General features: G+C 35.8%; 2 protein-coding genes, 1 non-coding gene and 1 pseudogene across 5 annotated transcripts; 3 read left to right on the top strand and 1 right to left on the bottom strand.

The window, feature by feature from the left end:
• The first annotated feature begins 16,725 nt into the window (after window positions 1–16,725).
• On the top strand, window positions 16,726–29,495 carry LOC121252422 (G-type lectin S-receptor-like serine/threonine-protein kinase At4g03230). The gene is given in 10 exon segments (XM_041152028.1): window positions 16,726–16,735; window positions 25,159–26,600; window positions 26,878–27,408; window positions 27,620–27,790; window positions 27,903–28,111; window positions 28,190–28,400; window positions 28,518–28,755; window positions 28,893–28,975; window positions 28,978–29,042; window positions 29,130–29,495. Coding segments are annotated over 9 exon segments (3,153 nt in total). The 5' UTR covers window positions 16,726–16,735; window positions 25,159–25,261; the 3' UTR covers window positions 29,436–29,495.
• TRNAS-UGA lies at window positions 22,914–22,995 on the top strand. The gene has a single exon. It is a non-coding gene; the product is annotated as a tRNA-Ser (tRNA).
• Window positions 29,496–31,849: 2,354 nt separating the features above from the next.
• LOC121252423 lies at window positions 31,850–36,714 on the top strand (annotated as a pseudogene).
• Window positions 36,715–66,615: 29,901 nt separating this feature from the next.
• On the bottom strand, window positions 66,616–68,535 carry LOC121252909 (putative dehydration-responsive element-binding protein 2H). Of its 3 annotated transcripts, none has more exons than XM_041152749.1 (3): window positions 68,373–68,535; window positions 68,238–68,278; window positions 66,616–67,378 (listed from the first exon to the last, which is right to left on the bottom strand). In XM_041152749.1, exon 3 carries the CDS (start codon window positions 67,323–67,325, stop codon window positions 66,717–66,719), a length of 609 nt encoding a protein of 202 aa, XP_041008683.1. In that variant the 5' UTR covers window positions 67,326–67,378; window positions 68,238–68,278; window positions 68,373–68,535; the 3' UTR covers window positions 66,616–66,716. The 3 variants fall into 3 exon arrangements, with proteins under 3 accessions (XP_041008683.1, XP_041008684.1, XP_041008685.1); XM_041152750.1 differs by having other exon boundaries at window positions 68,238–68,268; window positions 68,373–68,520; XM_041152751.1 differs by lacking the exon at window positions 68,238–68,278 and having other exon boundaries at window positions 68,373–68,532.
• Window positions 68,536–72,089: the final 3,554 nt, after the last annotated feature.

Below are 72,089 nucleotides of genomic sequence, written 5' to 3'. Positions count from 1 at the left end.
TTAATCATATCTAACGCGTTAAAAATAAAATTAAACACTTACTATTGAAATTTATTTATAAAAATTCTGATACTAAATAATATGATAATAAGAAATATAAATTAAAACTCTAACTATCTTCTGTAATAATATTTATACTTAAAACAAAGCTTTGACAAAGTAAATTAAAAACCAAGCCCAACGTATAACCAGCCTACTTACAACGGCATTTTGGGAAATGACCATAATTATGTATGGTTTCCTGGAACCTAAAAGGCATGACTCATAAAACACCCTACCCAAACAGTGTAACAGAGAAGCGGCCATACTCACTGAGAGGGAAGGAGAGACGCGACGGGACAGTGCTGGGCAGAGATCAAAGGCGGTCAACGCGGCGGCACGACTCAAAGAGAGAGAGAGAGAGTGAACACGGCGTGAGGGAGAGAGGTAACATGGTGAGCGAAAGAGGGAGAGACGGAGAGGAGAGAGACGTGGTGAGAGAAAAAAAAAAACTTACGTATGGTGGTCTAAGGAGTAGCACAACCGAGCTGTGGCCATGTCGTGTGGCCGTTTCTAGTGAGAAATGGTGGCTGAACGTGCGCTTGGGAAAGAAAATTTCCTTGTTCTATTTTAAGTATAAAAAACAGAGGTTTTTGGGTTTGCTTTACGATGGAGAGAGAGCGGTTGTGTCTGGGCAACTGTGGCTGACGGTAGCAGCCCAAGGTTGAGGGTGACAGTTGGCTTCATCATGGCTGAACGTACTAGGCGGCAGTGGTGCAGTCTCGTACTACAATGTCTGGCTTTCCCCTGGTTACGACGTTGGTCTGCGTTGTAGGTAGTTGGTTGGGTGCTTTGTGCGTTTACTATGGACAGTGGCCATGGGGAGGTGGTGTTCGTGGCTTTGGTTTCTTTCTCTCGACCTGTGCAAGTGCTGCGACAGAGGTTTTTGGGTCACGGCAGTATGGGACTGGTGGCTTGTGGAGGTGCAACAAGATAGGGATTGTGTAGTGGCTAGCAACAGCAACAAGCCTTGGGCAGTTTCTATATGAAGAGAAATACATGTGCATATATGTGTGTGTGTGTGTGTGTGTGTAGGTCAAGTGATTGAAAAATCCTAGAGAAAAATGAGAGGATAAAACGGCATGGGAGACGTGCATTGGCTGGAACTGATCTCACGAGCTTGGGCATTTTGGGCCCATTTCAAAATATTTGGCCCACATATTGGATATTGTTTGAGTTAATAAATTGGGCTAGTTAGGCCAATCCAAAAATCTCTTTGGTTGTCCGAAAGTTTCTGAGTCAAGTTCTTAATAATATTAAAGGGTCTCCCTTAAATTCTAAAATAACCAACCTCGTCCCATAACTAAAAAAATAATAATAAATTCCACCTGATCAAATGATTTTAACCTAATTATTAACCTAAAAAAGAATCCATACTCTGCCACAATAAAGTTTTGGGCCTGCAGTCGGCCCCAAAATTATTTGTTACATACCAAGGGAACTTTTCATATCTATTACTCCAAAAGAAAAAAAAAAAAAAATCTACAGACCCTGCAATTAGCATAGGCTTGGTGATAGGCCTAGGTGTTACAGATTCGCCATAGTCATAATAAAAACATGATAGATTTATTTAAATGGTTACTTGAAGAGTTTTCTAACTAGTATCTTCACAATGGATGTTTGGAAAATGTTTCTATCTTATCTCATCCTATCTCATTTCCTTCCCATATATCATTTAAATACAAACACTCAAACTAATTATTACAATTTTTTCAAACTAATCATTGTAAGTTTTTCAAACTTTCATATAAGAAATTAAGAATAATTCAACATTTTCAAATCCCAAAATAAAAATTATACTAAAAAATTATATTTTAACAATATTTTAACTTTATAACATTTTTTATTCAAATTTCTTTTGTATCTTTTTCTAAAATCTAATAAATACTTAATTTAAACTATCTCACTATTATTCACAAACAATCTTATTTCTATTTATAAAATTCTCATCTCATCTCATTCTCCAAGCATCCCTGGCCTGTTTGGATATTAAAGTTTTCTCAGCAATTTTCAGACATTCTCAACTATTTTCAGACATTTGTTTTCCAAACATCACTTGAATGCAAAATATTTTCAATTTCTATTTTCTATTTTTTATCTAATCATTATCTAATTATTACAAATTTTTCAAACTCACAAACAAAACAAAAAAAATAATAGAACTTTTTGAGATTTAAAAGTAAAAATTATATTCAAATAATTTTTAATTTTATTATATTTTTATTTAAATCTTTCTCGCTCCTTTCCTAAAGCTTAATAAAACATCTTAACTTAAACTATTTTATTACTATTCACAAGTATTTTGAAATATTATAAATGTCCAAAAGGGCCTTTAAGGTTACAGTGCTATAATAAATAGTCATGAATTATTTTATTCTCAAGTCAGTAGATAGAGCGCACCATCTACATCACTTAAATGGTAAAATTTGATTTCTAAAATTTAACTTTACAATTTATCTTTCAAATCAAATTATGTCATTAAGTACTTTACTGGGTATGATCTACACATCGGTTTGAGAATAAAATTTCTCAAAGAAAAAATGAAAGGAAAAAGAAAGAGAAAATGGAGGAAAAAAGGAAAATGAAAGGGTTGTAAGGAGATTGGAGGAAAAGAGTACCAAGCTGCTTTAACCTAATTTTGGAGATCAAATTCCTAACATTGGGACTCTCGGTCGGGAGGGGTCGGAGAGTTACTAATGGGCACCAAGATGGACCTAATCTTAAAGATCCTTTGCAAGTTCTAGATGAGTCTAGTATAAAGTCAAGAGCCAAGAAAATCAAGGAGGCAATGCAATGATTAGTACAATCCACTTGGAACGAGTCTAGCAAGAGCCTAACATTCGAGATGGACTTGAAGGATGAAGATCCAGTTTTGATTGATTTGATTCAAGTTATAGAAGAGGGCAACAACATGACTTAAAGGCTTTCGGCACTTGAAGGCTTTCAACTTGTTTAATTCATTTAAATGACTTATTTTATTACTTTAGAATAATTGAGTTTATTATGAGCAGGACTTAAGGGGGGCACCTATTCAAGGGCATGTTGGGAAAATTATTATTTTGTTGAACTAGGCTTTCAAGAAGTTACTGTAGCCGAGTACTGTAGACACGACACTATTCACTCAGAGGCATTTTTGGAAGATGGAGATTTATTTTGGCTAGGATTTTAATTAGGTTTTGGTTTAAATACTCTTTGTAGCCTCATTTTAATTAGTTTATAAAATTTGATGAATTTATTCATTGTGAGTTGAGTTTATCTCCTCTTGTTCTTGATTGAACTTTTGAACTTATCAAAGGCAAATCACAACCTTTATAGCGTTCTTCCTTATAATTTTGGTTCTTTGAGATAAGTTCTTCAACGGGTCTAGATTTTCATATAATCTAGGTTCTTAAAACGAGTTCCTCAATGAGTCTAAATTTTCCATTGACGTGATTTTGACTTTCTTGGGTGAGTTTTCAAATTGTTTGTGGGTTCAAGGGATTCCATTCTTACGAGTTCATATCATTTGGTATCAGAGCTCGGTTTCCAATCAGGTTTGATTCTATCTTTTAATTCTTGCATTTTTAAATTTAATTCTAGGGTTTCATTGTTCTAGATTGTAAAAAAGAAACAAAAAGTAGGCTGCCAAAATTCTTAGGGTTTTTGGTTTGGCTGAAATTTGCATCACCTAAGGTTTCAAAATTCTAGGATTTCTTGCATCTCTAAGTTTTCAATTGCTTGGAGTGTTGTTCCATTTATTCTCTTCTACTTCATTGTCAATTCTTGTATGTTTGAATTCAATTGCTTGATTTTCACAATTGAATATTGTTGTTTGTGATTGAATTAGAGAATAGAAGAGATAAGAAAAAAAAAAGAAAAAAAAAAGAAAAACAAAAGAAAATTAAAAAACAAAAAAGGGGTAGCATACTCAAAGGTTGCTACATAGTTACCACAAAGAGAAAGAAATAAATTTGTTGATTGAGCCTTATCTTCAAATGGGTTGAATATATAGTTGGTATCTTATTTTATAATTACTTTTTTCCTCGTACAAATTCCTTGAGTCTCGTGTCATTTTATTCATTCCTTGTTTCTTGTTCTTGTTTCTTGAACCTATTGCTGGTTGGAATAATACAAGGTTGTATTGTCTTGATTTAGGTCAACTAGTTCTTAAATAACTTGAGAGGGAAAACTATTGAGGTAAAAGGCAAGAGAGTGTGGGACTATTATCGGGAAAAAAAATCAATTACGAGTGGACTGCCATTATTCAAGTGTAAACACGTAAGGGAGTGTGTGAGGTTTTCCACTAACATTCTTTTTGTGCAGCGCATTACGATGTCTCACAAGAGTGACTCATCACCAAAGGTGATGGCAGATAACTCATTATTTCTGTTGCATGCCATGCAACAACAATTTAAATGATTGAATTTGGTGTTGGGGGAAGTGAGGGATAGGATGAATCAACGAGATGTAGTGTGTAGAAAACTACAAGGTGGGAGAGATATGAGAAGGCATGAGCCTAGTATTGAATATCAGTGTAAGAATAAAGAGTTTGGTGAGTCTCTTCTTGCTAGGCATGCTCTCAATACACAAATTAAGATGGATGATACAGAGCAGTAGAGCAAAAATATTTTTCATACTAGATGTCACATTAAACAACAAGGTATTAGTATGATCATTGATGGGAGGAGTTGTATTAATTTGGCTAGCACTACTTTAATTGAGAAATTGAATTTACCTACCTTGAAACACCCTAGACTATACAAGTTGCAGTGGTTGAGTGATTGTGGGGAGGTTAGGATAAATAAGTAAGTGCTAGTTTCTTTTTCAATTGGAAAATACCAGGATGTGGTGCTTTGTAATGTAATGTCTATGCATGCTGGCCATATCTTGTTGTGGAAGCCGTGGCAGTATGATAGGAAGGTAATTCATGATGAGTTAAAGAACATGTACAGTTTTGAAAAGGATGGAAAAATAATCAAACTTGCTCTTTTAACTCCAACACAGGTCTATGGGGACCCACTGAAACTGAAAAGAGAGGTTGCTAAAAAAAGAAAGAGTAAAAATGAGAGTGATCAAAAAAGAAAGAGTGAGAGTGATCATAAAATAAAAAGTGAAAAAGAGATTGAGCTAAAAATTAAGAGTGAAAGTGAGATTGAGCTAAAAAGCAGGAGGGAATGTAAGATTGAGAAAAAAAAGAAATAGTGAGGCTAAAATGGAGAGAGAGAGAAAAAAAATGAGAGAGAAAAAAGATGAGGGTGAGGCTAAAATCTCAAGAAAAAGAGAGAATGAGTTGAAAAACAATTGTGAAGTCGAGAATTCAAAAAAAGAGGAGAGTGAAAAAAAAAGAGAGTGAAAATGAAAAAAGAGTGAGAGAAAAAAAGAGAATGAGGCCGAAACATCAGAAGAAAGAGAGAGTGAAAAAGAAAATAGAGAGGTGGTCGAGAGCAAAAAAAAAAAAGAGTGGAGCCACGAGAGGAAAAGAAAAGAGAGATGGTAGGGAGAAACAGAAAAATAAAAGTGAGTTTTTATGCTAAGGCAAGTTTTTATACTAACGAATTTAACGACTCTTTGCCTAGTGGTGTTGTTTCTCTGTTGCAGGGATATGAGGTCATGATTCCTAGCGGAGTGTTTAGTGGATTACCACCTATTAGAAAAATAGATCATTACATTGATTTTGTGCCAGGTGCGACAATCCCTATCCGACCTTTTTTTGAAGAACATGAGTCCTTGACGCACTTGAAGGGACAAGGTAGGTTGAATAGAATGCATGCCAAGTAGGTGCAATTCATTGAGACATTTCCTCATATAATCAAGTACACACAAGGTAAGGATAATTTTGTGGTTGATGCTTTAACAAGAAGGTATGTCTTTGTCATCATTTTGGATGCAAAGTTATTGAGACTTGAATATGATAAGAAATTGTATGTTAATGATGATAGCTTATAGACTAGATTGGTATTTGTTTTTAAAGAAAATAGACTTTGTGAGTCTACTAGTCTTATGCGTGAGTTGCTTATGCATGGATTTAGTTTGATGGATAATTTTGGTGTAAAAAAGATTTTAGACGTGTTACATGAACGTTTGTGGAAATATCATTTGCTATTCATTGACCTGTTACATGAACGTTTGCTCGAGTATCATTTACCTTTCATTGAGTTTGCATATAATTGGAGTGGTCATTTTGGTGTAAAGAAGATTTTAGACGTGTTGCATGAATATTTGTGGGAGTATCATTTGCCATTCATTGACATGTTGCATGAACGTTTGTGGGAGTATCATTTGTCTTTCATTGAGTTTGCATATAATTGGAGTGATCATTTTGGTATAAGGAAGACTTTAGATGTGTTTCATGAACATTTGTGGGAGTATTGTTTGTCATTTATTGAGTTTACATATAATTGGAGTGTTCATGCTACTACTAAATTTTAACATTTTGAAATTGTTTATAGACTTAATCAATTTACTCATTTAGATTTAATGCCTTTACCTGTTGATGACAGAAGTAGCTTGGATGTTCCAAATTCTTGAAAAAAATTAATGATAATGCTAAAGTGGATCTTCCAGGTAAGTATCATGTTTCTGCTATTTTCAATATTATTAACCTTTTTCCCTTTGATGCAGGTGGAGATTCGAGGTCGAATCCCTTTGAGGGGAGAGGGAATGATGGGCACCAAGATGAACCTAGTCTTAAAGATCCTTTGTAAGTTCAGATGAGCTAATTACAAGGTCAAGAGCCAAGAAAATCAAGAGGCAATGCAAGGATTGGTCAATCCACTTCGGATGAGTCTAGCAAGAGCCCAACATTCAAGATGGGCTTGAAGGATGAAGATCCAATTTTGATTCATTTGATACAAGCTATGGAAGATGGCAACAACATGACTTAAAGACTTTGGGCACTTGAAGGTTTTCAACTTGTTTAATTCATTGGAAAGACTTATTTTATTAGTTTAGAATAATTGAGTTTATTATGAGCAGGACTTAAGGGGGCACCTATTCAAGGGCATGTTGGAAAAATTATTATTTTGTTGAGCTAGGCTTTCAAGAAGTTACTGTAGCCGAGTACTGTAGACGCGGCACTATTCACTCAGGGGCATTTTTGGAAGATGGAGATTTATTTTGGCTAGGGTTTTAATTAGGTTTTGGTTTAAATGCTCTTTATAGCCTCATTTTAATCAGTTTATGAAATTTGATAAATTTATTCATTGTGAGTTGAGTTTATCTCCTCTTGTTCTATATTGAACTTTTGAACTTATCAAAGGCAAATCACAACCTTTGTGGCGTTCTTCCGTATAATTTAGGTTCTTTGAGACAGGTTCTTCAACGGGTCTAGATTTTCATATAATCTAAGTTCTTGAAACGAGTTCCTCAACGGGTCTAAATTTTCCATTGGCTTAATTTTGGCTTTCTTAGATGAGTTTTTAAATTGATTATGGGTTTAAGAGGTTCCATTCCCACGGATTCATATTAGTTACTGTAATGGCCTGATCCCGGAAGGCCTGGAAGTTAGCTCATATCACTTAAAATCATATCTCACAGTATAGATAAAATCTCCAACATCTCAATTACACATATATCTCACTGTCTTAACTCAACTACTCCAAATAATTAACTAGGAACACAACAAATTCTTAATATAAATATCAAACTCTCAACGTATACCACGTCATCAGAACACAACAAATTTACAGAATAAAATTCTCCAATAACCATGGCATCATTTAGTGTTTGATCCACTATGCTTACATAGCTTTACCCATACTTTATATTCTTGATACTTAGCTGAAACATACAAAATATCTAAAAATATTGTGAAGATATGGGGTAAGTTATCAATAACTCAGTCAGTAGAGAACATATACTAGTATGTAAACATGAGTCTTTTCAGAGGGTTCAGAATACAAAAAAAAAAACATTTCAGTTTCAATATGCAGATCTCAAAACGTGTTATCAGAAAATCAGAGCGACATTTCAAACTGTTCATATTCAAAAATCAACGATTCATATTCAAAGACCCTTTGTTCATAGTCAAAGACCTTCTGGCATAACATGATTGAACATTTCATCTTATCATATCATTTCATATCATATTATATTGTACCATATCATATCATATCACTATATGATATCATATATCATGTTTAACTCCTGTGGTAGGAAGTGCAGAAAGCGTGAGGTTCTAGTGCCTTTGATCTGTCAAAGGTTAAAGTCTCACTTTTTGTTAGCTTGTGTATCTTTCCTCGTTTTTGTTTCTTGTTCTCTGGGTGGTGAGATGCAATGGAGGCGGAGGATTTGGCAACACGATAGGAGAGGCTACACCTTTCCAAAGAAGAGAATGCCTGCTTCCATGTAAAACTGGAGAACACAAACGGAGAGGAAAACCAGGTTAACTACTATATAATGGGGAAGGCCCTAACCGAGAAGGGAGTTAATAGCGAAGGCTTTAGGATCACAATGTCTCAAATATGGAAGTTGGAAGGCTATGTGACTTTTAGGAGAACAATGTTTCTTGATCGAGTTCCAGAAGATAGGTGATAAAGAAAGGGTCTTGAGCGGACGTCCATGATTTTTTGACAGACACCTTCTCACCATGATGGAGGTGCATGAAAAGGTGTCCATAGATGCATTGCAGTTTCACTACGAACCGTTTTGGATACAACTTTACAACCCCCCACTATCAACCATGATAGAAGGCTTTGGAGAGCAGTTTGCAAAGTCCATAGGCCCTGTCATTAGGGTTGATGCAGAGGCAGATGGTCGTGCATGGGGAGGTGTCTTAGAGTAAGGGTGGCAGTGCACCCCAACAAACCCTTGTTGCGAGGGAAATGGCTAAAGCGGCGCCAAAAACTTGACTCACTAAAAAATGAGTAGCACAAAGACTATCCCAAGTGTAAGAGGATGTTGCGTAACAATTAGGAATAAATTTCTAAATTGTCTCCTCAGGGAAAGTTACTTAAAATCAAACTCGTTTAAAATGGTAAAAATATTCACAAAGAGAAAATAAAAATGATGGTATGTGCAATGGATGGAATAGTGCAACAAGAATGAAAAGGGTACTAGTCATGAACTAGATTCATATTTTTGGATTTTTGAGTGTCGAAATGAAATGTAAAAGACAAACAAATTGAAATTAACAATCAAAGAATCAACTAAATTGAACAATCTTAATTAATCTAAAAATTAACAATAAAACTGAAATTATTTAAGTCCTAATTAAACTTTAATCAGTCTAATATGCAATGGAACTAAGAGATTAATAAAACTAAGCTAAGAAAGAAACTAGATTAGAAAGTAATTGACAAAATACGAACTGAAAATTAAAAAGTCCCAAAATCAAGATTCTAGGGTTCATCCTTGATTTCAAATCACAAATTCTCAAAATTAATCCATAGCAATTGTAATCATTGTTCAATGAAATCTTAAAAGAGCAAGAAAAATAGCAACATTAAATAAAATAAATAGCAAATAAATTGCCCAAATTTCAAAGCCAAAAATCTCAAAATTACTCCATAAACTTTAAACTAAAATTAAATAAATATTAGAGAGTGAAAAGAGCAAGCCAAATGAATGGAGATGGAGGTGGTAGGCAATGAAGGAGGCGGCTGGAGTGACAATTGGACCCTGGAAGAGTTCTTTAAATGTGTGGTACTGCTTTGCAAAAAGTCTCCAATTTCGTGCTAATGATATGCTTAAAATAGGGTATGAAAGAAACCCTAATGTCTTCATATTCCCGCACACAAAATCGCTAAAATTTTTAGACTCAACTTGTCAGCCACGTATATGCTTCAAAAGTTTGAATTCGGAAATCCTTATTAGAGACAACTTTGTAGCCCTTTAAAATAGCTTTCTAACACATCAAGATTTGTATCAATCCAATATTTGAGCGGAAAGTTATGATTAAAATACTAAAATATGTCCATTCTGTCTCCTAATGTATTTTGGACTTTGATCCGAATTGCTCTCCAAACCCATCATTATTCTTATTTGAAGAGTCCTACAATCGTTGAAAGTTTTTAGGTTGTTCCAACGTCTTGCCCACTTGAAAGTCCTTTGAATTTGAATGGGTTTGGACTTGCTCTTTTATAGACTCTGAAATTAAATATAAAAATCTGTTCAGGAGTATTCTAAAGTAAATAAAAACTCAATTCAAGAATACACATTAATTTCAATGATTTCTATTAACATTTTAGCATTTTAGTCCAATAATAGTGTATTTAGACTGTACTTTCAAACATTCATCACACCCCTCAACTTACTTATTGCTAGTTGACTAGCAATTTCTATGCTAAAGAGATGAAAGAGATGAGAATCACTAAACTAGGCCCCCAATTCATGCCTTTTCATTTCTTGATCTATAAAAATAATAGAAATTAGAAATAAAATAAAATAAGAATAATAGAATATCAAAAATATGTTGTGCATGTGACTGAACATTGTCCAATTAAATCATAAGTAATAAAATTAGGCATAAATCATGCTATTAACCAATTTAAATCACAACTCTGATTTATTTATCTTAACCATTTTTCCATCTAAAACCAATAATAATGTAATGAAATAAATAAAATATATTGGTTCTAAATGTATAAATATGCAATAATTCAGCTCAATCACTAGACGACAAGCAGCATTGGGTCTCTTTTAAATATGAGAGACAACAAAGCTTTTGTTTTCAATGTGGTGTTCGTAATCACAAAGGGAAAGGGTGCATGAGATCACATACTGCTCAACAAGGAGATACACAGTCCTCAGCTCAGTTTGGTCCATGGCTTTGAGGACAACCCAGGAATACAAACATTTTTTACAATCGTAGATATGGTGGTTCTAAGGGCGGAAACAACCACCAGAGGGAACAACAAGGTGGAGGGAGTATTTGGGTCCAGGAAAATTCACTGCACAACATATCAGAGGCCCATCTGGAAATTGTGGCAGAGAAAGAGGAGAAGTTAGCAGCGGAAAACAAAGGAGTAGGATTTTGTGCAGGCCCATATCAGCCATCAACAGAGGGCAGAGCAGGAGTAGGAATTCCTAATGATCCATGCCTCGGGAATCTGTTTAAACTCCAGGAGGTAAGTCAACCCTTTGACCATGCACAGGCAACCTACGTACATGAGGGCGATAGACTTTTAGAACCTTCTAGTCTCCAAGACAACCAAGGTCCTCACGTGTGAATGGATGTTTAGGCCAATCTAACACCAGGGACATATAGCCCTCATGTACCTACGACGGAAAAACTTTTTGAAATGGGAACGCGGGAAATCACAAAAAGCAGTAAGGTGGCACCTACTGTTGATGATCGTGGTCTTAAACAAAAAAAATCAAAACAAGAGGGTGGGTTTAGGTAGTTTACATGGCAAAGATACTACCATGCAATCAGTTAATGATAAAGGTCTGAACACATTGAGAAAATGGAAAAGGAGAGCCCGTGATATTGTAACAAACACAAAAGACAATGGTACCTCGATATTGGTTGATATCTCAAACTGTCTTGCAAGGAACAAATATGAGAGGGGTTGTAAAAGGAGTATAACATTGCAGGAATCTATTCCAAAGAAGACAAAGAAAAGTTATGACACCAAAGGACATCCCATGGTTAAGGCAGAGGCTGGGAACCCATGGTTAAGGCAGAGGCTGGTTCCCAGCCCTGCCATCATCAATGAGCATCTTGGTGTGGAACTACTGAGGGCTTGGGAACCTTCGAACAGTTAGTGTCCTTATGAATTTAGCTAAGGAAAAGTATCCCAACTTAGTTTTCCTAGTGGAAACTAAGTGCGGAAGGAACATAATGGAGGTAGTAAGGAGATGTTTGCAGATGGATGGGTGCTTCTCAGTGGATTGTGTGGGTCTTAGTGGAGGTATTGCTCTCCTATGGAAAGAGGAATGGAGTGTTACAGTCATCAATTATACAAGGTGGATCCAGCAGGAAGGCAGTGGATCAACATGGCAATTCACAGGTTTCTATGGACATCCTGATACAGGGACGAGAAGTAGTAGTTGGCAATTGTTGAAGATGCTCAAACCTACTAGCTCTATAGCTTGGTTGTGTGCTGGGGACTTTAATGAGATTCTCCATCAAAGTGACAAAATAGGTGGAGCTAGCAAACTATACAAAAAGATTGAAGAGTTTAGACAAGCTGTTGAATGTTGTGGTCTCAATGACATACAATCACATGGGCAGAAGTTTACTTGGTCGAATAATAGAAGTGGTAGGGACTTTAGAAAGGAAAAAATTGATAGAGCGCTTGGAAATAAGGAATGGAATGATCTCTATAACCAGGGCTTATGCACTGTTCTTCCTGCCATTAAGTCTGATCATTCTCCCTTGTCCATTGTTTTGCATAACACAAATGATGGGAAGAAGATACGGAGATGGTGTTTTAGATATGAGATGGCATGGGAATTGAAGAAAGAATGCCAGAGGGTTGTAGGTGAGGCATGGCAGAAAGCGTGTACAACAGATTGTGAGGCCAGATTACTGAGGACCAAGCTTGGGTTATGCCAAAAAGATCTATTGGTCTGGAGGCAGACACTTAAGCAACAAGAATATATGGATATCACAAAGGGGAAACAAAGTATTGGCCATCTACAGAACATAGGTACAGGCGAGCATTTAACATCTATGAAACAAATTCAGAAGGAGGTGGTATCCTCTATAACAAAAAATGACATCAAGTGGAAGCAAAGAGCAAAGCAGCATTGGCTCAAGCATGGGGACAGGAACACTCAATATTTTCACATGCAGGCAAGCTAGAGAAGGAAGATAAATGCAATCAAAAGCATAGAGGATTCACAGGGAAGATGTGTCACTAAACAGGCAGAAATTGGAGAGGTCTTCACAGGTTTTTTCTCCTCATTATTTACAACTTCCCACCCTTCGAATGTTGAGAACTGCTTGCATGCAATGGGCACTAAGTTAAATATGGACATGAAGGCTTGGCTTATAAACCCTTTCACTAGGGAATACATTACATCAGCTGTATTTCAAATGAACCCTTTAGGGTCGCCAGGTCCTGATGGGTTCCCTGCTCAATTCTATCAAAAACACTGGGAGGTGGTAGGTGAACAAGTGTGCAGTTATGCCCTTAAGTTTCTAAATCATGGTGGCTCACTCAATGATGTTAATAATATCTTCATTTCACTCATCCCAAAGTTCAAAGCCCTAAAAAAGTAGCTGATTATAGGCCTATTAGTCTATGCAATGTATTATACAAGATTGTTTCTAAAACCATTGCAAATGGGCTGAAAAATCTACTGCCCAAGATCATTGCCCCCAACCAAAGTGCATTTGTACCTAGAAGGCTCATTTCTAATAACACCCTTGTAGTCTATGAGATACCACACTCTATGAATTCAAGAATGAAAGGCAAAATAGGTTTCATGGCCCTTAAATTGGACATGAGCAAGGCCTATGATAGGGTAGAGTGGAAATTCATTGAAGCCATCATGACCAAGATGGATTTTCCTGTACACTGGATCAACATCATCTAGGCATGCCTCAACTCTGTATCTTACTCAATCCTTGTAAATGGAGAACCTCAACAGTGTTTCTTGCCTTCTAGGGGCCTAAGACAAGGAGATCCATTGTCCTCTTATTTATTTATTTTATGTGCAGAAGCCCTTACTTCTCTTCTAAATCAAGCTGAGGCACATGGCAATTTAACTCCTATTTCAATTGGAAGAGGTCCAATCACAGTGAACCACCTGCTCTTTGTTGATGACAGCCTCTTGTTCTGCCAAGCAAAGCCTGAGGAACTCCAATGTGTGCTTAATATCCTAGATTTATATGAGAAAGGCTCAGGACAAGTCTTAAACAAAGACAAATATGCCATCTTCTTTAGTAAGAACACTGCCCAGGTAACTCAACAACAGATTTTGCAGCTAGCAGGGGTCCAATCCACTTCCAATTTTGAAAGATACCTGGGCTTACCTTATCTGGTGGTAGGAAAAAGATAGCCTCATTCCATTCCCTAATTGACAGAACCTGGACTCGAGTAACCAATTGGAGAACTAAGTTTCTTTCTGCTGTAAGCAAGGAGATTCTACTCAAGGCAGTCCTCCAAGCCATCCCCACCTATGCAATGGGAATGTTTTGCTACCAGCATCTATTACCAGTAAGTTGAATCAGATGCTCAGGAAATTTTGGTGGGGTTTCAATGAAGACTCCTCCAAAATCCAGTGTGTCAATTGGAAGCAACTTAGTGACAATAAGGAAATAGGAGGCCTTGGGTTCAGAGACCTGAGATGTTTTAATATTGCTTGACTCTCGAAGTAAGGTTGGAGGATCCTACAAAATCCAACCTCCCTAGTGGCACAAATACTAAAGCAAAAATTCTTTTACACAGTTGGTTTACTTGAAGCAAAGTTGGGGACAGGGCCTTCTTTTGCATGGAGAGGCATATACGCTGGCTTAAAACTATTGAAGAAATGTCTCATATGGAGGGTTGGAAATGGACAAAAAGTAAACATTTGGCAAGACATATGGATATCTTCATTACCTTCTCAAAAGATTCTGACAATTCGAGAAGCGGATTGCTAGTGTGACAAAGTTAGTGATCTCATTGACCCTCAATTGAAGCAATGGAGGGAATCTCTCCTTTTTGAACTTTTTACTCAACAAGAAATAGAGGGCATCAAAGCCATTCCAATCAGCTTAGGGGGGAGAGAAGACAAATTAATATGGCAGTTTACTCCTAATGGCATCTACACAATCAACAGTGGCTATCATCTCAACAAAGAAATGAAAAGAGAGCTAGAAGGGGAATCATCAGTCAGAATAAGGGACTGCCAAGTGTGGAGGACAATTTGGAAACTTAAAGTACCTCCTGCCACTAAGATGTTTCTATGGAGAGCCTGTAATGAGTCTCTCCCCACTCTAGCTAATTTGAAAAGGAGGAAGGTAGTAGAGGACAGCCTATGTCTGATATGCAAACAGGAACCTGAGACTTCTGGCCATGCCTTATGGGAATGTATTGCTGCTAAAGATGTGTGGTGTCAAGGTCCAAAGAAAGTGCAGAAGTTGTCTCTCCAGAGTGATTTGGTTTTCAATGTTTGGGCAGGCCTGGTTGATGCTCTTGATCCAGGGGAACTAGATGAGGTAGAAGTCACAATGAGGGTGATATGGTCTAAAAGAAATGACTGTTTACATGAAAAAGATTTTAAACACCCACGGGATGTCACAGATCAGGCCAGGACAGAACTTTTCTCTCATAAGGAGGCCCTCAAACAAGATGCTGGTTGTACTCCAAAGTCTCTGGCAAGGGCTCATAAATGGACAAAACCTGCAGTAGGGTGTTTCAAAGTCAATTGGGATGCAGTTGTACAACCGAAGGAGGGGAGGATTGGTATAGGAGTACTCATCAGAGATCATCAAGGTCTTGTGATAGGTGCCCTTCGTGCTAACAAAACTTTAAGAGGCAATGCTTTTGATGCTGAAGCCTATGGGCTTCTTTTGGCAACTATTTTCTGCAAGGAACTTGGCTTAAGGCAGTTCTACCTGGAGGGGGACTCAAAACGGGTAGTGGACCTACTAAACCAAGATACTTCCAATTGGAGCATGGGTGGATGTCTCATAAAAAATTCAAGAACTATATTAGATTCGGCTGCTATTTGGTCAGTTTCACATGTATATCGTGAGGCTAATATGGCAGCTCACAGCTTAGCAAAGGCTGCACTCGAATGCATAGAAGATGTTTATGACATTGAGATATGTCCAAACTGTATTTTACCTTTGGTTGCCAAGGATATGATTTAGTTTGGTTCCATTACTTTGTACTATCAAGTTCATGTAAGTGTCTGATGATGATTAATGAGATTAGTTTTATTATATATAAAAAAAAAAAACTCCCGTGGTAGGGTTTTGCTATCTCCGGTGGCCAAATTAGGAAATATCAGAATGTGAATCTTTCCCTTATTCATTCTCGGAGCCCCGAGTATGCACACAAGAAAGAACACGCAGTAAAAACTATTTTATTTCCAAAGTGGGTGTACTCATATCAGAAATGTTGGTACCAACCATATAACAGAATCAAAGCCATCGTATCATAACCAGAAACATAATCAGATATAAAATCAGAAAATCATACCATAGGTTTTTCAGATGCATATCATATCAAACAGACTACTAAATATATTCATATCATTTTTGCATAATCAAAAATGGATTCAGAACATCTTCATATAACATGTATAAAATTCATAGATTTCATATTCGCTCTTTTTGCACAGTTAAGAAAATATGTCAAAATATTGCTCATGTCTACCTAGTCATGCTAAAAAGTATTTTATCTTTGTACAACTTTCACGAGTAATGCAGATCACATAACTAAAGTTGTTTTCACATTTCATTTCAAAACATAATATGCATATTTTTTTATAAAGTCAACTTCAATTTGTTTTCTTTTTATACAAAATCTAGCATAGAAAACCCGCTTATTTGGACTTTTTAACTTTTCTGAATATTTCCACAATAGTGATGAACAAATATCAATTATCACCTATAAAATAGACACAATTTACTTAAATCTCTAATTAAAAAAGTATTTTGATATTTAAGCCTGAAATACTAAAATAACCTATTTTTCCTAAAAATATAAAATTCTTGTAATCCTACAATATCATCACTTCTCAAATTAATTGATATCCAATTAATTTTCCCGACTAATTCTAAATTATTTATGTAACCTAAAGTGTATGGCTAACATATTTATTCAATTAAAATTTAGTCCATGTAAAATACATATCCAACTTAATATTTTCCTAACATAATCCCAACTCAATACAAGCCTGTTTTAAAAATTAAGCCGACCCTAACACACAATATTATAATGGTGTTTTGTAACAATTAATAACAGACCCAACGTCCGACCAAGACCCACATGAATGAAATAACCCAATCTGTCATGACTTAAATAAAAAGGGTAGAGATGAAATTAATATTAAAAATAGAATCTTTCATTGGAAGCTACACGTGGTCTTAAGGGCATTTATGTAAAAGAATATAATATGTGGGTAGAAATAAAGGCTAGGAACAACAAGCTTCAGATGAACTAGAGGGAGGGACCGTGAGATTAGGGGTGGACCCCAGCTGCCCTGCCCCCGTGCTCCCCTCCTTGCAAGGTAAAACACCAGCGGGGGCGAGGGGCAGTATGGCCCCAGTGGGGCCGAGCCCCGTACCCCGTCTTGCTTATTTAATTTTTTATATAAATATATATTTATAAATATTTATTATTTTTACTATATATATAAATATGGTAATAGTAGTATGTATTAAGTAGAATTTTTACTTAATACTTTGTGTAAGTGGATATGCCAAAGCAATACAAGAGTCCCACATTACTCAAGTGTGAGACTTGTATTGTCAATGCACTCTATAAAAAAGTCACCATACTACACTACAACTTACATAAAGTATGTACTAGAAAATTTAAAAACTACATAATTTTTAAATTATAGTGATATTTACAAATTTAAATTAATAATTTTGGTCTAAAAATGTGTTTTTTTATCACTTTTTGACCTAGGAATAATTTTTGGGCCTATCAGTTATTGAATTGGGCCGAGGCCACAGCAGGGTAAGGGATTTGCCCCCCTCCCCTAGCAATAGGGTGGGGTACCTCACCCAGAAGATGCGGCTGTAGGTAAGGGGCTACCCCGCCCCGTAGGGTGCGGGTAGCACCCTTATTCAAAACCTCTGGCAGATTTCTTCTTCAATCGATCAATTCTCTGAAACTAAACAGAAACCCATAATCTGTTTTTGACAATCGTAAGTTCTGATCCGTAGGACAAGTAGCAGGCTTACAAGCTAAAAGACCAGAATCAGACACAATTTCAAGGGCATATTTCTTTTATAGACCTTGCCACTTCAAGACCCAAAAAATACCTCAAAGTTCCAAGATCTTTTAGCTTAAAGTGCAAATGAAGAAAAACATTAAGATCAACAACAGTTTGTGAGTTGTTAGAGGTAATAATAATATCATCAACATACACCAACAGTGCCACAAAAGAATCACCAGAATGCTTTTTAAACAAAGAATAATTAGATTTAGACTAATTAAAGACATAAGCAATCAGAGTCGAAGAGAACTTAGAGAACCATTAGCAAGAGGCTTGCTTTCAACCATACAAAGACTTGAGCAGCTTGCATACTCAAGAATCTCCAGGTTTAGAAAAACCAAGTGGCAATTTCATGTAAACTTCTTCATATAAATTCACATGAAGAAATGCATTGTCTACAATTAATTGATGTAATTTCCAGTTATAAATGATAGCCAAAGCAAGAAAATAACGAATAGTAGTAAGTTTTGCAACAAGAGAAAAAGTATCAAATAGTCAATTCCCTCATGTTGACTATAACCCTTTGCAACTAATCGAGTCTTATATCTCTTTAAAGTGCCATCAGATTTCTACTTGCACTTGTAAACCCATTTAAAGCCAATAGGCTGCTTGCCAGGAGGTAAATCAGTTAAAACCAAAGTTGTATTAGCTTCAAGAGCACTGATTTCAACTATCATTGCATCACTCCAATGAGGATGTTTGATGGCTTGATGAAAACAATTTAGGTTCATAAAGAGAGTCAACTGATGAACATAAATGTTTGTATGAGGGAGAAAATTTGGAATATGACAAATATGAAAATATAGGATAAAGGGTACCTGAACTGGGAGAACCATCAACCAAAGGAGAAGTAGGAGTAACTTTATTATTGGAAAGCAAGGAATAATGATAATGCTGAAAGTAATTAGGTGGCCTCCTATTTCTTGTAGACTTTTGAGTGAGAATTGGATCTGGGACATTTTCTAGTGTATCATGATTATGAGGTAAAGAAATATGTGATGTAGAATTAAGTGCAACATCTGAGAGAAGAGTTGGCAAGACAAGATTAGGTTGAGATGATGAACGAGTTTGAAGCTCAGATGAAGAATGTATAGAATTAGAATCTGTTTTGAAGGGAAAAATTGTCTTATGAAAGATGACATCTCTAGAAATGATGATTTTGTGAGTATGGATATTATACAGCTTATACCCTTTTATACCAGCTGGATAGCCTAGAAATATGCAAGCTTGAGCTCAAGTAAAAAATTTTGTAGATGAATTACCAAGAATGGATGCATAACAAAGACGACAAAAAATTTTAAGATGATTATATTGGGGTTTAATAGAAAATAGTATCCCATATGGTGATTTGTTTGAAAGAACAGGTGCTGGTATTCTATTTATGAGATAAACAATAGTTAAAATGCAATCACACCAAAAATTTAAAGGAATATGAGATTGGAAACGAAGAGCTCGAGCAACATTTAATATGTGTTGATGTTTTCTTTAAACAATGGCATTCTGTTGAGGAGTATAAACACAATTGTGTTGATGTATAACTCCTATGTTGGCAAAGAAAGATTTCATGTCATTTTGAACTGAGTCTTAACAAAAGTGAAGAAATATTGTATATAAGAATGTGTTTCAAATTTAGATTTAAGTACATATACCCAAGTACATATACTAAAATCATATACTATGGTTAAAAAATATTTGAAGCCATTATAAGAGGGTATAGAGAAAGGACCTCATACATCACAATGAATGAGCTCAAACATAGATGTTGAAATGGATGTGCTTAAAGGAAAGGGAAGTCATTTTTGTTTCGCAAGAGGAAAAACATCACAATGACTATTATTCTGATATGTGAAGTTGGACAAGTCTGAAGCTAAATCAAGCAATCGAGAAGCATAAATATGTCCAAGGTAACAATGCCATATGTGAGAATTATTTCTAATAGAATTACAGTAAGGAAATGAACCAAATGAAACAAATTTACAAGAACCAGAAGTGCCTAGTACTTGTAGTAAATGATAGGATTGCGTAGCTACTCCAATCATCCTCCAATTGTAGAGGTTTTGAATATATCAGAAATCATGTAAGAATAGCAAAAAACATGATAACTATGAAATTAATTGGCTAACTGAAATGAGATTGAATGTAAAATTTGGGACATACAAAACATCAATTAGAACAAAGGAATCAGAGAGTCTAACTGTGCCAATATGTGTGAACCATCTCTTCCTAGCAATGAACCATCTCTTCCCAGCAACTTTTCAATCATCTAAAATAAGAACTTACAAATGAGTTTTCTTGAGTCAAAGAAGCAATATTCTTTCGAATCTGAAAATACAAGGTCAGTTGCTTTGAGCAAACCTCTCCTTCATATCATTCCACATCTCCTCGGCACATTCAAGGTAAATAACTGAAGCAACAATTTCCTTCAACATGGTGTTGAGCAACCATGACAAAACGACCGTATTACATTTGATCCACACATTGTGCATCAAATCTATGGTGGCAGGTGGTGGAAAAACACCATTAACAAAACAAAGTTTGTTCTTGGCAATGAGTGCCATAGACATGGATCGATTCCATGTAAGGTAGTTGGCTCCATCAAGTGGTTGGGAGACAAGCATTGGTCCAAGATGATCACCACTTTGGAGATAGAATGGATTAGAATAATCCTCAAAGGTATGGCGATGAACTGTGGAAGGAGAAGACGAATTGTGAGAGGCGACAACCATGAGAAACGTCACTTAGGGTTAGGGTTTTCACTTTACCTCTGATACCATGATAGAGAGAGAATGCTCGATAATGTGCTAAAATTCTAGAACCTATACTATTTCATCATATGGAAAAACTAAAATACAAGAATCTATAGTATAGTAACTAATGTACATCCTAACTATGGTGCACGTGATACATGTGACTAAAAATAATCTTTATACAATAATAGTCCTTTATCTTGTAATACTTTCTCGGCTCTTCTTTCTAATATAAGTTTCCCCTCCTTCACTTCGTCGAACTGAGAGGCTGGCATGGGTAGGAAGGGGAACAAAAGGTTGGTGTGGGTGTGAATGGGAGCTGAGTTACTCAAGTGTCTGATAGAGGTTTTGAATGTCAAAGGAAGAAAAAGAAACCAGGTAGTAGATCGGTAGTACTAGTAGGGGTGAAAAAACAATTGGTGAATCGGACTGAACCGAACAGGTAGGTTCGATCTGGTACCGGTTCCATTTTTCTCAAAACCAGTCAAAACCATTCCGGTTTCGGTTTTCTTTTTTCTAACACCGGACCGAACTAGACCGAACCACACCGGTTCATATATATATACATATTTAAATTTTTTATATGATTTTTTTTGTTATTTATAATTTATATAATTATATATAAAATGATTTTATATTATATGCTAAATTACTAATTAATATAATATTAAATTTTAAAATCCTATTATTCATGTACAATAATAATCTAATAACATAAAACTGATATAACATTTGATATAACATAAAATTAATCTTATAAATCTTAATATAACATTTGATATAACGTTATCTTAAAAATTTTAATTTTATAACATAAAATTAATTATAATATAAAATTTTAATTTTAAACATGAACATTTGATCATATGTTATTAATATAAACTATATACATATATATATATATATGTATATATTAAAGATAAATACATTTTATAGCATAAGAAATTATAAAATATATTCTTTTTTATAAATACATTTCTATACATTTGATCATATACACTCATATAAAAAATGTATGAAACCATCATATTATCATTAACATATATGTAACCTAGCATACTTATAAAATAAAAATAAAAACATATTATCACGAACATACATAATCAAATGTTATATCACTATATGATACTATTATATATATATATATATACACACACTAATACTAATACTAATACTAATACTATAGTATCATATAACTATTAATAATCCACTATATGATACTATAGTATTAGTAGATAGCTATATATATATATAATATTATATCATTATATCACTATATATAAATAACTATATATTATCACTATAAATTATAATATACTACAATATATATAGTATATATAATATATTATATATATATATATATAATATTGAAAAAATTGGAAGTACCGGTTTAGAGATATAGTCGGTGCGATATCAATTCAATGTATCTCAATTCAGTTCTAAAATATATTTAAAATCGAACCGAACCAAATCAATTACACTCCTGATATTAGATAATAAGGGTCTCATTACCGTTTATTTATAAACTTGTGCAGTCGAATCTATTTTAGAAGTCGTAGAACCCAGTGGCATGAGTGGAAAACCAGTGTCAGAAATTTGTAAATCCTATCTGTCAAACGAGAGTAAATAGAAGCCTAAACTTGGTGACTATCTCGGTAAAATGACATTGAATTTCCTGATAATGATTTTATTACATATGCCAATAAAAGGGTAGTGCTGGGACACCTCATTTCATTATAAAAGCCAACAAATTTAATTTAAAATATAATTATTTAATTCTCGATACATATAAAATTTGATTTATAAAATTTAAATTTTAAAATTAATTTATGTAAATGTAAACACTTTAATAAATATATTTTTCACACTAACTTCAGAATACAAATTTTCTTTAAAATATGACTAGATATATCTTATTAAGCATTGAAAACTGAGATGATTATGATGAAAAAAAAGGTTGATTTCATCCATTCAATTTTCATAATAATACATCAATTTTTGGACAATACTACTCAGCCGCCCAGCATATATAGTTGGTGTGCCCTAGTGTATTTGTACTTTTTTTTCTTTTAAATATTTTTAAACATCTTTAAATATTTTTAAAAATACACTAATTTATTAATAGTCACTTTCTAAAACTATTAAATAAAAAAAATTAAAAAAATAAAATACACGAACGGCAAAATAAGGAATCAAAATTACGGGACAAAGTATAATTTTTCTCAATTTTTTTAATCAAAACCGAAGCTTGATAGTCGAAGCAAACGATTTTAGCGAATGAATCTAATTTAAAGTATAACCAGCATTAGCCCAAGTGAAGTCGATATGTCCGAGTGGTTAAGGAGACAGACTTGAAATCTGTTGGGCTATGCCCGCGCAGGTTCGAACCCTGCTGTCGACGACTCTTTTCTCAAGCTTAGCCTCGCTTGCATCTCCACGATGCCACAAACACCTTCCTTTTTTGTTTTTGTTTTTGTTTTTTAAGCCACTATAGGTATTGGTGGGGCTTTAAGCCTTTAATAAATAAACACACAATTTCTCATTGGGGGAAAAAAATATTAAAGCTGAAGTGGCTATATAATATTATAAAGTGGCAGACTTATCTTATAGAGCCTACTTTTTGCATTGTTTAAACTCAGTAAATGATGTTCGTAACTTTATAAAGTTTTTCCTTTCAAAAAAGAAAAAAAAGAAAAGAGTTAAAAGTGTACTACAGGCAGACTTATAGAGCCTACTTTTGCTTTGTTTAAAGCTAAAGTACTTCGGGCACTTTTGCTGATGTCCAGCTGTTTTGAAATTATTTTCTTTTTTAAAACCGATCGGATCCTTTCATATACGTATATATTTTTTAATTTTTTATATATAATATATATTATATATAAAAAAAATTCTATATTATATGTTAAATTACTAATTAACGTAACATTAAATCTTAAAATCCTATTACTCTAATAACATAAAATTAAAATAACATTAGATTTAACTTAAAATTAATCTTATAAATCTTAATATAACACTTGATATAACATTATCATTAAAAATTTTAATATTATAATTTAAAATTAATATTACATAAACCTGTAAAATTAATAACATTAAACATAGACATTTGGTCATATGTTATTAATATAAACTATATATATTGAGTATAAATACATTTTATAGTATAATAAATTATATATATTCTTTTTTATAAATACATTTATATACATTTGGTCATATACGCTTATATAAAAAGTGTATGTAACCATTATATTATCACTAAGATATATGTAAACGTGCGACGGTGCAACAAAAGGAAGAGACGGGAGATAGCTGGACAGCGAGATCGAGAGGGAGTGAGAGATGCAGTTGGGTAGAGAAGAGACAAAGAGATAGAGGAACAAACAGAAACTTAATGGCATGGTAAGGGGCAACCAACGACGACACCATGACAACGGTGATGTACAACAGGGAGAAGGGAGGGAGCAAACTATGAAAGAAAGAGTTTGTAAGTGAAAACCGAAGTGGCATAAGAGTTAACGGGGAGTGAAATGGGGACATGCATAGCGGAAAAAGGAAGAGAAAGTGACCGGGGGAGGGGGGGGGGAGAGAGAAAAAGAGGGAAAAGAAAAGATAACTGCTAACTCAAAAATGATGTCATTTCTTCAAGCGGGTTGGGCTTCTCAGTGGGCCTAGGCAGGGCTTGGGATTGTGCGTTACACTAGGGAGGGATGGTTACCGAAAAGAAAACTCTAGGGAGAATTCGACGACGGCACTAAGGTTTCGAGACCCACGAAGATGCGTCGTGGAAGCCAGCCAACGGTGACGCGAATTTGATGACTCACGGAGAAAAAGCTAGCGCCAGCCAAGGATGAATAAAAAAAAATCTGTGTAAAGGGGAAGTTTGAGTAGTTCAAAAGTGGTGAGGGAAGATTCCATGTGAGAAACTGAAATGAACCGCCGATCGTGGGACGAAACACACGGAATGAAAGGTTTGCAGAAACTACAGTGCAAAGGAGAACCCACGAAGAAGAAAAACAGTGCAGCAGAAAAGGGGAAATAAACACTAACCAAATGACGTTGTTCGCGCCTCCTCCAAGTGATCATCAGTCGTGGGCTGGGTTTCGTGAAATCGAGCTGAGCTTCAACTGGAAATGGGCTTAGAGCCCGAGTGTTACACTACCTGATGTAATTCGTTGGCTAATATGCTAGAAGGGTGTTCGACTGGGGATCTAATAATTACTACCTATTTTTATTTATTTATTAATTTTATTACGTTGCATCAATATTGTAATGTGCACTTTATTTAAGATCTGACCTCTAAAAGAAAAAAAACTAAAAAAAAAAAAAGACAGTAAGTACTAGAAAAGATTTCCGAACTATTATAATTTATCAAGTATTTTGTTCATTGTTCATTACAGTTTTTAATTAGTTTTCCTATCATATGATTAATAGTGGAATTTATTATTAAAATTTAACAATATCATTTCTATTGTAAACCCCGACTTTCTTTCTAGTCTTTTCGTAGTCAATCTGATGCGCAATAATACAATCTGATGCGCAATAATACAATGCAAAATAGTGCTACAACATTTATCCAAGAAATATAGTGCGCAGTGAGTGATGTGCCGCTCGGAGTGGAAATCACAATTTTGCTAGGCCGCCTGCTTTCTGAGAATGAATGAATGGCAAGCCATAGAAGAAAACTCAACAGACGATCGTCTTCAAGATGCTTGCTTTCTTGCGTCTTTTTCTTCTTGGGGTTCTCTCTTCATGTAAATTGCTATCCTGGAGATATTCTTAAACATGGCGGAAGTATTTCTGGGAGTGAAACTCTTGTCTCCGCTGAAAGAACGTTTGAACTCAGATTCTTTACCACTAGGAGCAGCACCACTAGCCCCAAAAAATTCGTCGGAATATGCTATAAATGGGACCCAGATACAGTTGTATGGGTTGCCAACCGAGACAACCCATTGCCGGCGAACTTTACAGGTGTTTTCCTAATTGCAGAAGATGGTAACCTCAAGGTATTGGATAGCAGTACTGGAAAACAATATTGGTCTACAACTCTTGAGAGATCCTCCTCTACAAACCGAACTGTGAAGCTCATGGATTCTGGAAACCTAGTGTTAAGCGATGATCGCATGCCGACGAGTTTGTGGGAGAACTTCAAAAATCCAACCGATACTTTTCTTTCAGGTATGAAGATGGATGAAAACCTCACATTAACTTCATGGCAAGAGGATGATGACCCTGGAAGTGGGCTATACACGTTTAAGCTAGATCAACAAGGAGAGGGCCACTATGTAGTGTCAAAAAAATCTCTCCCTCACTGGAAAGGTCGGATGCCAGGTACGTTCTCGAGCTCAGATGAAATGCCTTATCTCATACCCTACTTGTTATCCAATTTCAGCGAGAGCGTCAAACATTACTATAAAATAGACTTTCCGAAAAACCCAACAAAACAGCGAAGTTCAAATTTCACAAGGTTGGTAATGAATAAAGCTGGGCAGTTGCAGTACCTGACCTGGGATAAGACGAAACGCATTTGGTCTTTGACATGGTCGAAGCCGGAAGACGAATGTGGCATTTATAACTATTGTGGGAAATTTGGGAGCTGCAATATTAACAATTGGCCATTTCTATGCAAATGTTTGCCGGGGTTCAAGCCTACTCACCTTGTTGATTGGGATTCCGGAGATTTTTCTGGTGGGTGCATCAGAAATTTGACATCGACATCAAATAAGATCGATATATTCTTGAGCTTAAAGATGATGAAAGTCAGCGACCCAGATTCAGATTCCAAGGTAGCAAATGAAACAGAATGTGAAACGAATTGTCTTGAAAATAGCCAGTGCGTCGCTTATTCATATCAGGAAGCTGAAAACATCACGCAAAGAGGTGATACTACTACTGTTAGTGACAATATCTGCTGGGTTTGGAATGAGAATATAGGTGATCTTCAAGAGGAGTATAAGCACCCTGGTCGTAACCTCTCTGTTCGCGTAGCTAAAGCTGACATAGGTAATCCCTTTTAAAAATGTTAGAATATTATGGAGTTGATTCAATAGCTGAATTGGCCAATGTATTATAGCTACTTTTCAAAAAAAGAGAATATAGATAAGGAAAAGGAAGTGAGAAACAATCAACTCTCACCTGGCCTTCAAAATCTTTGATTTTGTTAGGCAGTCTGATTTGGCCAATGTAACATGTTTTAATGCTAAACAGGTTCCTAAAACTACAAGGGGCAAAGCTCAATTTTTAGTGTATATTTTCTATTTTGAACTTTATACTCTGGCAGAATCAACTGCAAAGACTTGTGAGCCTTGTGGCACATATACGATCCCCTATCCCTTGAGCACGGGACAAGATTGTGGTGACCCCATGTACTTCAATTTCGACTGCAACAACTCGTCAGGCCAGGTTAACTTCAAGGCGCCCAGTGGCGCCCAACGTGTTGTCAGCATCAATCCAAGTGCACGAAACTTTGTCATCCAAGTCGAATTCGAAGAATATCTTGATGCTAGGAATTCAAGAACAATTCCGTGGCTAAATGAGTCATTCCCATTTTTTTCGACCAGCAAATTTATTACTGATATAGGCAACTCCATTGATCAATTGAAAGGCAGAGCGAACGCTTCTAGACAAAGCAAAAATAAAGTCGGCGTAGAGTTGAGTTGGAAGCCACCATTAATGGAGCCAACCTGTACTTCATCCGAGGGCTGCAAAGATTGGCCAAATTCAACTTGCAATGCAACCATAGATGGAAAGCTGAGGTGCCTTTGCCATCCAAACTTCCGGTGGGATGGCTCAAATTTGAATTGTACTAAAGGTTAGGATGGCTATGTCAGATGCCTCTGCAGATTAGACCTGTGTGATGTTATTGCTAAAGAGGAGTCTGTTCTATTTAAACTACTTTCTTGTTTAGCAATATCTGTTTTTTCCATTTGATCTTGAACATCATCATAGACCTATTCAAGAAGAGTCATTTCAATATTTTAAATATCTAAGTGAGACAGACATGTCCTCTTTCTTTCTTGTAGAAGGTGATTTTCCTACGTCTTCAGAAGAGCCTTCGAAAGAGCCTTCAAAAGATCAGCCTTCAACGAGAAAGATTCCATTGATCCTGATTGTTGTGTTACTTCTTGCATGTGTGACTGCTCTCGCTTGCATCATTATTTTTATGTATATAAGAAAGATGGCCAAGAGGCAAGGTAACTCCACAATCTTTAGTTTTATACCCCATTTGATTCAGAATGAAACCACTTAGTAGTTGAATCCTGTAATTAACATGTAAATACTAAACATGTTGTCTACGGCATTCAGAAGTGATAAGGGAGAAAAGAAAACAAGCACTTCACACATTGGACAGTGAAAGACATGTCAAGGACTTGATAGACTCGGTTGGGTCCATAGAAGAAGATGGGCAAGGCATAGAAGTACCCTTTTTTGATTTGGAATGCATACTAGCCGCTACAAATAACTTCTCAGATTCAAACAGGCTTGGGCAGGGGGGCTACGGGCCTGTTTACCTGGTAATTTAGAAGCATCATTTAGTATGTTCGTTGTAATAGTTTCTGTTAGCAGTAATATTGTGGGTAATTTTGTCGCAGGCTACATTCCCGGGAGGTCATGAAATTGCTGTAAAGAGGCTCTCAAGTGTATCACGACAAGGCTTACAGGAATTTAAAAATGAGGTGGTGTTGATTTCGAAACTCCAACATAGGAATCTTGTTAGACTTCGAGGATATTGCATAAATGTAGATGAAAAGATTTTACTCTATGAGTACATGCCAAACAAAAGCTTAGACTCATTTATATTTGGTTAGTTTCTAAACCAAATCCCTAATTTCTTACAGAGCTTGATAAAACTGTATCTTATTTGAGTAAAAGCTTAATCTGTTTCTGTTCTAAAATTGTGCTCTTCAATGGAAAATGAAGATAAAAATCTAAGCATGCTTTTGGACTGGAAGATGCGCTTCAACATTATCTTGGGAATAACTAGAGGACTTCTTTATCTTCACCAAGACTCTAGATTGAGGATCATCCATAGAGATCTGAAAACCAGCAACATTCTTCTTGATGAGGAGATGAACCCCAAAATATCTGACTTTGGTTTGGCAAGGATGGTTGGAGGAAAAGAAACTGGGGATAACACAACCCGAGTAGCTGGAACTTTGTAAGTTTATGGTAGTCAATATAACTCTGAAAGCTGATTTTTGTATACTATAATACCACAATTCTCGATCTCCAAACTCCATTGAACAAAACTCACGCATGTGCCAACTTTGTTGACTGGAAATTTTTCTAATGCAGGGGCTATATGTCTCCGGAGTATGCATTAAATGGAATTTTCTCGGTCAAATCCGATGTTTATAGCTTTGGCATAGTTCTCCTTGAGATATATGTGGAAAAAAGAATATAGGATTTTATCAATCAGAAGAAGCCATGAGCCTTGTAGCTTATGTAAGCAATTTATACCTTTCATAATCATCAGTTCTGTTTTTTGTCATCTTATACTTCATACCAATATCTACTTAAAAAATGTATCAGGCATGGAGATTGTGGGAAGAAAACAGGGTGTTGGACTCAATGGACCAAGCCTTGCGGGAGAGTTGCAATGTTGATCAGTTCTTGAAATGCGTTAATATTGCATTCTTATGCGTACAGGAAGACCCAAGTGACCGCCCCACCATCTCAAATATCATTGCCATGCTTGACAGTGAGACTGCGACAGTTCCAACTCCTAGACAACCAGCTTTCGTTCTTAGAAAAGGCCTGTCTAGCACAGCAAGTTCTTCTAGTCGAGCACACACAAGTACCGAATGGACTTCTAGTTTGCGAGAAACATCAATATGAATGAGATAAGTGTTTATAATGTAGCACTATGAAGTTTGCTGAGATAAGTCAGCTTTGTGATGTCTGCTGTTTCTTTACAACTGGAGCAGCTTTGTTTTCATAGCATTGTGCAGACTACTATAAAGTCGAGAAATACACCAACGAATGGGAGGCTGACTGGTTCCAGAATATATATATAAATATATATATATATATATATATAATCATCTCCATTCTTTCCATCTCTCGTGTTCCTCTGTACAAAAAAAATATAACCTTCTCTCAGCCACTGTCTCGCATCTCATCTCCATCTAGCGCCGTCGCCCATCATCGTCAAGTCGAAGCCTGAGGCAACTCTCTCAATCTCATAGCTTGCTATCCTTTTTCTTTCACTCCCGTCTACGTTAGAGCAGTGAGAATATCTGAAAAGAATATTTGTAAAAAATTAATGAAAACATAATAATAAAATATTAAATAATGATAAAAAATAAGTGAAAAGTAATGAATAATAGAAAAAGTAAGTGAAAAATAATAATTAAGTAAAAAATAGTAATAAAAGTGTTTGAGAGTAGTTGAAGCAGTGATAGTATTTAACAGACTAATTTGTGTGGAATTTTAAAGGAAACATTTTGAATGATTTTCGAATGTTAAAGTTTATTAAAGCTTGAGCTCCACTTTTTTAGTACTGTATGTAGTTCCTTTCAAACACAGAAGCTGTTTCAAGTTTCAAATAACGTTGATCTGAACAGATGGGGTTGTAATTTCTAATGGATCTGAGATTTTGGCCTTGCATGATAGATTCAGAACCTGATGATTGCGAAATGAATTTGAGTGTGAAAAAATTATAATGTTCAAATATTTGAGTGTGATCTACGTACACGACTCTCTCTCTAGAAAAATCCGCTTCTTTCTATCTAAACTTTCTAAAACTTCAGATCAAACGAAAGGGAGTGGGAGCTTTGGCTCCTCTCCCCTCTTTGTCCCTCCCATCTCCCTTCTCGTCTGTCCATTTTATTTTCTATGTAGTATTTTTTTTTTTAATTTTGTTTTTCTTTTTAGGCCGAATAAGGGAGGATCGCCGTTCGGGTCTTTCCAGCCGTCGCTCTCCTACACGCACCCCACCGGGATGTTACTCAGCCGCCGATCTTCAAGACACCAAATATGGCATTTATCGGAGTGGAGCCTAGCCCGCACGTGCAGGACAAAGCTCTGGATCTCGTCAACGTGTGCCCATCACGCGCCACAGCGGAGCCCTCTACCGCTGCCACGCTTGGTTTCTCTGGACTCCCTGACTCCGGGTCTTCCAAGATTGACCGTCTGTTTTCCTCCTCGAGTGACCAATACCCTGCACGCGGTTCATTCATTTTGTTTTTTTGTTTTTTTGTTGTTCTATTCCAGTATTTTGATGCTGTTTGTTTTTCTATTTTTTTGTTCTTTTGTTGACTCAAGTGAAGTGTTGAGCCTTTGGATTGGACGCAATCTGGGACAAAAGCTACTCGAGAGTGGAGGGCGATGTCACAGCCGGTGATATCATATGACTAGTGCTAGCGTATAGGTGCTACCTACGTAGTGGAGGTTGTAGTGTCCGTGCGTGAGCCGTGCTCGTGCCGTCATGGCGCAAGATGCCAATGTTTGCAGTGGGCATGACATCCTGGTCACACCGAGGCTTGTGGTTTTGTAGTTTAGTTGTAAGTTAGTAATTGTTAGTTGTTAGTTGTTAATGTGTTTCATTTGTTTTTTTGTTATTTTAGTGTTTAATAAAATAGAAATAAGCTATTGGATTTAGTGTCCACAACAATATTTCGTACTTTTGCTCCCTAAGAGGATAGAGGGGCCTTTAAGTTCTGTTTACAGAATGTTTTCTCTGTTAGGAAATAGTTTATGTTTAGTTTAGCTTATAATTTAAATTTTTTCATATATTGATAAGTCAGTTATAATTTCGATTCATTAATAAAATGAGATTATTTTCATAAAATATATATATATATATATATTTGAGTGTGAAATGAATTTGGGTCAAAATTCTTGGCCTAATACAGTGCGGTAAAATCATTTTTGAAAAGCCCAATTGTTAACGTGTCGTTACTGTATTGGTAGGTTGGAAAACTATATCATACGGTCTGAAGTATTTTTAATCTGAGTCGGGCTACTCTGAGCGCAGAATAGTCCGCTGAAGTGTACCGTACAATATTTTTATTTTTTTTTTCTTTTATTTTTTTAATATATTTAAATATTTTTAAAAAATATATCACTACATTTAAAATTATTTATTTCATCATTTAGTTAAAAAGGAAGGAAAAAAAAAAAAAAAAAAAAAAAAGAAAGAGAAAGACCAAGCGGTAAAACGAGCGGTACATTATGGGCGGCACTCTTTTAATTTTAACTATCAATTATGAGCAAGAAGTTGCGTGCGCAAGCATCGCTCTCGTCAACAATGAAACAAACCATTCAGATCCTCAACAACGAAAATGGATAGGCACATCCAAATCTTCCTTCACAGGCTATCCTTCGCTTCCATCACCATAGCCACCCTCACCCTTCTCCTCCTCTTTCTCCAAACCCCGCAGACCTGCGTTCCCCTCAACTCCCCTCCCAAACCCCACCTCAAATTCCCCAAGTCCACCTGCGACTCCTCCCCACGAGAGCTTCTCCCCCTCGACAAGAAGAACCGCCGCCTCTGGTCCTCCAGGGCCTGGAAGTCCCAAGTCTCTTCCTTTTCTCACTTTTTCACCTCAATCCGCCATCTGGGTCTCCTCCATAACCACTCCAAAGTCCTCTGTGTCTCCGCCGGGGCCGGCCACGAGGTCATGGCCCTCTCCGAACTCGGCGTTTCGGACGTAACGGGTGTCGAGTTGGTTGACTCTCCGCCTCTGGTGAGCCGGGCCGATCCGCATGACTTGCCGTTTTTCGATGGTGCGTTTGATTTTGTGTACACTGGGCATTTGGAGGAGGCTCTGTTCCGGCGAGGTTCATTTCAGAGATGGAGAGGTCGGTGAGGGATAATGGGGTGTGTGTGGTAGTTGTGCAAGAGTGTGGGCACGAGGAGGTGAGGGAGATTGCGGATTTGTTTAGGCATTCTTTGTTTGTTGGCGCGGCGAATGTCAGTTTGATTGGATTGAGAATGACAAGGATTGTAATGAGAACTAGTAAGTCTAATTGATTGATTCCTGGTTTGATTGGTTATTTTCTTTGATTCAGACGATGTTTTGTATTTGTGAGTGTTGTTTTTTTAAGTGTATTTTTTTTCCAATGATTCTGTCGTAGTGAGTTGATAACGATGTTACGATTAGTGAATTGATAATGAGATTAGTAAATGATGAATCTTAGGGCATTTGATTGTTGAATTAGATGAAACTATGAAATCTTGTTATGTATTGTTATGCTGTACGAAATATAATTTTTTTTTTTTTTAATTTTGATAAGTAAAAAATATTATATATCAAATGAGAAACTAAGTACACTGGATATATACAAGAAAACACATTGTCCAAAATGACCCAAAAAGCCCGTGAAAAGAATAACTCAAAATACACCAGACCGGTCCCCAACCCTTGTTTCTCGTAGAACTAAAACTCTACCCAAACACCCAACCCCAACCCTTTGATTCCCCCCGTCTTCACAATGTCCTCCCTCTAGACCTCCCTTTAGTTGAGCTATCACCCTTAGCGTCGTAGTTGATTGTCTAAGAAAGACACTGTAACTCCCTGTTTTTCTTGAAACTTTTGGTTTCAAGCGCGTGGCTTGCCTCAATCATAGTGATTAGTTCATTGAATTGGTCTTCACATCCTCTATGTGAAATTCCCACAAACTGTTGAATCTCGTTAACTTTAGGCAGAATCCAGTCCGCTATTAGTGGAAGAGACACTTGGCCTCGTTTGCATTTAAAACTCATTTCAACTCATCTCATCTCATCATTACAACTTTTTTAAATTTTCACACAAAATATAATAAACAATTCAATTTTTTCAAATCCCAAAGCTACTTTCCCAAATCTCCACACAAAATATAATAAATAATTCAATTTTTATTCTACTATTCACAAACCATCTCAACCCATCTCAACTCATCTATGAATCCAAACCACTCCTAAGGGAGCAACATTATCCGCAGACACAGTATCTAATTGCACTCCCGAGTCTAGACATTCATCTACACGAGGCACCAATGCCAAACCCTTTGGTTCTCCAGCAACTCCAATGGTATCAAGGTCCCCATTGGAGATTCTGGGGTGACAACAAGTCCCTTCACCTCTGGGGTTCCTACATCTCCTTCAGACCTTGGCACACTATTTTCCTTCAACTCTGATGAGGGAGCTTCGGGGACCAGGAGTGTAGTACCGACTATCGGTCTATCCTGTGTTACATGAGGCGAATGACATTCCATTTCTGATGTCTCTACGCCAATACCCAATGTAGACCCTGCTTCAAACAACTTGGATTTCCTTTTGACACGCCATACGCTCCTGGATCTAGAAATAGGGACAGAGCCGAATCCGATCTTCCATTTTCCTTTAACTGAGTTTAAATGATTTGGGCCTGTCTTGTTTCTTACAACCCTGTTGCCTCCAACTGAAAGCCAGTCTATTTTCGAAGACAAGAAAGCTATTGCTGCCTTCAACTCGACAAGTTGGGTTTCCATCTCCTTTAAGGAATTGTGCATCTCAACAAGTTGGTCCTGAGATGTGATTTACGGATCCCCTTCACTCTGAACTCCTAAAGCATGACCCGTCTTTAGAGCTGCTGCATAGGATCGCCTCGCCACTGAGGATGCACTAGGATCTTTGTGCACCTCCAAGTTTCCCTTCGTTGACACGCCACCGACATGTCTGCTACGCGACTCCCTAGCAGAGCCACGTCGCTCCCTCTCTTGCCGAAGGAAAAGTCACGCAACACCTCTCCCATCCTTCACCAACCACTGCCCCCTCTCTTCAGGAATGAAAATAAAATTCCTCCTACTACCACCATACCCTTCTATCGCCATATAACGTCCTCGAGCATTTGAGCAACGGTGTGCTGTGAAACTGCATCTACCTTCCCAGATAGTGGAGAAAAAATCTTGTTTTTCATCCTTTGTGCATGCTTCCATGGCCTTAGCCAGCCACTGCATTGTTGTTGAACCCAAAACCAACTTAGAAATCACCCTTCGACCCCTTTCAGTAATGGCCAACATACGCCCCACCTTCACTAGAGTAAAGGATTTAGATTCTATGACTAACACCATAGATGAACCCATGCTGACCAACTCCCCTCCTTCAACAGCCATTCATCATCACATTGAGACCATATCAGAAATCTGCTACACAGACACACGACTAGGGACCACTGCTGAAGACCAACGACTTCCCACTCAAAGCTTGATGCTGGGATACTCCCATAAGACTCACTAGAGAGCGTCAACTCGATCTGTGTTGACGGCACGACCAATGGAGCTGTCGGGAGGATCGCCGAAGTGCTCTGATAGACGACACAGTGAGATCTAGGTTGCCGGAAGGCTAACCAACGCCGAACGACCCTCGGCATAGACGTAGGGATTCGTCGGTCTATTCTGTGCTGCCGGGAACCCCTCGCCAGCCTAGGTTACGGCGAAAAGGATTTCTCTCTTACAGGTAATACTCCTTACGCACAGTTGTATCTCTCGCTGGCGGGATGACCAACTCCGGACAACCCTCCGGTGAGATCGTCGGGGCTCGGCGATGATGTCTGAGCCGACGGTGAGCAGCCACTCGCCGGCCAAGGCAGCGACGAGATAGTATCTCTCACACGGGTGTTTTCTCACAAGTGTTTTCTAATAAGAATATTTTACGAAATACAAAATTTAATGGATGAATGAAATGATTTAAGATTTGTTTTACTTGTATCCTCATTCTTGTGATTGTGCCTCATGCATCAAGCACCCAGTTTTATACTGTTGATCTGTTTCTTTGAGCATTGGAAATCAGGTGTTATCTTGATCTCCTAAGCACCATCAAAACAGAGCTCAACAGCATAAAATTGAAGTAATAATTCAGGTACTGTATTTCAAAAATGTTGAAATTCTTGTTGATGGATGTAGAGATTCTTGGTGTTCACAAGATGCCCCAGAGCTTCAATTGCAGATCTTGAAATCTGTGTTTTCATTTGATTTGCACATTGGCAATACTAGATTTTGCATATATAAGAAATGCGAGTCTTTGAATTCTGAGTATAAAGGGTTTAATGTAATGACTGATTGGGATGTGGTTCTTTGCACTGGAATGAAAGTTCGCGCTGGGATTTTGTTTGTTCTTTCTCCCGAGTCCTTTAAAATACTAACGTAGTAACTTGCTGCCTTGCTGGTCCTTCGATGGAGCAAGACCCAAGTTATGCAAAGCTCTTTCAGCCGAGATAAAAAAATATGAACCAGTTTTAGTGGTTTGGAATGATCCAAGGGTCAGTATCCATAATTTTGACACGTGGACTCCCTGAGTTTTATCCTATGGTTTTGCAAATAATAGGTTCTACGAAGAGGGCTTGAATATCAGTGGCAAGTTACATTATGAAAAAGTGGGGTTCATTACTGCGCAGTTTATTCACATACATTGGACTCTGATATTTGCAACTTTTCAAACACTCTTACGGAGCCTGCTGACTGGCCTGCTAAATTAGATATCACCAAACGCACGGATTTCGGCATGCATGTGAGATCAACATTTAGTAGCACCCAACACATAAAATGGAGGTATGCCAGCTGATCCCATCTTCTGCAGGCGACTGTAAAGGCTTTCTGATTTTCATATCATTCCTGAAGAAGAGGGACTGTGCAGGATTAATCAAGATTCCAGTTGTGAATTCCATTTGGGCAAGGCTTCTGTTCATACTTCCCGACTCGCATGATGCATGTTCCATGCTCGCCATTGCACCTAAATCATCCGATTGCGTCATTGCTTTGGTTTTCCCCAAGGAAACATACTTGGAATGGGCCTAATATTCACAATTTAACTGGGTGAAGCTTTTTAGAGCGGAGCTGTTCTTCTCCAGAGAATGATATTTTCAACACTTTCAGAATGGTGTTATGGCTTGCAAAAGCAAGTCATTCGGGCATGTTGAATTCGATACTAATTAGAGAAAATCCATAGTTTTGATACTTTTATTCTGCTTTGCAATTTTGTAGTTCCTGCAATCAGGCTTAGCCCAGCTGCACCCAGCAAAAGAAGAGAAGAAGCATATCACTCTCTTCTCTTGACAAATAGGTGCTTCCTACGGCATACTGATAGTTACTGTTCCAAGTATTTTCTGGTTATTTTCAGGAATTTTAAGTTGGTGCGTTGGGTGTACTGTTAGTCGTCGTTTGTTTTTAGAAAATATCTCATCTCATCTCATCTCACTTCATCATTACAATTTTTTCAAATCTCCATACAAAATAAAATAAATAATTCAACTTTTTTAAATCCTAAAATAAAAATAATATTAAAAAATATATTCTAACAATATTTTATTCAACTTTTTAACTTTAATCTCATCTCATCTCATCTCTGAAAATAAACGAACCCTAAACCTCCTGCTGTGATCTCTCTCGAGCTTTTTGGAGTGTTTACTTCAATAAAAAACAAATAAATAAAGAGGCTGGAATCTTTTCATGACGATCCGATGTGGTCCAGTGATTCCAAATTTCCTGACACATTGAAGCCCGCATGTGGCTTGTGCAAATCTGCTGGTATTGAAGAAAGGCCTTCAAACTCATGCACTTGGTCGGAATTTCGGAATTCAAACACATTCTGCATTGAGAGTACTTTAATGAATGTGTTTTTGAAATATGGAGCAATGTCTATTTTTGGGTTCGGAGCAATGTTGAGATTTTTGGGCAAGTCCAATTTACGAGAGTGGTCTGCTAAGCCTTTGATTCCTTTGTTTGGAGCTATATTCGTATAAATGGGGCTGTGGGCTCTTTGGAGGAAAGGGGTGGGTATTGGGAGATCATTCAGGAGCCTTGGAGGAAAAGAGACAACGGGAGATGGCTGAAAGCCTGAATCTTTGATATCAAAGATGGTTAGGTTAGGTTAGGTTAGTTAATGAGATTTAGCAATTCGTGAAAACTTCACATAAAGGATGTGAAGATCAATTACGTCATCCTCACCTTCCTCCGGCTTATCACCGGCAGTCTGCTCAGGGTTCCAAACTATAAAGAACTAATTATTGCGATTGCGACAAGCCACGCTGTAACACCCCGCTTCCCAAAAGGACATTTTAGAATTTTAAGGGAGCCAGTGTGCTACTACTAAACTTGAACTTAAAAGCTTTTTCTTTAATAACACGCCAAATGCGAAAGATTTTCATAAATAAAACAAATTTTAATAAATACTTAAAATTCAAAATAGAGTCTGCGGAAGCACTGATTAAAAAATAGGAAAGTCTCATGTGCTTATCAAAATAATTTATTTAAACCTTAAACCATAAAACTAATCATAGCATAATTTGTCTAGGCCTCTGCCTTGCCTCCTGGGGTCAAGTCATGTCTTGTAGTTTCATCCTCACAAATGTCATCACCTGGGGTGGTTTAAAAACATGAAACAAACAAAAATGAGTCGAATACTCAATAAACAACACATCATACAGTAAACATAATAAACATAAGGTTTCTTGAAAAAATGTGCATACTCTTAAATAGATACGTAAATAACATGAACATGAATATGAACTTATCTTTCGCTTATCATAGGCCGTTACTCACTGTTGACCCCCGTGAGTTAAGGCTAGCGAATCTAAATAGATTCTGATTCCGCTCATGGCCGCGAGTTGTGGAATCCATACATAAGAAATATATACTGGGTGCACTACCAACATGCACGACTTGGCAATGCAATATGTCCATAACAAAGGTACCATCTTCATATCATAACATAGGCCGTTACATATCTTATCATAATCGTACTTGCATACTTGTCATTTTATAGATTTCAAAAGGAATCGCATACATACTTATCATGTCATATCATAGATTTTAAATGAAATTGCATTTTTTCATAAATGTCGTGATACATGTTTCTTCACATAAAATCATGACTTTTCATAGATAATTTTATGCATAACCCTGACATAAAATCATGACTTTTAATAAATAATTTTATGCATAACCCTCACATAAAATTATACATGACTTTCCATAATTATTTTAATGCATAAATTATCACATAAGATCATCAATATTCATGAACCTTCATATAAAATCATGACTTTTATAAAATACTTTAATGCATAAATCTTCACATAAAATCATGATTTAGGTACATAAAAAAAAAAAAAAAAAAAAAAAAAAAAAAAAAAAAAAAGGAGGGCTTCCAATGAAGGATACATGCATAATGTTTTTATAAAAAACAAGCAGTTTACCGTACATCCGTATAAGGGTACGATCATGCTACTTACCTTGCAACGCTAATCTACTATTTTCAGCACGTAATCGGTCGCCTATAAAAATAAACACGTAATTTGCATAAATTCCTAATTAAATATGTGATTTTATTTCAAATCTAAACTACTAAAATAACCTATATTTCCTAAACCTAAAATCCTCAAAAACTCTAAAATATTGCCTCTCCAATTATTTTACCTTTCGTATAATTTTGCAATTTATCAGATGATTAACTTTAAAATACTATCAAATTTTTACTATAGGAATCCATAGACCCTTCTATCAACACTAACTGAGCAGTGGTACCCTTGTAATTTACCATAACACACTTCCTAATATCAGTGATAAACTCTTACGGAATGGCCTTACTCGAGAGGTAGTGGTAGTTGCTTACCGTGATCAACAACTAGCAGGGGCTCGTGGCTGGGCACAGTCGCAACTCTAACGAGTGGGCGGCTATGCAACTGAGAGTGAGTTATGAGAGAGAGAGAGAGAGAGAGAGATTACGGGGAGAGACGGAGAAGGAGTGGGATCGTTCAATGATGGCTCACCGTGAGGGACAAGGCGGGTCTGAGGCGATGGTGGCATTGGGGTAGCACGATCGAGCTGTGGCCGTCACGTGGCTGGCTGGCTTGTGGCTCAAGGTGGGGAAGAATACTTCCTTTGTTTCGGTGCAGTAAAACAGAGTATTTTATTGATGTGATTTTTCAACAGCTTGGCGACGGTGGCATAGGAGTATCGACGCTTTCTGCAAGGTGGTGGTCATGGCTTGTTGGGCGGCTATTTTGGTGGCTTGTTACGTAGAACAGAAGCTGTCTTAATGTGGATTGCTGCTGTGTGGATTTACATGTGATGAGATGGTGGGAGGTATCGTATGGCAAATGGACAGACTACTCATGCAGGTCTGGGCAGTGGGCTGGCAGTTTGGGACGCACGTGAAGGCTTGGCTGAGCGACGGTGGTGGAGGGCAGCGTTATGGAGGGTGTTGGCACGTTGGGTGGCTTCATTTTGGGGTTCTTGTGCTGTGTTAAAGGGGCTAAGTGTGGGCTAGCAGTGGAGATATCGTGAGGTTTGCTATGTGTGGGGAAACGACATGGACCAACTCAACAAGTGAGGTTATTTTTTGTGGTGTTGTTTGCGATGAGGGGCTTGCTTTTTGTGTTGTGTTAATTGCTAAAGGGTCTCGGGGTAGTTTTATAGGCAAGGGAAAGGGAGGTATCGTGGATCATAGGAGGTTGGATAGAGTTTGGAGTTGAGAGGCGTACGTGCATGTGCATGTGAGTGGATATATACATTAGAGACGTGCATTGTTGTGGTTTATAAGGAAATCAATTAGGAGTTTATCTAGAATATCAATAGTGTTTGGAGTCTAATGCTAAGGAGTTTGGAGTTTTAAAATAATAATAATAATAATAATAATGGAGCCCTAACTCTAAGTTTAAATAAATAATAATAATAATCTATTCGATAAATTCTTTTATGGACTTTAACTCATTTGTTGAGCCTAATAAAATTATCCGAACTTTATCCTTAAAAATTAAGGATCGGGTCGTTACACATGCATTTAAAACCAAATCAAGTTTCAAGAAAAGTAGGGAGTTATAGCGTCTTTTTTCGAGAATCAACTATGACGCTAAAGGTGGTAGGTCATCTAGAGGGAAGTCTAAAGGGAGGGCATTGTGAAGAAGGGAAAACAAGGGGTTGGGGGGAGGTTTTTGGGTAGAGTTTTAGCTCTACGGGAAGTAAGGGGTTGGGGTCGGGCTTGGTGTATTTTGGGTTGTTTTTCACGGACTTTTTGGATTATTAAAGGTTTTCTATTATTGACAAGGTGTTCTCTTTTATATATCCAATGTACTTGGTTACTCTTTTTGATATATCTATATATATAACATTTTTACTTATAAAAAAAAGGTTTGGAGAATAAAGGAAGAGTTGAGAGGAGACATATTGGAGGGCAACAACCATAATGTTGAAACTGGCTCCACTGAGAGCTTTGAAGACCTTGGAGTCGAAGGTCATGGGTGATGAGTTTGGTTGTTGAGATTTGCATTCTCGGGATATTGCAGTGATATGATGGCCAAGAATATGGTGATCTTGAAGTAGACTGGCGCAAGCCACAAGCATTTACAATGAAAAGCCATTAATGAGCAGTCTAGTATGGGCTTTTAGAGAGAGATCAAGACCAACAATATTGATTCAAAAGCGCTTTAAAAATGTAAAAGCTACTCTCTCTCTCTCTCTCTCTCTCTCTAGAGTCTCCCCTCACTCCTGAGTGACTTTCTACTCCTTTATGGATTCTCACATATCTTCCTAAACAAATCACCATCCCAGCCTTCACGCATCCCCTGATCTTACAAACAGAAGCTCTTACATGGCAAGACCTCAACTTAGAACTTGCAGTGGAAGTAGCAAAAAAAAAATCAGAGCTAGCACTGTTGGGATGTCTTGTTGCTGCTCATTCTTTGAATAAATTTGCAATTCTTGCAAGTATCAAAGCACCATGGAATTTCATAACAAATTCTCTCATAGAAGACTTGGAAGCCAACATGTTCCTATTCACTTTCCATACCCCATATGATAAACATCAAGTCATCAATCAAGCTCCATGGAATTTCCAAGGACACTTGCTCATACTCATGTCATGGCCTTCACGATCAACACTGAAAGAAATACAACTAAATCACTCGGATTTTTTTGTGCAAATTCATGGCCTCCCTTGGATCACATGACCTATGAAAATGCTACAAGTATTGGGAAAGCACTAGGCAACCTATTGGAAGTTGAAGAAGACATAGTTTGGAATATCATGCAAAACACTTATCAGAATTAAGGTGGAAATTGACATCACAAACCTCTGAAACAAGGTTTCATTTTGTTGGGATTAACTAACTATCAGCGACTAATTTGAAATATAATAGCGGAAGCAACCAAAAGAAAATTCGACAATCACACAAAGAATGCCAAAATTTACGTGATTCGACTTGACCAGCCTATATCCACTGGTGAAGTCGGTCTCAAAGAATTCACTATCAACAAAATAAAGTACAAGAGAGGCATCATAAATCACTCCTCAATCCCAAAAGCCTCAATACACTCAACGAGCTCTCAAAACCACACAAAATGAGTTCTCTCTTTTCTCTCTTTATGGCTACTCAAAGTCACAATACAATAAAAAAATAACATGTATTTATATTGTACGGTGTGAAAAACCCTAATTAGGAACATTTGCTCAAGCAGCGTGTCGAGCGAACAATCTGCTTGGCGTTCACTCGAGCTGACTGTCAAGCGAACAATCTGTCTAGAGTTCGCTCGAGCTAGGGTCAAGCCAAGTCTCTTGAATGGCGTTGCCAACAGGAATCAAGCCCCACTCAACAAATCCCCACCTTGGCTTGAATTCTCTCAAGCCTAAAACAAAATATCAATTCCACAAAATCGACTTTTACTATTCGACAACAAAGATATCAAAGATACCCACCAAATATCCAAAAAGCAAAACTCCTCCACGACTCCCAATACAGGACACATAACACATTTCTCTTGAAAAACACATTTCTACCCAAAAGTCTTCATCTCCATAGACAACTTGACCAAATCACAAGTTTTGTCCTAATTAAGAGATTCAACCTCTTCACACAAAAGCAGTGCACCACCATATAGACTGCTTGCTAGAACAACAGCTTATGAATACACACGAAGGCTACAACAAATATTCTATGCCAAAGTAAGAACACCACAAAGTCTGTATGAGCATGTACGAAGGTGATCAAACTGTCTCCTGTATCTACCATATGAAGTTGTAAACTTGCTCTCACTGTGCACCAATGCCAAAATCAAAATCAAGCTACTTTCTAATAGCATGATCTAAAGTACTACCTACACTCTATTGTGAATCTCTCCTACCAACTCCACCATCTTGCTATAACCCTGCTCTCATTTCTTATGGAAACAATAACTACAAAGATGTGGAAGGAGAAAGGTTCACCCAATAGCAAGTTGTGTTGATTGCTTCACCCAATCTTTAAACAAGCCTGGCATACCATAGCATACTACGGGCTCTTACACAAGAGTCTGATTCATTCCATTCAGCTACCACATTTATATGGAGTGGACCCAACTATATGGTTTGAAAAATGCTCTACCTTTTTGTATGTAAATCACTAGCCTTTTCAAGTGCTCCAACACATCAAACACGTCACTTACACTGCTACAAAAAAACAAGTCTAGCATTTCCTCAAAATGGTCATCAAACAACATGAGTACAAACAAGGCACCACCTTGCACAAGATGTATCCCAAAAATCAAGAAAAATAAACTGCAGTAAACCTGATTCTGCACTACTTCACAAGAATGTCAACACAAAAAATAAGATTTCCTGTCTTCTGATCGCACAAAGCAAAACTGCCTACTCACAAATGACCACGCTCACTCACTCATATGGCCTAATCACATGTGTCATAAAAGTGTAATACCTGAATCTGGAACGTCTGAAGATACAACTGCACCAATCACTATCTCACCAAGTAGAAAATAAAGACCATTTGTCTTCTCCACTATCATTACCACTAAAGAGCCCTTGTAGACTCGAATGACTCCACCTGCAGCTAAATATTGATAACCAAATGAGTCAAAAATGTCTAAAGATATAAGATTTTTCTTCAAAGATGGAATATGCCTAACGTTAGACAAAGTTCTAACGGTTCCATCATACATCTTAATCTTGACTGAACCGATCCCAACAATATCACAAGTCATATCATTCCAACCCAAAATGGAATCACAGTTGATTGATTTGTAGGTAGTCAATCAATCTTTCTTGGGACACATATGGAATGTACAAGATAAATTCACGACCTACTTACCACCAAAACAGCCGCTAGAGCTGCTGACTGTTAGGACAATATCAAAGCTGTTAGACTGTTCTTCAACGCTAACAGCATTGGATAAATTTTTACATTTCTCCTTGCTTTTCAATTTGGACACTCGTTCTTGTAATGACTAAACATATAATCGTAGTGACATTTAACATTCTTCTTCAGATCCATAATGATTTTATTAAATTCATTTAGATGATCGAAAATATGAGAACATCCCTTATCTTTAAAGTGTATAATCGTTGCTTCAAATACAAATGGTTGGTGAGCAACTTCTTCATGTACAGACTCTCAAGTTTCTTCCAAAGACCAGCGACAGTCTTTTCATCAGTGACCTCTCACAATACTCCATAGAAGAAAGATAATAAAATAATACTATATGTTTTATCTTCATCTTCTTTTGTCAGTGTAGAAGATTCATCCAACACCTTCTCATCCAAGACCTTTGCCAAGCCTTGTTGTCATAACAGAGCCTTCATCTTGATGTGTTATACACTGAAACTATTCAGACCATTGAATTTCTCCACTTCAAACTTTGTTATAGTCATCCCTCAAGATGTTTCATAGAGTCTGGCGCTCTGATACCAGTTTGTTGGCATTAACTAGCTATTAATGGCTAATTTGAAATATAATAGTGGAAGCAAACAAAAGAAAATTCGACAATCACACAAAGAACACTAAGATTTACATGGTTCATCTTAAACAAACCTACATCCACTGGCGGAGTTGGTCTAAAAAAATCCACTATCAACAAAATGGAATACAAGAGAGGTATCACAAATCACTCAATCCCAAAAGCCCCAATACACCTAATGAGCTCTCAAGATCTCACAAAAGAAGTTCTCTCTCTTTTCTCTTTGTTCTGGCCGCTGAAAGTCACAATACAATGAAAAAATAACATGTATTTATACTATACAACACGAGAAACTCTAATTACGAACATTCGCTCGAGTAGCATATTGAGCGAACAATCTGCCTAGCATTCGCTCGAGCTAACTATCAAGCGAATGTTAAGCGAACAATCTATCTAGGGTTCACTCGAGCAGACTGTCGAGTAGATTTCAAATGAACAATCTGTTTATGGTTCGCTCAAGCGGGCTGTCGAGCTAAGAGTCGAGCCATAGTTCACTCAAGCCAAGGTCGAGTTATGGTCGATCCAAATTCAAGCCACATTCAAGCCAAGTCTCTGGAATGGCGTTTTCAATAGGAATCAAGAGCGTTCAACATATATACATGGGTTTCTTTTAAGTATGAAACATTGTCGAATTTCTACTACGCGTATGGAAGATAAGGCCACCCACAAGTTTTCTACACCTTTCTAAAAACTATTCACACTCATCTTCCATTTGGCCCATGGTTACGAATAGATAGCCTCACTCTAACATCCAATCAGCGAAACTTGTCAAACCCCACTACCATATAGCAAATCCCAACACAAATGAAAACAATTACATAGACCCAAACTTCAAAAGAAGAAATTCAGAATGCAAAAGGGATAGAAAAACTGGGGAAGATCATACAAGAGGATGTAGATTATAACCCTTATGCAATGACTAGAGCGCAATTGAATTCCCTCTAAAAAATCCAGCATCGCAATCAGAACTCTTCTAGATCACAGTGAGTCCAACATATTTTCCAGCTTTCGATTTCCGTTTCAAAAATCCAACTCTGCAACAAGAACTCCACTAGTCACAACGACTCCACTGAGCTTTCCAGCCTTCCATGGTGCCAATCTACAGTTCCAAAAACTTCCCCCTGTATGAATTAATTCTTCAGCACTTAACATCTCAAATCTAATCAAAGCTAGGTTTAATACCTTCACAGTAAATCTATCCCATCAGTCAAACAAAAATCAAATTTCACATCACTAGGGGCTACTTACTCTTATCCCTCTTTGACCCATTTATCATAACAAAAGAAATCCCCTTCATCATTACAAAGCAAATATGTCCGACACTCTCAATGGAAACAAATGCAAGCTGCATTGGTCACTAGAAGACACAACAAGCAAAATATAAGGCCAAGCAAGTCTCAGCCCATCTCTCCCTATCCAAAGCTTACTTTTCAAGGCCCTTTTCTAAATAAGGCCCACCAAACTCTCTCTAATAAGAGGGCCTCCTCTAGCTTAGTAAATCCTCTGAGTTTACAAATAAAAGGCCAGCATATTTTTTTTATTGAAGCCTGAACAGCCCAACTAAAATTGCTTTAAGCCTAAATAGCCCAAAAGAGCCCTCTACAGCTCAACACACGGACTTGCCCATTACTGAGTGACACATTAAAAGACTAAGCAATCCTTCAATTCCAGAAGACACCTAACCTCAAAAGAGGAAGCAAAAAAAAATTTGACTAGTAGTCCGACCAATACTTCTCCAGATGACGACCTCAATCTCGCCACAGAAGAATCAACACTGGCAGTTATGTTACTTCAGATGCAATTTGGTGCAACAGGGAAAATCAAAAAATCCAAAGAGAAGTTTTGGCCAAACCCTAATCTCATGGCACAATTATTTGTAGCTACTGAAAAATCCAAAAAATCTGAAGAGGCAAGCTAGAAACTGCCTCCATCAGCTACATGAAGACAAGGATATGGAATTGCAGGGGACTAGCTCCACCCAAAACAATTAGAAACTTAAAGGCTAATGTTAGGAAATAAAACCCAGATATCATGTTTTGTTGGAGACCATGGCGCCTACAGAATGCATCTTATCTATTGTGAATATTATTAGTTTCCACCATTTTGTTTCTTTCTCAATCTCAGGAAGAAAAGAGGTGTTTAACTTTTATGGCGTCCAGGTGTATATGTTGAACCTGTAAATATAAATATGAATGCAATATCTGTTTTGATTTCTCTAATCCTCCTCACCAACCTCGATTATTTACATATGTATATGCCCTGGCTCATTGGCATTTTAAAGTAAGATTCTGGAAGCTATTGGATTCCACATTTCAAGCCTTCCTAGGCCAATGGTGCTATATAGGGGATATGAATGATCTCCTAAACCAGTCCGAAAAACGGGCCCAGTCACATCCTCGTCCATTGGAGGATTGAAAAATCTTATGGAAACTCATGGCCAAATTGACATCGGTTTTATAGGCCCTTCCTCTAGATGGACTAACAAAAAGCAGGGCAGTGCACTTATCAGAGAGAGATTGGACATCGGAATAGCAAACCAGAACTGGAGACTCTTATTTTCGGATGCCATGCTGCAACACCTAACTTCCTCAACCTCTAATCATCATCCATTACTCCTAAACACAACAGTGCACCAACAACGAGCTTATTCTTTCAAATTTAAATAATTATAGATTCATGAGTCTCTATGTCAAATAATTATTCATGAGTCTCTAAGCAATTCACCAGAACCTCGACTTTCATATTATGTAAAAAAAAAAATCAAGGCTACGAAAGAAGCCCTCAAACTTTGGAACACAGTTCACAATGGGAAGGTTCAAGTCAATATCAAAAGAATTGAAAATGAACTCTTTGAAATATAGAGTAGTTCACTATCTAGTCAGAACCAGGCAAGAGAAAAACAACTCCAATATAATCTCTAGGAACAACTAAAGCATGAAGTAACAGTGTGGTGCCGAAAATCTAGAATCTCATAGTTAACAACATCGGATCTCAACCGCAAGTTTTATCATCTCTCAACCACTATCCAAAGGCAAAGCAACGCGATTGACTCCATCAAACTAGGCTGAGGTAATTGGACATCGAACCAATTTATTATTGAATCCTCTTTAATTAGTTATTTTTGGGCCATATACACTTCCTCAACGCCAACAATACTAGAATCATTAGAAAATCTTTCTGAAAATAAGTCACAGACCTGGATAATGCTAACCTGAACACAACGCCAAATGAGGAAGAAATCTTCACGGCTCTAAAACAAATTCTAAATAAAAAAGCTCCCACACCAGATGAAATGTTTGCTCTTTTTTATAGACACTATTGGATTATCATCAAAAGAGAAGTGATCGTTGCAGTACACAATTTCTTCCAAAATGGTAAACTCTTGAAATAGATGAACTATATAAATATTGCTCTCATTCCAAAGATCCCTAATCCAAGTGCACCCTAACACTACCGGCCAATCAATCTGACCAATTTCATCTATAAAATCATCACCAAAATCTAACCGTTTTAAAACCACTCTGCCCTGGACATAACATCAAGGAAAATACAATGATTGCACATGAGTTGTTTCACGACCTTAAGGAAAAATTGGAGAGAAAGGGTCTTATGGCAATAAAGCTAGATATGGAAAAAAGAAATTAATTATATAAAGTGGGATTTCTTGTTTATGGTGATGAAATTTTTGAGCTATAACAATGGTTAGACTAATATGATAAAAAGAATGTTTCACAACAACATCTTTCTCAATCCTTATAAATGGATCACTTAAAGGTTTTTTCAAAGCACAACGACAAGGTGACCTCACACTTCCTCTTTATATTGTGCACAGATGTGCTATCCAGACTAATAGCTAGATTAGAAGTTCAATGAAAGTTTGAAGGAATTCGGCTAAGCACAAAAAATCCTTCAATTACTCATCTTTTATTTGCAGATGATCTAATCATATTTGGAAAAGCCAGTGAAAGAAATGCAAAAGCTATTGTCAAAAGCTTGGAGAAACACCAGGAGTGGTCAGAACAAAAAATTAACTATAACAGGTCCTCAATTTTATCACAAGGAACACCAACCCCGCCGCTAAAACAAACTATCTCTTAGATAATGCCAAACAAGTTATACTTATCTAGAATGAAGTATTTATGACTTCGAACTTCCTTCAGTAGAACAAAAAAAGACAACTACAAAAATTTACAAGAGAAGATTGACGAAAAGCTAGAGGGTCGAAAATCAAAACTGCTTTCACAGCTTTCACAAGCAAGACAAACCGTGCTAATCAAATCAGTGGAAATCGCAATTCCTTCATATCGAATGTCAACTTATTTGCTGTCCAAATCAATTTGCAAGATGCTGGATACCATTTTTTAAAATTTATGGTGGGGTTTCTCAAAAGAACCAAAGCAAAATCTGACTTTGAAGTCTTGAAAATTCATTAGCCAATCGAAAAATTCAAGAGGACTCAATTTGAGACTAATGGAAAATATGAATTTAGCTTTATTAGCAAAAACAAGATGGGAAATGAGCTAAGCAAATCCAAGTCTATGGCATTCACTCCTCAAAGAAAAATATCTCAACACAACAAGTTTTTGGGATGCAACACCAAAATCAAAAGATACATGGCTATGGAAGGGAATTCTCAAAACTAGAGAGCTACTCACAAAAGGTAAGTGTTACCAAATCTTCACTGGTTTATCAGTCAATAAATGGTCAGAGCCCTGGATTCCAACACTAGAAAATCTCAAGCCGAAGGCCGTCCCCAAATGAATGAGTTTCAATCCCTGTTGAAGGTTGCTGATCTAATCATACAAAACTCGTTCATGGGATACCCAAAAAATGCTCACTCTTTTTTAACAAGATAGCATTGCAGAAATAAAAAAATTCCTCTTCCTCAAAATAACTGAAGATAGGATTCGCTGATTTGGGCTCCAAACTACGATGGGAAGTTTGCAGTTAAAACCGCTTATGACATAACAGCTAATAATACCAATACACCATTGCAAAACTTTCCAAGACCATCACTGAAAAAGCTTTGGCGATTGAAAATTCATGATTGCCACAAGTTACTAGTATGGAAAATCATATGGGATGTACTCCCCACCAGAGTTAGATTGAGCAACTTCATTCAAAACCTCATATCATAAAGTTGCCCGTTGTGTAATGAAGGAGAAGAAACTTTGATCCATCTCTTCAATGAATGTCCAGTCATTAGGATACTCTAGAATCAAAGCAGATGGCCTTTGGACCTGGCTTTACTGCCGATTAATTCAATGTTAGATTGGATTCAAATGATAATTAACCTTGAGCAAATACTGGGACTAAATGCATCGGAAAAACATCCCTTCCAAATTTTTGTAGTAATGATGCTAAATTTTATTTTGAGATAGAGGAATGACATTGTCCATAATTACTCAGTCCTATCCTTGAGGAAGGCAAAAGACCATGTGGAAAATTCTTACCAAGCATGGAAAGAAAAATCAAAAGTTCATTCAAGATTATGCTGGCAACCCCTACCCTAAACCATTGGAGCTTCTCCTTTGAAAAAGTGAGGAACACTTTTTCAACATTATCAATAGTATGTCGTGATCACGAAGGTAAGACCCTGAAAATATGGATATAAAAAATCCTTTATACAAATCCAGTCAATATCGAAGCCTTAGCAGCCCTTCTAGCAACTAAGATGGGCAAAACATCTTCAAAAGAGTCCAGCTATTCTGGAGGGTAATGCTCAACTTGTTATAACAGTTTGATGACATCTGTCTAAACTTGAAATCTCGAAAAGTTTGGAGTGTAAACAAAATTCATTAATTATAAAATTGATATGTGGACTCTATGGTGCAATGGGTAGTAACTAACCTAGCGTTTGGTTACATACCGTAGATAACCTTCTTAGATGTATTTTGTATTTTGATAGTGGTAAGAATCCTCCATGGATGTTATGTATCTCTGTTATATTATTTCAATTTATAATATGCATGCTTGATTAGAGAGAGAGAGAGAAAGAGAGAGAGAGAGAGAGAGAGAGAAGACCGTCAATATTGAATTTGGTTTCAGCTGGTACTTGCAGCATGGTGTGATATATACAAAACTTGTTGATAATCAAAACACAAAGCATTATTATTTTTTTATGCAAGTGTGGCAGATTTTCGCAATGTTGGTGTATTGGATTGCTATAATAAGCAGATCTGCAAATATAATTTTTTATATTTTTTTTATAAGTATTTTTTTCCATATTATTGATACGTACGAAGATATTTGTGTTTTGAAATTCTTTTTACAATCGATACGGTCAAATCCACAATAATCGATGTGTTACTCACCAACTCATGAGCAGATCAATAGCTCTCAAAGAGACCGTTAAGTTTTCTAACGGCCTATCAAACTGACTGCAAGATGTAGAAAATTTCTAGACTCAAGTTTATGCCCAATATTGGTGATCAATAATTAATGATGGTATCTAGAAATTACAACCATCCCGATGCTATTTCACGGTTTAGACTCTTGTTATCAAAATGTGGGATATATATATATATATATATATATTTATATATTTACATTTATATATATTTATATAAGGTAATGATAAGGTTATTAATCTTTTACTATCTATTTACTACTTATAATATATTTAAAAAAAATTTTATCATTTTCTTTTAAGTATTTTTTTAACATCCTTAATCATTAAGAAAAAAATTAAAAAATTAAAAAAATTAATATAAAAAGAATAGTAAATAGATAGTAGAAGGATAATAATCATATCATTATATACATATATATATATATATATATATATACACACACACGGAAAATGATTTATACAAACACACATATGAGCTGTCCTCTCTTTGACGCTGTAGTTGTTTGATGTACCTAAGGGTTTGGTACCACTGCCTATGTACAAGATTAAAGTGTCACCCAAGCCTAGCTGAACCTCAAAACAACAACACCTTGATCCAGCAAATTGCAATTGAAATTGAAAATGACCTGATTTCCTTATCTTCTGTTATAGATGCCAGACGTATAAATAATTTTTGTGGTTTATATTTCTTTCATCCGGGCATAAATGATACAATAACAGCCTGACTAATGAGTTGCTTGCAAGTATAGTTGGCCATTGCCAGTGCCACTAGAGCCTAGAGGTCATAAAGGCAGCTGCCCTACACTTTCCCAATAAACACAAATTATTTATGCTTGCACGTATAAAAATTGAAAAATGATAGTATGATTATTAAATGTGTTAATTAAATGTGTTTATTCATATTTTTTTATTTTTTATTTTTTTAATAATTAAGAAATTGGCTAATAATAAATTTATTTATTTATTTTTAATAATTAAGGAGGTTAAAAAAATATTTTTAAAAAAATAAAAAATATTCATTTATTAGTGTGCATATTTAATATATACGTAGGCACTCTAGCATAACATAGTATTATCTATAAAAGTTTGTCGTGAAAGGACAGCAAATCTCTTACTGACAGTACAAGAGATCTCTAACAATTTTGACTCTCAAGTTTAGGTAAATTTGATATTTGAAAAAGATAAACTTCCCAGCAAAATTGCAGCTGAGTTTTTATTTGTTTTGTTGGGTGGTTCCAGTACTTTTTATCAGTGGTGTGATTGGAGAGGCAGATACGAGTTTTTAAACAACGTGTCCCCATTGACCACAAATACGTTGACCGAAATGGTTGAGTACTGCTGTAAATTTCAAACAAAACTAACTAGTGACGATCATATACAGCAAGATTTTTAAGGCCCCCCGCGTGGTTGATTGATGGAATTCAAATACAGCTCGATCGGCACGGAAAAACATTTGGTTGTTAGATTACCACTCAATTCAATCGTGTTTATATTTAAATCTCTTTTAATATTTAAATACTTAAATCATTAAAATTTCGAATTGAATCAAGCCGTTAAAATATTATTTTTTAATATTATTATTATTTTTACATTTAAAAAAATTAAATTATTTATTATATTTTATATTAAAATTTAAAAAAATTATAATAATAAATTAAAATAAATTTATTTATTAAACGAAATCTAAAAATACATTTAAATGTTGAAGTAAGTTGAGTTGATAAAATATTATTTATTATTATTATTATTATTTTAAAAAAAATTAAATTATTTATTATATTTTGTATTAAAATTTAAAAAAATTATAATGATGAATTAAGATGAATTATATTTCCAAACAAAATCTAAATCTCAACTTACTACTAATATTATTGATAAAGAACTCAACTCAACTCCATCCACAGCCTCAATTAACTATTATATTTCTCTAGTCTTTAGGCTAGATCTTCTGTTCGATGAATCTTTCTTCTTCTTCTTTTAGCTTCTTTTTCATGTTTAATTAATCTGTTATGAAGAGTCGTAAAATACTTAAGCCTGCAGAGAGCGACAATATTATAGCTAGGGTGAATTGGCCAGACCATAGAAAACATGCTCTAAATTAAAGGATATTCCACACATGAATACGAATAACGCTCCTAGACATTATAATTTTCCGTGTAGGGTTCTCATCGACACGTAATGGACACGAACTTCAGCTTTACTGGAAAAAGTGAACAGAAAGCAAGAGAAAGTAGGACAATGCAAACAAGAAAATCCAATTAATACTTCCACGGAATCTGTTAATTACACCGGTACCTCACTCATTATATTGTTTCTAGGTCAATATGACACCCCTTCACGTTGAGACTAATAGATGGAAAATTCTATAAAAAAAATTTGGAAAAAAAAAAAATGAGTTGAGTGTTTGTATATCTCAAGACATAAACATAGCTCAGTGAACATCATTCCTTCTTCTGGTAACCCGAATGTAGCAAAAAACAGCAGCAAAAATAGCAGTGACAAGACCCCCAATGATCACACCCCCACCAGCAACAGATTTATCAGAGTGGTGCTTTCCCAGCCGTCTGGCCGTCGAAGGAGCTTCAGCCACTTCGGAGTCTTCCTCACCCTCTGATGACTCTGCAGCACTAGAAGCAGGCTGATCCGCAACTCTAGGCACAACCCCAAGCATCCCAACCTTTTTCTGAACCTCTACCCCAAGTGGGTTTGACTCTAAACCCTCAGATTTTTCGGCCATGGCTTCGACCCCCAAGATTAATGCCATTATAAAGCAAACCAGACCAAGCCTACCCATGTTCTAAACTGTCTGCAGCATACAAGTTCAAGGGCTTGACTCAGTTTCAGATATTAAGGTTTAGACAGACAGAGGTGTGTGCTGGGAATCTTCAGGTTACAAATGGGAGATGAGTTGTGGGTTGGATCGAAGCAGTGTATATAAAGGGAAATTGATGGCTTAGCTTTTTGGGAGTGAACGTGTGGTTTGAAGATGAGGGGAAGGTTCGTCTGGGACCTGGGTGCTGTTGGGAAGCGGGTCCCATGTGCCATAAAGAGCGATTTATGAGAGGGGGGAGAGGAGGAGTTTAAGGACAGTTTTGGCTCCGACGAGTTTAGTTAAAGTGTGTCAGTGTCTGTATTTCTCGTAAAATCTGAGCAGGTGAAGCGTTTATGGGGAGACACCTGTTTTGGCTACTCAATCCTGAGCAGGTGAATCATTCATTGGGAAACACCTGTTTGGCTACAAAATGACAAGGAACTACAACTGGATTCTCTCCTTTCCTATGCTGTTGTGTTGGGATTTGATATACGCCGGAGTTGTAGCATTGGGATTCTGATATCATCATCAACAACATTATTTATTTTTTCCTTCTTTTTTATGATTTATGTAATTTTATAAGTAACAGTAATTTTATAATTTTTGTAATATTTTTTAGTTTTTATAAGAAAAAATAGTTTTGTTGGCTCATTACAAATTGATGGAAATTTATATAATTTTATATGATATATTAAATTATAAAATTATTTTTATTATAAAATACATCTAACATATGAAGTGTAGGACTTCTTTTCACTAGACTAACAATTGTGTTTAAAGTTTTCTTTTTTTTCTCTTTTTTTTTTAGATATTTTGAAGCTTAAATAAATAAAATGCTACAAATGTAAATGACCAAATGAAAAAAATGGTGGGAAAGGCTTTAAACACTCTTTTTCAAAGCCGAATTATATGGTAAGCACCAATTAATCCGAATTATCAATTCCTTTTTATTTATTAGCCCTCCAAATTTTAATCCTTATCAAATGAGAATTTATTTCCCTATTTTTTGGTTTATTAAAAGAGCGCGTATATATATATTAACCCTGATAGAGCAGAAAGAAAGATAAACACTGCAGGTGGAAATCATGTAATCCACCATGAAAAGGACATTCTTATTATTTAAACATAAACTCTTTAATTAAACTTAGGTGTTCTAATTTTTAAACTAAATATAGTAGAGTAATCTTCACTCCACCCTCATTTTATCACACTCCAAGTTGAGTAATATGCATCGTGGCTTTGATTAAAGTAGAAGATTTGTTCAATTTTCTTAAACTAAATGGTGAAGAATAAAATCAATCCTTGGAATAAGAGGCCAGTCGTTTTTCTTTTATCGATATGTAAGAGTTCAATTAAAATACATCACACCAATTTCTTGTTGACAACTTAATTAAAAATTAAAAGTAACATTGCTTGTAAGTAAAATAATCATCATACTAGAGGTAAAGGACGTAAAAATGCGTTTCTCTTTCCATTTCTCTCCTAGCAGTTTCTCTCCGTTGCCACTCCTAGAAAGTTTTTTTGTTCACCGAGGGGAGGGGGGTTGATGCTTCGACTCCACCCACCTCCCCCCTCACCTTTATTTTCGTTTATTTTCGTTTATCTGTATTTTTTTTTTTTTTAGTTTTCCAGTAGCATCATTCATCTTTGTCTATCTGCTGCTTCCCGCAACCTAGGGTGGACACGTGCCCCTTCTTCAGTTTCTCCGGGTGCCGATCGTCAATCTGGCAGACGAAATCTGCCCATCCGTGTAGCGCGTTCGCCTCATGCGCGGCTTATGCTGCGCGTGATCCTTACGCGCTGATGCGTCTTGGAGAACACTTTGTCACCACGCACGACAGTTTCGAGATCTACAACTTTGGATTTTCCAGATCTGACTATTCTCTTCACTCCAGTTATGACGCGTGGCCTGCACAAGCTGCCACCACTAGCAATGCCCCCTCGCCAGTGATTTGTCACAATTTTCAGTTGCTACACTATGTTTTCGCTTTTCCTAACCAAGAATCGAGTGAAAGTGGAGGTAATAGTTCCTTCCAGCCAGTCCAAACCAACACGTTGCAGCACACCCCTTTGTACTGTACAATTTTATAGTTTGTTCATCAAACTATTAAACAATCGTCACCAAGCGGTCTCCCCTTGTGGGAATTGGGTGGGAGTCAATCTTTTGGCTCTGATCACCCACTCTGTTTTTTTACTTTTGTGTTGTAATGTGTATTGGCTTTGGAAAGACTATAGAGGACTCTCACCCCACTGAACTTATGTCTTGTATCCATTAGTTTATCTCTAAATACTTCACTTGCCAAGAAAAAAAAAAGATGTAAAAGATGTGTTTCACACCACCAACCATACAAATGATCTACAGCAACAAAGGGGTGGCACTGTTCTCACTAGGGAGACTCCAATGCTTAAGTGAGTAATAGTATGAGAATAAATGTATGTAAAGATCAAGCGAACTGTTTGTTACCTCTCATAGGTTATTTATAGAAGGATAAGGATATGGCGTATCCTTCATGATCCCTTGTGATCTGGTAAGGATATCTCCTGCGTTATAGGAGTTATCCTACTTAGGATGATCATGTACAACTGTGGGTTATATTTCCAACTCTTTGAGAGTTATCCGCCACGTAACCACAATTACGGGCTAAGCTTTGGGCCTGTATGACTAGGGCGATCCAAGTATCCCCTCCAGTAACCCCACTAGTTTTCTTTATGCTGGCACATGAGAAATTTAACTTTCGAATTTTATATGACTGTTGCTCACCCCACTAGTGCAGAAGTGTGCGCTTGTACTTTCCCTTACCTGTTGGGGTCTATGATAGTGAGTATGGTCGACCTTGTAGTCCTCCTTTTTTGGGAGGGACATGGCTTACATCAGTGGTAACTGTTCCTGCTAATTAAATTATTTTCAAAAAAAATGGCAGCCGTCGGAGTGTGCAGTCACCCTTTCGGATTCCCAAGAATCCTCATGATTACTCTTCCTGCTCCTTCTTGATTCCCTTTGTTACTGCAGATCATCCTTATAGTTGGTGGTGTGAAATACGTCCTTTATAGTGGTAACGTATGTGACTAAGAGGACTTATATATTAGAGTTATACCCAGATCCATATCCAGGTATATAATATGGTTCAAATATATGCTTAGATTAACTTGATTATAACTCCTGTAAGCATTTTGCTTTTTTTTTTTTTTTTGACATCAAGCATTTTACTTTACTTAATTATATAAAGTCCGATATCTGAATACTATGATTGCAACCGAATATATACTTATATTTGTCAAAAACTTGTTTTGAAGAGGATTACAAACACAAAATAATATCGTTTCATTTATAAGGTAATTTTGTTTAAAATGTAAAATCCAATATCTATATTTTATAATGAGGGCTGCTACAGACACAAAGGGATCTCATACATTGATATGGCACATTGTGAGTGTGCCACGTCTCCCCCCAGCCCCCTCCCTCCCCACCTTTTTCTTTCTTTTTCCTCCCCTCTCTCGTGCGTCTCCCCTCCTCTCCTCCTTGTTTCCCTCTCTGCCTCCGCCCTCACTCGTGCGGTTGCGTGCACGGCAAGGTCACGGCGCTGCCATGAGCTCCCATGCCCCTCCGACTGGCATAGTTTGGACTGCTAGCAGCTTCTGCGGACCCTGAGGTGGTCCCTGCCCACCATAGCAAGCACGGAAGAAGGTAGAGATAGAGAGGAAAACGAGGAGGAGGGAAGGGGAGACACGAGAGATGGGAGAAAAAAAAAAGAAAAAAAAAAGGAGGGGAGGACGGGGCACCACATAGTGTATGAGAGTTTTTTATAGAATCTTTTTATATCATTTTCGTTTTATAAGAATATAACCGTACCCATATCCAAGCTGTATGGGCGAGCTAGCACAAAAAAGGTGCCCCATTTTCTCTATTATTTTAACTGGCAATGAATGTAAAAAACCAGGCCACCTCTTTCCATAAAATGATACTTTCGGTTTGAATTGAAAGCATATACAGTTGGCATAACAACTAGAGCTTGGTAAGTATAGCTGACTACTCATTCCCGTTGTGGGTCTTTTCATTTAATAGGGTTCAAAATTTTTAAATTGATGAGTAATGTTATATTATTATTATATTTTAATCATAGTATATAATACATTTATTATTATTAAATAATAAAAAAATATGTAATAAATAATTATTTAATATTAATAAATATGTCACATCATATTTAATAAAATAAAAATAAAATAGTAGTATGATGTATAAAATTTTTCTAAACTGATACATAACGTTTGGATTTTGAGTTGGTCTAATTAAAAAAAAATATATACCAAATCGGTCGGCACCAAACTTAATTGAAAGAATTTCAGTGATATATTTAATAAATAAGTAATACTACGTATAATTTAAGTAACGGTGGAACTAGCAGTTTCTTTTAGAGGGACCAACATTTCTAGCATGACACATTTATGTAAAATAAAAAGAGATTTGAAAAATCTTAAAAATATAATTATATATAAAATTAGATTTCGATAATTTACTACATATACAAATAGATAAAATTCTTAAAACACAACATATATGTTTCATATTTTTGATGATAATGTTTTATAAAATAATATTTATTTATTATTATTTTTATAAAAGAATATTTAGAATTTACTTTTTTATAGGAAGAATAAAATGGTCTTTTAGAAGATTATTTTTTGAAAAATTCTATTTACAATTTCCATATCCGGGAACTACTTTACACTCTCTACGATACTTTTAATTTAAATGAAACAAATCGTTTCATTAAAATAAATAAATATAAAATTTATATAAAAAATAAAATTAATTTCATAATATTAGATTACACTGATCTTTTTAAAAGGAGTGAGACAGGTGAAAAAATCGAAATCTCATTTCATAAAAGAAAGATATTAGATTAAAGTACCCAGCTGGGCCATCCATCCACCAACACCAAACTCACCCAAAAGTCAAAAGTTGCTAATTCTTCAGAGACTTTTGTACTTTTTCAGAAGGATCCAGGTGGCGGTGACAATCTTCACAGGCCAAGGACGCGGGAGACTTTAGACCGCCGACTTCTTGTAGTTTGTCTCTTTCTCGTATGAACACAAAGTGAACGATGAATTCTTTTATTTATTTTATTTATTTTTGAAATGTCAAGAATTCCATCACGTACTCATTTCTCGACGTCGAATTGAATTGTAATTCCTTTAAATTAAAACTCAACTCATTTTAATTTATTATTATAATTTTTTTTTTAAATTTTAATATAAAATATAATAAATAATTTAATTTTTTTAAATTTTTAAATAATAATAATATTAAAAAATAATATTCTAATAATATTTTATCATCTCAATTCAGTTAACATCTAAATGCAGTTAGATTTGTAAATAAGAAAATTATTCACAAATTTTACACATTTTCTTTAAATACTATGGATAACATAAAAGATTCATTTTTTTTTAATAATGGATCATATTATTTTTTTAAACGGAATCCACAAAATTTACACGTAATATAATTATATTTAACATTATTTACATGAATATCGTAATTTCAACCCAATGAGACATGAAAATGATTTGGCTTGCCCGTATCAAGATAGAGTAAATAACTGACGTGGCTTGCCCATTAACCGTCAAAATTATTTCTATTGCCAAGAGATCAAGGCTTGGAAATTGAAAATTAGGATCGAGTTTGGAATGGAAAATGACCGATTTAATGGATTGAGTGATCAATGATATTTTAATTTAAATATTTTAGTATTAATTTTAAAATATATGATTTAAGCATTTAAAAGCATGCAATTCAAATACGTGACCTCAATTGTTTTAATATTTATATAAAATATTCTCGCTTACGAAAAAGGATAAATACGATTAAGTTATAAGGTCTATAGTTTGTTTATCAGATTATAGAAAAATCGTCACTAAGCGATCTCTGCTTGTGGGAAATGGATGGGAGCCATACTTTTAGTTTCAGATCTTTTTTTTTTTTTCTTTCGTGGCGTAATATATTAGTTTTGGAAAGATTGTAGGAGACTCTTATCCTATTAAATCTTATATCTTGTAACTGCTAATTTATTTATAAATGTTCTACTTTGCTAAAAAAAAAAAGGTCAATGGTAGTAGTTTGTGCATAGTCACAAATTTAACATAAAATATTTATTATTGAATTGTTTATTATATTTTATGTAAAAATTTGAAAAAATTATAATAATTAAATGGTATGAGTAGGAGATGATTTTTGTAGCAGACCAGTACTAAGAAATTTCTTTGTCAAAGGAAAAACCTTCAGGCCAAATGGGTGCCAAACGTGTATTTGCACCAACCAATAAGAATATACCACGTAGCCATTTCATGGGAGAGTAATATGAAGTGAAATATACTGGATCCCTCTCCCTCTCCCTCTCCCTCCCGAATCAGAGTTCATTTTGAGTTTTTAATCAAACACAAAATTACCTCTCTCATTCTCTCATTCTCTCTCACTCTCCCTCTCGACAGAACCCATTGGTACGATGGAATCCATCTGCGCGACGGAGCCAGCCTTCTCGAGCCCCATCTGCTCTTCACTCCACCACGCCGAAAGCCCCAAAAAATAATCTTCAGGTTGAAAGGTAAATAAAATTTGTTTTCCTTCAATAATCTAGCCTAATGAAGCCAGTCTTCTTTTGTGTTTGTTTTCTACTCCTTTGTAATTGTTTTTTTATTCTTTTGCTTATTGCTGCTACACCGTCAATGACGTTGCCGTAGAATCTCGTCCATCCTTTTCGGTTGCAATGGATTGCTTTCTCCTCTAACTGTTCATATCATCGGCTCGTATATAGTCATCTTTAGACAGTTAAAAGTTTCAGTATTTTGTATAGTTTTTTAAAAGGAATTTAAAAATGAAAGGTTGTTTACTGAGAATTTGAATAAAACTTTTATGAAGGGCGTTTTATTTTAAATTATGGTGAAATTTTTCTTAGTTTAATTATTATTTTTTTCTAATCTATGCAAAAGTTTTTCAAGAAATGAGTTTTTCAGTCTTTGAAAATGGTGTTAAATACTAAAATAGTTTTTTGATATTCTTTTATTTTTAGTTTCTAATTTTAATTTTTTAAAGACTATGCTTTTGGTGTTGGGTCTTATCTGGGTCTTACACTATGTTCAATCAAAATGGAAGAAAGATCTTGTATGCATCTTTAGGGTGAATTAATGCTCCTTTTCACTATAGCGCGTCAATCCAACTGACCAGCACCTTATATTACCTCTAGAGCAATTATTCATATTCTTATGCTACTTGTTTGGTTGCTGACCAACATAACTTGCTACATAGATTTTATCTCAGGGCTCTCTCTTATCTTTATTAATGTTTTGTCCTATATTGTATATAATGCTGCATTTTATAATGTTGACTAGCTTCTGAAATTGTATGATTAACTGCTTTCTATTTTGTTGAGTTTAAGTGTAGTAGAATTGTCAATTTAGAAAATCTGGGTGTTTGTTTGGAGTTTACACTTCGGAGCAGTCAAAATCTGCAATAGATAGTTTGCATTAAAAAAAAAAAAAAAAAAAGTGTTGAGTCTGCTTCAATCTAGTGGTCTCCATTTTTTAAAAATTTTGTGGTTGTGTTGGTTGGCCATGTTTTCTAAATGTGATGCTCCAGCACTATTTTGGAATTGTTCTTTTGTTTCTGATCTGACATAATTTCATTTTTTAAATGTTTGATTGTAATGTTTGATATATAAAGGTTAAGTGAATGATGAGTACATCAAGAGATCATGTTGAGATTGTAGACAGTGATAATTCTAGCGTCGATGAAGTTGAGATGATCGTAGAGGATGGTCAAGTTGAACAAAAAAGAACATGCCCAAAGAAGGCCATACAATGTCATCTTCATATGTGGAGCCGTATGTGGGGCTAGAGTTTGATGACGTAGAAGATGCACTAAGTTGCTATAAAGCCTTCTCCAGACGAACTGGTTTTAGCATTCGAACAAATCATACTCGGTTGTCAGGCATAGACAAATCATTAATTGGTATAGAGTATGTGTGTTCAAGAGAAGGATTCCATCGGAATCATTCTAAACTAAAGAGAGAGCAAGACCCGAGACTCCAGAAACAAAGTGTGGGTGTAAGGCAATGATGACAATAAAAAAGAATGGAGACAAATGGGTTGTGTCGAAATTTGTACTCCAACATAATCATGAGTTGTTGACACGTAGGAGTATAAGTTTACGTCGTGGGCATAGACGGGCAACACCAGCGCAAAAGAATTTAATTGATATACTAAATGAGTCGAGGACACCAACACCGAAAATAATGTCTGTGTTGAGTAAGGAGTCGGGTGGTGATTATAATGTTGGTTGCATTGCTAAGGACTTTCAGAATTATTTGTGCAATCGACGAAAGCAACTTCTTGATGTGGGAGACGCACAAAAGTTATATGAGTACTTTTTGGAAAGCCAACGTAATAATCCAGTGTTTGTATATTCGATCCAAGTTGATGCAGATGGATCAATGAGAAATTGTTTTTGGGCATATGCGAGATCAAGAGCCGCATATCAATATTTTGGTGATGTTGTTATATTTGACGCTACGTACCTAACAAATCGCTACAAAATGCTATTTGTTCCATTTACTGGAGTTAACCATCATCATCAATCTATCATGTTTGGATGTGCGTTATTGATAAATGATACAGCCGAGTCTTACACATGGTTATTCAAAACATGGCTAGAAGCGATGCTTGGTCATGCTCCCTCTACAATAATAACTGATGATGATAAGTCAATGACTAAGGCCATCGCGAATGTATTGCCCAATACAACTCATAAATTGTGTTTATGGCATATCCTACAAAAAGTTCCTAAACATCTAGCCCATGTTTATAATAGATATGCACAATTTAAACATGATTTTAACCGCTACATTCATGAGACACTAACTATTGAGAAGTTTGAGTTTGAGTGGACTGAAATGTGTTTGAAGTACAAGTTGGAAGAAAATAGTTGGTTGCAAACTATTTATGTTAAGAGAGAAAAGTGGGTGCCTGCTTACTTGAGATTTACATTTTGCGCTGGAATGTCCACAACTCAACGAGGTGAAAGTATGAATAAGTTTTGTAAAGACTATATTCGTTCAAGTATGATGGTAAGTGACTTCGTCCATCAATATGATAAAACTTTAAATGCTCGTTATCTAAGTGAGAAAGATAAAGATGTGAAGACAAAAACACGAGGCTTATTTTGAAAACTTCCACCTGTATAGAAGAGGAAGTGGCCAAGCTTTACACGAGAAAATCATTTTTGATCTTCCAAGATGAGTTATTTAATAGCCAACGGTTCAAGGCACGCAAAATACGTGAGGAAGATAGACGAAAAATTTATTTAGTGGGCATTAATGGGTATGAAAAACCGACATATGAAGTAGCACTTAGAATGGAGAAAAATGTTGTTTCTTGCACATGTTATAAATTTGAATTTATTGGCTTCCTATGCCGGCACATCCTGCAAGTTTTGACAAAAAAGGATTGTTTGGACCTTGTGCAATCATATGTGTTAGAGAGGTGGACGATCAATGCAAAGAGTCGCATGGTACATAGGATATGTGTCGATGAGGAGCCATTAGAGACTGTCCCAACTGCATTAATCTTGAAACATTATTTGGTGAGACAGTTTTATATAGTTGCCGAGATGAGGTCACTATCTATTAAGAAATATGAGCATGCTTGTAGGGGAATAGAGACTATTCATCAAGAGCTTCTCTTGATAAATGATGATGATGATGATGATGGTGGTAATAGGGAGGGACATCCGGTTTAGAGCAAAATAGTTTCAAACTTTTCGTTGCAAGATCCTCCAATCATTGTATCTAAAAGAAGGCTCAAATCATTACGACACAAGAACCCAAAGAAAAATGCACCAATGAAGAAGCGACGATGCAGAATTTGTAAACAAGAAAGTCATGTTAGAACTAACTATCCTTCACATCGGTAATTGCCGACATATTTTATTATGTTCCTTGTATGACCTTTTAACTTGATAAAATAATTTTTTATAGGAATATGGGCGAGTCAAGTTCAAATATATTACCTCCAGACCTGGCCTTTATGTCAACAACATTTAATATGTACAAATACTAATTTTATCTTATTTATTTTATATTTAAATGTTTGATTTGATCACTTCTTGTCACCCCTTTGTGAAATTATTCTTGGTTTGTAAGAATATGCAATTCCCACAAATGTCAGGAAATGAAGAGCATGGAGCATCTTGAAATTTTCAGTTTTCACAAGAAGATTAATTACCGGGCAGCTGATTTTTTGTAGCCATTATACAAGTTTTGTAGGATTGTTGTAATCTAGATTGTTGTAATTATTTGTAGGCCGGTGCTAGTTTCCACCCTTTTTACTAGCTAGATGTTTTAGTTTTTTTCATCGATAGGCTCTAAAATCACATGATGCCGTGCATGATGAATATAATAATATTGAAGTTTATGTGTGACTCGAAATATATATACATTAATGTGCTAGATCATGACTTCCTTAGAGAGAAACCGACAAAGAAGCAAGACAAAACATCAGAGTAAAGTGAAAAAAATTCATGAGGCCAATTTGCATACGAAACCTCGTCTCCATTCATCATATAATATTTAAATAGTCTTTTACAAAAACTGATCTTAAAAATAAACACAACTTGTTCCGATAAGTCAAGTACATTTTAATGTAGCATTAAATGATTAACAGAATACAAATGCTCATAAAATTTACAACTAAGCAATACCGCAATAAATATAATGGTCGTCCAATACTTTTTATATTGTCCGACGTCTGCATTTTGGAGGGAATGCCGCAATAACATAGCGGTCTTTGTCCCGAGATCACTTCATCTCTTGCCCTTATAGACCATAAGCTAGATATGATGTCTCCACTACTTTCCATGCAAAAAAAAAAAAAAATGAAACACTGCATCAAAGATTGCAAAATCAAATAGCTAAAACAGCGAGTACCAAAACGGCAATAATAACATTTCACATTTTGCAGTCCTAATGAGTAATCTGGATATATGCTTATCTCATGACATCATGTTGTAATCTGGATTATTGCCAGATATTATACTTCTACAACTCTCAAACAGTCACAAATTTTATAACTCCATAATTTGTTTGTGCTATTTTGAATTTGGCATTAACATTAGGCTTCAAACCAGACAAGCCTTGCCCGAAACATTCCTAGAGCAAGCCTTGGAGAAACATAATCAGCCCACAAAAAAATTAAAATTAGAAACTGAAAAGAAAAGAATATCAAAAAACTATTTTAGTATTTAACACATTTTCAAAGACCTTTCATTTTAAATTCTTTTTAAAAAGAGAAAGTCTACTTTCTCTCCCTAATTTGACACTTCTATTTGACCCCTAGTCAAAATTTATTTTTTTATTTTATTTTTTTTTTACTTAGTGGTTAAGGAAGTGATTTTAAGTATATTGGTGTATTTTTTTTATTTTTTAAATATATTTAAATATGTTAAAAAAATGTGAAAAAAAAAAAAGTTAATACTACCCAGCGGTCAAAATGGGGCGGCATAGTAGCCGCCTCCTTTTAAAAAACTATACAAAATATCGAAACTTTTAGCTGCCTAAAGATGGCTCTATATACGAGGCGATTATATGAACAGTTAGAGGAAGAAGCAATCCATTGCAACTGAAAACACTGGACGAGATTCAACGGCAATGTCGCCTACATTGTTGAGAAATGGCAAAAGAAAGAAATCGATGGTGTAGCAGCAATAAGCACAAAAAAATAAAAAATAAAAAATAAAACGCGAAAGAAGTCTGGCTTCATTAGGCAAGATCCAAATTTTATTTACCTTTCAACATGTAGATTTTTTTTTTTTTTTTTTTTTTTTTTGGGACTTTCGGCATGGTGGAGTGGAGCACAAATGGGTTTTGTCGTGCAGATGGGTTTTGTCGAGAGAGGTAATTTTATGTTTAGCACCCCAGATTCGAGAGGGAGAGGGAGAGGGAGAGAGAAGAAGAGAGGCGATTCTGTGTTTGACTGAAAAATGAACTTAGATTTAGGAGGGAGAGGGAGTGGGAGAGGGAGAGAGAAGTGATGTTTGGCTGAGACTCGAAATGAACTGGGAGAGAGACGGAGAGAAGTAATTTTTCTGACAAGCTGCAGTGCATTTCATTTTATTTTACTCTTCTATGAAATGCTTACATGGCATATTTCTATTGGCCAGTGTGAATACCGTTTGGCACCCATCCGGTTTGAAGCACAACTCTTTGTCAAAACATGAAAAGTCCAGAGGTTAATTTTAAAAGTAAAATCTGTAAGTTTCAGTGAATTTGACTTCGAAACACACTGCCTCATCGTTACTAGGGGTGTAACCGGTCCGGTCCGGTCCGGTCCGATTTTGGACAAAATTTAAGACCGAACCGGTATGTACCGGTTTTTCATTTTTCAAAACCGATTACGCCCCGGTTACCCTCCTAAACCGGTACATCCAGTTTTACCGGTTTCCGGTCCGGTCCCCTTTTTCAGTTTTTTTTTAAATGTAAAAAACATATAATAAAATATTACTTCTTATGATAAAATATTATTAATAATTTAATATATATATATATTATGTTTAAAGCATATGATCAATTAAATTTTCATTTTTAAGATTAAACTTTTATTTTATAAATTATAATAACATTATTTTATATATAATTATATTAATAACATATGATCAAACAAATTATAAATGTTCATATTTAATATTAACATTTTATGTTATAATTTATAAATTATAATATAAAATTATTTCATATATGATATATAATTATATATTATATATAAAACTTATATATATAAATATTTTGTATAATATATAAAATTAATTTTTATATATATATTTTTTCTAACCGGTCCGGTCCGGTTCCGGAAACTACGGAATCGAAACCAGACCGGTTCTGGCCGGTTTTCATAATATAGAAACCTGTTCCGAACCGGACCGATTTAAAACCAGACCAATTGGTCTGGTCTGGTTCAGTTTTCCAGTTTAAATTTACACCCCTAATTGTTACACACCAACTGTTGGCTAGATTAGAGAAATACTGCATCAGAAAACGTCAGATATCAAATGATCACCTGATTAAAGAAGTCAGATCAAACCCACCCAACCTAACTGACAGAACAAAGAACAAAATATTGCCAACAAAATATATGTTTTTTTAAATCAAAATCTATCCCTACCAAAGTACATATGTTATAAATTCTTGCCGTCACCCAAGTCGAAATATGAAAATAATATACATCATAACACTGAAGGAGGCAAAGAATTCATTCTTGATTCAAATACCCCCTCATCCTGCTCTACACTTGGGGAAATAGAGTTCAGGTCAATGCCCTGAGTTGGACAAACTTCAGATTCGTTTGATGTTGTAGTGCACTCGGACCCAGCAGGAGTTGCCACTGAAGACGAACCTGATGGTGTCATTGCGACTAAAGAAGAATCCTTGGTACATTCCTTCGAGAAACAGGATATCTTAATGTTGGGAAAATTGAGGCGGGCACTGGAACCATACATAGCTCTTGCAGCTTCATCATAAGCAAGTGCAGCTGCAATGGCAGTAGGAAAAGTACCTAGCCAAAGTCTACTCCCCCTGTTTGGCTCCCGAATTTCTGCGACCCACTTCCCCCATGTCCTCTGCCGAACACCTCTGTAGTTACATCGCGAGTTCTCTGGGCCTCCCTTACCTTTCATACATCCCTTCTTCGAACCCTTGGCAGGGATTTTCCGAACTGGTTTATCCTCATTGTTGGAAGCATCGAGTTGATCATTATATTCTTTCCAGTTCGAAAGTATGGAGGCCAGGGATCTAGATCCATCCCCTCTAGTATGAGTTTGATCCAACTTAATCATGCAAATTGAAGTTAGAAATGAACAGAAAAACCAAAAGAATTTCGTCGATTACCCTGCAAATGTTAGAAAGATTGACTTTGATTTTAGAACAGAAAACATTAATCATAAAACTAAATTGACTTAAATAGTTATCAACAGGCTAAAACTACAAATTAAGAGCAGATCAATAACCAGGGGATAAAATCCAAAGACAAAGGAGAAGCTTCCCTGCAGCAAACTGGCTCAATGGAAAACTACCAGTGTAAAATCGGGCTACCACACACTTGTAAAATTACAGAAGAGCTTAAGCTTGTCTACACAAAATATATTACCAAAATTCTAATTGCCTGAAGGGTGAACTTTCCCTTAGAAGAGAGAAGTACCTTCATTTCAATATGAAAAATTTTCATAAGTAAAACAAAGAATGCACAACTGATGCATGTGTGCAAAATAGATACGCAAATTGAAATTTAGCCTGTGCAGGGTAAAAAAAAAGTAGAATTGTACATAACTCCAAAAAAGGAATGTTTTAATTGACCAAGCCCACTCCTTTAGGTCCACTCCAGAAAAGGGGAAAAACAAGCCAAAGACAAAGAAAGGCTACTGGACCAACGGGTACCCCAAGATATGAATGCAGAAGCTCCCCCAATGAACAAGAGAAGCAAGAATGAAGAGCAAGATCACTAACATACAGCTACAAATAGCAACCCCAAGAAATAAACTAACTCAAACGTAAGCTTAGAAGCAAAATCGCACACTTCCAATGATGTAGCATTCTAAACATCAATCTAGGAACCACAATGTATCATCATTCAGGCGTAAACAACAACATAAGATAAAAGTCCATACTCAAATTTTGAACCCAAACTGATCTTTATGCTAGATCTGGCTCTAAAAGGAACAAATTTGAAAAGATAGAAATAAAACCGTTACCTTATATTGCCACTGAAGCTCAGGGCAGAGCCTAGATTGTGCTACAAGAAACATATAAAGAAAAACCATTTTAGGGTTGGGGCTTAGAGAGAGAGAAAGTGATAGAGAGCGAAGAACTAAAGGGTGCTTATATACCTCGTGGCTCCGACTGAGTTCATCGGAAGGGGTTGGGGGAGTCTTGGATCTGGACGATGGAAACTACATGTCGAAGCAACAGAATTTCAGAAATGGAAAACCCTAAAGATACCGACTTTTGCAGATTTTTTTTGTTAAATGCCGCCGCCGCCAAACAAAAGAATCTCGCGGTATATACGCCGTTATGCAAATTAGAAGCCCAGCCCATGGTAGTAGTAATGGGCCGAGATCAATTTGTTCTTTGACTTTTACTCATAGATGATAGCATTGCGTGCATAACACGGATCAAGATGTTTTAAGTTTTTATTCAAGAGCTTTGCTATTTATCATTTCATATATCATACATCATATTTTTTTTTATTCTTAAAAAACTAATTGAATTCTTCTAATCATCATTCTTATACCACATATTTATTAAAATATATATATATATAAATCATATGGTCTGTAGTGTATAGAATGATGAGTATAATTTTTCTTTATTCAAATACTTTTAAATATAAGAGAAGAGTAATACAAGATAAAAATTCCAAATATACAAATTTTGTACAAATCTTTTGTGAAATTGTGGGCACTGGGCTCCTTCAAGAAAAAAAGAGAGTTTTTCATATTTCTCTACGGTGGGATTCACTTTTTTATAAAGGATTTGCATGAAGTTTGTGAGTTTAGGACTTGTATATATCATTTCTGATAAGAGAAATAGACAGCATTAACTATATTTAATATCTATATATTCCACTTAAAATCTTCAAGTTTAGACAAAAATCTAAGAAATCTTTTTCAATCCTCTAAAATTTATTATAGAAATGATATTTACAATCCTATGTATGCAAGTTCCAGGCATTTCTTTTAAAAAAATAGATAAATTTGAGACTCATATAAAAAGATAATTTTTTTTAATGATGAATCCTACTTTTTTAGAAAAAAAACACGTAGAATTTACATATGTTAAAACTGTATCTAGCATTACTTAACTTATTATTATAAAATTAGAGAAATAATAGTTGCAGTCGTGAGTGTGTAAACGCCGTGCAATCATTTTGAAAAAAATAAATAAATACAAGAATCACATTAAAAAATAATAATTTTTTAATAATAGATCTTATTATTTTTTAAAGCGATTATACAATACTTGTACACTCTATAATTATATGTAATATTACTCTTATAATTATTGTGTTAGGTTCTATTATAAAGAGTGGATTGGTTTTCCAAATCTCGCTTGGCCTTCTTGTATTTGGTATTTGGGAGGGTTACTACTGGTCAATTAATTAAACAGTTAACATAAAAAGAAACAGAATAGGATAGAAGAAGATGAATATATATATATATATATAGTTATAGTTATAATCATAAATACTTACGCGTAAGTATTGTATAATTATTTTGAAAATAATAAATAAATATGAAATTTATATAAAAAAATTTAATTTTTTAATAATAAATTTTATATTTTTAAAATTAATTAAACAACGCTATACACTCGCATTATTAAAAGAAAAAATATATCCCAAGTCCTAATGATCACGTGAACGAGGGGGAAGTAGGTGGTTATGTTTGTGGTGAGAGATGGAGTGGAGATGAAATAAATGCTCTCCATGCTATGGAGAGAGTAGATGAGTCATGATAGCACTCACATCTGGCAGCTCATTGGTCAAATTTTAGGAAGAAAATTCCAACCTTTTTGACAAAAAGTGCCCCGCAAATGCGAAATCATTCGACAACCCTATCTCCCTAAACAGTTCTTACACATTTTTTATTTTATCAACAAAATAGACTCTTTTTCCTATTGTCTACATTTTTTACCTTGTGATCATATTTCTTATAGCTGAAATTTGATAACATATCACCATTGAGAATTCGTTTTTTTATTTTTTTTAATTTTGACCATTTGGGAAAAGATGGTTATTTTTTTTAAAAAATATTGTCATTACAAAACCACTAATTTTGAAAAAATTACTGCTTGGAGAGATAAACAATTTTTCAAAAATCTTGTTAGATATGAAAAGTTGAAAACACAAGGACAACAAATAATTAAGTAGTTGAGAAAATGTGAAAAGAAATAAGTTTAAAAAATAATATTGTTAAAATTTAAAAAAGATTATTTAAATGGAATAGAAAACAAAAAGAATGTGTGATGTAGGAAATTTTGAAAAAATGAGGAATCAAAATAGAGAAAGGTGTTGTAACTTGTTTTTTTATATTAGATGAGATGCGTTGAGATAAAAATTAAAAATTAAAATATTATCAAAATATATTTTTTTAATATTATTTTTATTTTAAAATTTAAAAAATTATAATAATTAAATAAAATAAGATGAGATAAAAATATTAAAAATAGAGAGCTATCTTACTCTAGATAACTATCACGTACTACATAATAATTAGAAGGGTCCAAAAACTTCAGGGCCCACTATATCAGTCAATGTGTTACTTTACTCAACCACTCTTTCTCAGTAATGCCAAGCAATAATTGTAGCATGAGTTCCACATGTTTAATGTCCAGGATTATAATAGGAGAAACCAATGGAGCAAACTGGCACTGACATTGATGGTTTATCAGCTCAATAATATGATTATAGGGGTACTATTTTGTTATTATTTATTTATTATTTAAATGTATTTTAATTTTTTTTATTATTTTATTTTAAATATTATTTTAATATCTTTAATAATTAAGAAAAATTTTAAAAAATATATAATTTTATTAATACACACTTCTTTAATTATTAAGTAAAATAAAAAATTAAATACAAAATTAAATACAAAAAGAGTAGAATATGGGTAGTAGTAGGATAGTAACCCTATCATTATTCATATGATTAAAATAGCATATTAGGATCCCACAGAAAAACAACATAATTTGTCTTGTTGGTTACACAAATGTGTCGCAGGCGAGTAAAGCTAATTTCACGTGGAGCTCACCTGATAAAAGGTTAATTAAAGGATGGAACTACTCAAAATGCATTATACCTGTAAAGGGCGGCACTCCGCGATCAGTTTGTGTACTTCTCTGTAGTACAAATTTCAAAGGTGGACAACTCAGTAACGGACAGATTGGCAAGGGCGGCATTAGCAAAACATGACGCAAAATTACCATGGGAAGTACAAAGGAGGCTGATTAAAGTACCAGTCGTTGGAATCACAGTAACAGATGGGCCCCAGGACACCAGAATGGGCCATCAAGATAGAAAACTACCTAGAGACAAGAAAGCTCCCAGAAGGAAAGGAGGCGGCGAGGAAGATCAGGTGGAAGGCGGCGCGGTTCGTTAAAATCAGGAATGTCTTGTACAAAAAGGGTTTCACAACACCCATACTAAGGTGCATCTCATCTGAAGAAGCGCAGTATGTCCTCACAGAAATACACGAGGGCTTTTGCGGTAACCATTCGGACGGGAAGGCCTTAGCAAGGAAAGCCCTAAGGATAGGGTACTATTGACCCAACGCTCTCAAGGACACGGAGCAATTCGCCAAGAGATGCACTCAGTGCCAAGCGTATGCCCCAGTCCCACACTGCCCACCATAAAAATTATTCTCCATCACCTCCCCATGGCCCTTTGCCCAGTCGGGGGTCGACTTGGTTGGATCGTTCCCACTAGGAAAGGGCGAGGTTAAGCACATGATAGTAACGGTAGACTACTTCACGAAGTGGGTGGACGCAAAAGCTCTAGCCATCATAACAGCCAAAGCCGTCACCAGGTTCTTATGTAAAATCAT

This window comes from Juglans microcarpa x Juglans regia, chromosome 2S (assembly GCF_004785595.1).
Source record: "Juglans microcarpa x Juglans regia isolate MS1-56 chromosome 2S, Jm3101_v1.0, whole genome shotgun sequence".
NCBI lineage: Eukaryota > Viridiplantae > Streptophyta > Magnoliopsida > Fagales > Juglandaceae > Juglans > Juglans microcarpa x Juglans regia.
This window is presented reverse-complemented; position numbering and strand designations above follow the sequence as displayed.

Coding starts and splice junctions, on each gene's coding strand:
- LOC121252909 (XM_041152749.1), bottom strand. CDS start 67,325: ATGATTAAGTTGGATCAAACTCATACTAGAGGGGATGGATCTAGATCC.